Source organism: Chenopodium album, chromosome 14, assembly GCF_948465745.1.
Source record: "Chenopodium album chromosome 14, dcCheAlbu1.1, whole genome shotgun sequence".
Classification (NCBI taxonomy): Eukaryota; Viridiplantae; Streptophyta; class Magnoliopsida; order Caryophyllales; family Amaranthaceae; genus Chenopodium; species Chenopodium album.
Window position 1 is genome coordinate 27,732,360 of NC_137847.1, and position 72,089 is coordinate 27,804,448.

The 72,089-nt window shown below is 37.0% G+C and overlaps 4 protein-coding genes across 6 annotated transcripts in view; 1 reads left to right on the forward strand and 3 right to left on the reverse strand.

The window, feature by feature from the left end:
* Window positions 1–11,326: 11,326 nt before the first annotated feature.
* Window positions 11,327–15,672, reverse strand: LOC145579119 (uncharacterized). 2 transcript variants are annotated; one of them, XM_081636395.1, is made up of 7 exons: window positions 15,546–15,672; window positions 14,919–15,009; window positions 12,897–13,115; window positions 12,629–12,805; window positions 12,324–12,548; window positions 12,071–12,199; window positions 11,327–11,771 (listed from the first exon to the last, which is right to left on the reverse strand). In XM_081636395.1, the coding sequence occupies exons 3-7, from the start codon at window positions 13,107–13,109 to the stop codon at window positions 11,529–11,531; spliced, it is 987 nt and encodes a 328-aa protein (XP_081492521.1). In that variant the 5' UTR covers window positions 13,110–13,115; window positions 14,919–15,009; window positions 15,546–15,672; the 3' UTR covers window positions 11,327–11,528. The 2 variants fall into 2 exon arrangements, with proteins under 2 accessions (XP_081492521.1, XP_081492520.1); XM_081636394.1 differs by lacking the exon at window positions 15,546–15,672 and adding an exon at window positions 15,114–15,270.
* On the forward strand, window positions 15,126–17,349 carry LOC145579118 (putative pentatricopeptide repeat-containing protein At3g15130). The gene has a single exon (XM_081636393.1). It carries the CDS (start codon window positions 15,270–15,272, stop codon window positions 17,073–17,075), a length of 1,806 nt encoding a protein of 601 aa, XP_081492519.1. The 5' UTR covers window positions 15,126–15,269; the 3' UTR covers window positions 17,076–17,349.
* A 10,663-nt stretch (window positions 17,350–28,012) lies between these two features.
* Window positions 28,013–35,198, reverse strand: LOC145580188 (E3 ubiquitin-protein ligase RING1-like). 2 transcript variants are annotated; one of them, XM_081637581.1, is made up of 2 exons: window positions 33,855–35,198; window positions 28,013–28,228 (listed from the first exon to the last, which is right to left on the reverse strand). In XM_081637581.1, the coding sequence occupies exon 1, from the start codon at window positions 35,051–35,053 to the stop codon at window positions 33,860–33,862; it is 1,194 nt and encodes a 397-aa protein (XP_081493707.1). In that variant the 5' UTR covers window positions 35,054–35,198; the 3' UTR covers window positions 28,013–28,228; window positions 33,855–33,859. The 2 variants fall into 2 exon arrangements, with proteins under 2 accessions (XP_081493707.1, XP_081493706.1); XM_081637580.1 differs by having other exon boundaries at window positions 33,844–35,197.
* A 30,308-nt stretch (window positions 35,199–65,506) lies between these two features.
* LOC145579121 (dolichyl-diphosphooligosaccharide--protein glycosyltransferase subunit STT3B) overlaps window positions 65,507–72,089 on the reverse strand; it is an 8,763-nt gene continuing 2,180 nt past the window's right edge. Inside the window, exons 3-6 of the mRNA XM_081636396.1 lie at window positions 70,563–71,017; window positions 69,476–69,598; window positions 66,774–66,833; window positions 65,507–65,893 (exon numbers count right to left, since the gene is read on the reverse strand). Coding sequence (XP_081492522.1) covers window positions 65,764–65,893; window positions 66,774–66,833; window positions 69,476–69,598; window positions 70,563–71,017 — 768 coding nt within the window. The 3' untranslated portion in view covers window positions 65,507–65,763. The remainder of the gene's footprint in view (window positions 65,894–66,773; window positions 66,834–69,475; window positions 69,599–70,562; window positions 71,018–72,089) is intronic.

The window sequence follows — 72,089 nt, forward strand, 5'->3', positions numbered from 1 at the left end:
AAAAAAACCTAACTTATCAAACTTTGATGTTAAAGATAAAGAAAAACCGATGAACATTGGAATTAACGATATTTTATTTTTCTTCAACAAAATATTATGTTTCAATTTATTTACATCACAATCGAATTGGGTTGATGTGAAAAAAATCATATAATGGAAAACGCCAAGTTTTATTATTAGAAATCTATAATAAAAAATGTTGAAGATTACAAATTTACATTCATTTACAAAAATAATTGTCCATCAAACATAAAACTCTTCAAAATTGACAAAATCGGCGAATTCGATCTCCAAATTGTTGTTACGCGTTCGGATCATTGTGCCGGCAGTTTTTGAACGATGAGCTTGTTTGCTTAAATTCTTAGAATCTTCCATTTCTTCAGTACTGGAATTGAACTCCGATCCAATTTCGCGATTACAAACCCTAGAAATTAGGGATTTCAAGGGTTGTGAAAAGAAAATAAAAAAAATTCTTAAAAAAATCCAGAATATTCAAAATTAGGAAATTTTAGAAAATAACACCACAAAAAAACCCAAAATTTGATTATAACACCCCCAAACTCTTAACTCGGCCACCACCTTCACCACCGGCGCCGGTTCCCTGGCCCACCGTCGTCACCCTAGCCTGCACTACTGACCCCCTTAGCCGACCAATGGAACCAGGCCAACCCAGCCCAACCAACCACCTGCGCCACGCACCACACCGTACCAGCCTCAGCCCCGATTTAATTTGGTTTGGGTGCAGGTTAGGGTTCAGGTGACAGTAGTGACGGTAAGGGTGAGAGATGTAAAGCATTACGTATTTGGGTTTGGGTGTGGGTTGGAGTGTTGCGCGACGTATCTGGGTAAGGGAGGGGAGTTCGGTGATGTTGCGAAGGTTGGTGGTGGTGGCGTGATGTTGCGGTACTGTGGCAGGAGAGTTCCGACGCCTTGGGTTTGTGTCGTGGGGTGGTTTTTGGGGAGTGGGAAGGCAAGAATGGGTGGTGGGGCTAATTTTCGTTGGTTTTGGGTGTGGGCTGGGGGTATCGACGACCCAGGGTAGAGTGTCAGCAGCTGGCAGGTGACATCGGCGGTGGGGTTGGCTGGGTTAGGGGATATATTTTTTTTAAAATATTTTTTTCTGTTTTTTTTTATTTTAATTTTTTAAACCAGTAGATTATTGACACGTGTCAATTATGGGCCCCACTTAACGGTTTATTTGGATGGAAAAGTTAACTGGTGGTGAAATCAAATTTTTAAGTTTTTTTTTGTGGTGTTATTATAATAAAAACTTTTTTTTTTTGTGGTATTATAATCAAAATTTGGGTTTTTTTGTGGTGTTATTTTCTAAAATTTCCTAAAAATTATAAACATGTAATTTATTTTCACAAACAAATCTGGAAAAAAATTAAAGAAGAAGAGATGAACATGAAGAACAATGGAGGAGAGAGAAGAGCCTTAGAAATTGGAGATTTCAAAGGTTGTGAAACGAAAATAAAAATAAAACCATTGTAAAAAAATGGAGCAAATTGATTACACAAATACAGAATATTAAAAATTAATAACATGTAATGTATTTTTAAAAACAAAATCTGAAAAAAATAAAAATAAAGAATAAGATTGGAATATGAAGACTAATGGAGGAAAGAGAAGAATGGAGGAGAGAGAAAAGAGAAAATTAGGCCAAAAAAAAAATTGGGTTTTGTTGAAATGAGAGAGGAGAGAGAGTGGGGTGGTTGGGGAGAGTGGGGCCGAAAATTTGAATTTGAATTGAATTTTTCAAATAAAATTTCATATTTTTGTTTTTTTGGGACTTAAATGAAGAGCCAATGAAATGGCGATGCATCATTAGTGTATGTCTGGCCCACATACATTTAGTGTATGTGTAGCCTTGTGTCTACAATAAGAAGATGTACACTCCTTGGCTTAAGAGCCACGTTTGGGCTTGTTGATTGACGCGTGGAAACTTACCTAAACAATGTTTGATTTTCTTTTTTCTTTTTACTTATCAACATGTGGTCAACTATAACTTGCCACATGACACGCCATTTGTATTATTGGGAGGATTAAAAGAGGATCCTTTATTGATATAGGAGGAAATAGAGGATGAGAAAAAGTAGAGGATGGAAAAGTAGGGTATATGAAAGAGAAAGAGGGAAGTCAAAATAATAAGAAGAGAGTAAATTAGAGGACGATGATATGATGAGGACATTGGGTGTTCCTGCTCTAGAGAGTACGTGTTAAATGTGGGAAAATATTCTTTTTGTTTTAATGGAGACTTTTCTCACTTTGCTCTCTCATTTCTTTGTTTATCACATCAAGAATTTCTAACATGTTGAAGATAGTTAAAATGTATCCTCTTGGTATTATCTCATTGATCATTGTTGTGATTTACTCACCTTGATTAGCAGCTTGTGATAGTGTTAATCTGGTGCTAAGGTGAATATTGTTGGGAGCGGAGCAACAAATAAACACAATATTGAAAGAATAATAAAATACAAAACAATAAAAAAACAACACACAAGATTTTTACGTGGAAAACCCCTCCTCAATAAGGGGAAAAACCACGGTCCGAATCTCCACGGACGGAAACAACTTTACTAGCAATAATATCGGGAGTACAATAACCACTACTACAATTACAATATTAGATACAATGTATTTTAGAATAGAATACACTAAGTACCCTTTAACGTTGGTACTTATACTAATCCTTAAATACCCCTCACACTAATATTGTGTTCGTCTCTCTATCACTTCCCCCCTCACTACTATAGCTATGCACTACTTCTTTTGCTGGTATTCTTCTACTTCTCTTGATTACCCAAACTCACGGCACATTGCTACATTATATAGGGCTGGCAATCCTTGACCCGACTCGATAACCCAACCCGACCTGAACTCGAACAACCCGAGTTCGACCCGATTTCACCCAAATTTCATATTTCATAATAATATTAAGTTTTACACTATTTTTGATAAGTTCTAAGCATAACCCGAAATCGACCCGAAATCTGCCCGAACCCGACCTGCTCACCTGAATTGCCACCCCTAACATTATATAGCAAAATACCAACCTTCCTCTTCAAGCCTTAAGTTTTCGCCAACTTGCCAAATAAATGCAAGTATACAAAGTCAAGGTTTTCTTTAAAAACCTTCTGCCACAACCTCAGTACAATTGGACTTTTAAGTGCCCTAATTTACTACTACTCCATCGTCCAACTACATGCATGCATTCTCTCTCTCTCTTTATTTATTTATTTTTTTATTTTCTTTCTTACACCATTATTATTATTACTACTAATAATAATACTTACTTAGTTGTGATTTGGGGAGATTAACCCAACAAATTCCTCCCTCGACCCAAATCACCAAACACTTCTACTGCATCACAAAAACGGACCCTCTTCTCAAAATTTGTCACGGTCTTGTTATTGTGGTCTTGAACTACTCAACCCTCCAAATAAAAAATATTGTTATTGGTCTTCTCACCTTGAAACACCAAGCGGTGGCCTCGGTATACCTTACACCACCTTCCACTACCAACGTACCTATGCTCGTGCTTTGTCAACTCTCCCAACGATATCAAATTGGTATGTGCCCTAGGTACAAACCTCACATTTTGAATGGTCCGAACAACACTATCATGGGACCTCAACCACACACTACCCATGCCTTCAACTTTGAGGTTATGTCCCATATTGATGTTCCCAAACTCACCTTCTTGTTGTAAGATGTTAAATATCACCTTGTCTCGACACACATGTATCGAAGCGGTCGAATCTAGTACCCACTTATCATGACTCACACTATCCTCATAATGAGTCAACAACAACTCATAATCATAATCATCACATACAACATTAGAGGAACCACCTTCATCATCCACCTTCGTTTTGCCCATCTTCCCTTAAAACTGCCTCAGGTCTTCAAATCTTCCTTCACCTTTGGACAATTAAATGTAGATGATCCTTCTCATGACAATAATAGCACTCAACATTGTATAATCTCTCGGCTGAGATTTCGATCTACTTCTTTGGTCATCTCTCCTTGACTTGTTCCTCCCTCTCTCGGAACCCTCCACATCAATTTGTGTCATCATATGCTCATTCTCCCTCACAATTGTTATTTCTTCATCTAGATTAATCTTCTCCCTTCCCACAAGCAATGTCTGCACAATTGACTTGTAGGATTTCGGTAATGAAGCCAATAACAAGAGGGCTTGCTCTTGATCCGGAATTTTCTCATTGGCATTCTGCAACTAGCACACTAACTGACTAAAACTGCTGATGTGGTTTTGCAAATTTGTATCGTTCTCCATCTTCAACCGGTACAACTTCCACCGTAAACATAATCGGTTGGTTAATGACTTTGAAGCATAAATGCTCTACAACTTTTCTAATAAGACCTTTGGATCTGTCTCAGTTAGAAAATTATACTTAATCTCCGAAGCAATCGCCAACCTGATCGTACTCACCGCCTTCTTCTTCTTGGATGCCCACGCGGCATCATCCAAATTTGCGGGTTTCTTCTTCTCCAATGCTTCATCCAAATTCTGTTGCACCAACAAGTCTTCAATGGTGCTCTTCCATACCATAAAATTGATTTTCCCATCGAACAAGGGAATTTCAAATTTTGATCCACTCGTGGCCATCGTACTTTATCAGTTCTTTCTCTACGCATTGCTCTTCCCCCTACGACAGATCTTCTAACCTCGGCTCTGATACCAGTTGTTGGGAACGGAGCAACAGATAACACAATATCGAAAGAATAATAAAATACGACACAACAAAAAAACAACACACAAGATTTTTACGTGAAAAATCCCTCCTCAATAAGGGGAAAAACCACGGTCCGGATCTCTACAGATGAAAACAACTTTACTAGCAATAATATCGAGAGTACAATGACCACCACTACTACTACAATATTAGATACAATGTATTTTAGAATAGTCTACACTAAGAGCACCAACATTCAAGAGGAAGCTACAATCCTTTCCCAATTACTCTCTCCTTTCCTCCACTTGACACATCACACTATCTTTCTTCCACTTCACTTCCCACTATTTCCATCCTTTTACTTATCATCTTTCTTAAATATTTCCAACATCAATGAGTATCCTTTCCAATTTACTCTCTCCTATTTACATATACCCTACCATATAATTTCTCTCCTATTTACACACTTAATTATTATTAAAGTTTGTAAAATATTATTATTATTATTATTATTATTATTATTATTATTATTATTATTAATCGAACAAAAATACGTTAACTAATACAATTCACATTAATATAAAAAAGGAAAAATTGTCATTAATAATACAACCTTTGGCCCGTTTTTTTTTAAATAATACAACCTTTGAATTATACCTAAATATTACAAACTTTAGGGGGTCTCAACTTTAAACAAGACAAAACCGGAAGCAACCTGATAAACAGGTTACCAATGCCACGTGTCGCTATATGATTGGCTTAAATAAATTTTTTAGTTTTTTTCTTTTTCTCTCTCCTTTCCCCATATACCGCCATTGCTCCACCCAACCCCACCACCACTGCACAACTCCGATCCCCATCCCCACCACTTAAACCTACCTCTCCCCTTCCCGACCAACGTTGTCAACCCTCAGTCCCCCTCCACCAGTCCCAAACTCCCCACCACACCATAACAAGCCCAATTCCCGACCACCGCTGCCAACTCCCACCACCAAAAAACACCCACACTTCCCGATTCCTACCCTTTCGGACCAAAGAAGCCCCGAATCCTCACCTTCTAGACCACAACAGCCCCAATTCTTCCTCTTCCTGACCACGACAGCCTTGATTCCTCCCTTCCCGACCACCGATTCCTCCCCCTTTGTCCATTATTAAAACCCCTTCAAATTCTGAAAAATCCACAAACAATTGGGCGGGGAAGGTAATTTTAGCAGTTGCCAGTTGGGTGGGGATTAGGGAAGGGTAGAGTTGGGGTGATTGGAGGTTTAGGCCGTCGGGGATGTGCGTGAAGGTAGGCTTGGGGGTGGGGAGGTGGGTGACCACCATGGCTGACGGGGGAAGGGAGTTGGGAGGGATTTTTTTTTTTGAATAAATTGTTTATTTAAAAAATCAAACTTTAATATTTAGACCAATTATACAATGACACGTGTCATAGGTAACCGATTTAATAGGTTACAAGTTTTTGGTCTTGTTTAAAGTTAAGACCCCCCAAAGGTTGTAGTATTCAGGTATAATCCAAAGGTTGTATTATTTAAAAAAAACGGGCCAAAGGTTGTATTATTAATGGCAATTTTTCTTATTAGTAAAATACAAAATTCATGAATTAAAAGACATAAATTAAAAATATGAAATACACGGATGAAAATAAGCAACGAATATAACACACATAATTTAAAATTATTAAAATTCTAATTTTCAACCGAGCTCCTTGACCTTGCCCATAAATGCTCAACTAAGTCGTTCTTTAATGCCTCATGAACTTGTCTATCGCGAATCTCCCCTCTTGAAGCTATCAATCTACTAAAATTATCAGGATCATACTGCCCAGGAATTACGGTAAATGTTGTTGCATTTCTGGTTGAGGACGACCCTGACATATTTTCAGGCTGTTCTTGGGTGAATTCAAGTGGATCTTTATAATTTAAATATGTATCACGCTCGTCCTCACTATCATGTTGTGGATGATGATGCAAGTCATCATGATTTTCCACATCAACACTACACTCCATGCAAAGCAGACTTCCTAATTATTGCAAACCGAGCTTGTAACACACCAAATGCACACTCAACATCCTTTCTAGCACTCTCTTGACGTGCTTTGAATAATTTATCCTTTAAGCTTTGTGGGGCTGCAACAACGTCTATGAATGTCGACCATTTTGGATAAATCCCATCTGTGAGATAATATCCTTTGTTGTAATTATTTCCGTTAACAGTGAACAGAACTTATGGAGCACGATTATTTATTATATCATCAAACACTGGAGAACGTTGAAGTACATTAATGTCGTTGCAGGATCCAGGCGTCCCAAAGAAGGCGTGCCAAATCCATAAATCCCTGGAAGCAATCGCTTCTAAAATAACAGTCGCCAATTTAGATCTACCTTGATACATTCCTTTCCATCCAGCTGGACAATTGTTTCAGACCTAATGCATGCAATCAATGCTGCCCAACATGCCAGGGAAACCTCTATCCTCCCCTTCTCTAAGGAGGCGTTAGATATCTTCCAATGTTAGCTTGCGAAGGTACTCAGTTGCAACCGTCGACAAACTGTGCAAGACATTCTCTAGCAGTGCTTTCATCGAGCTTCAGATACTCATCTACTTGATCAGCAGAACAACCATAAGCTAACATACGTATGGCTGCTGTGCATTTCTGAAGGGGTGAAGCACCAAGACGCATGGTAGCATCTGGGTGTTGTTGGAAGTAACAGTTAGTTGCACTTAATGTGTTGACAATGCGAAGGAAAAGGGGTCTTCGCATCGAAACCTCCTTCGAAATGTGGTTTCATCGTATACTGGTTGGTCACTAAAGTAATCTAAAACTAAATTGTCGTGAGCTGCTTCACGATTTCTTGGCACAGTTATTCTCCGTTTTCTTTGACGTTTTTGTTCATTTTGCTGTACATAATTGTTTACAGCTACAAGTACTGCATTTTGCATTACTTGTAATCGATGACTCTCGTTGATAAAATTCATGACCATTTGATCATAGATTTCATCAGTTGAACTAGAAGACGAAGAAGAAGAACTTGAAGAGTTTGAGTTGAAATACATATTATGATTATTACCAAACAATATTTGAAATAGAAGGTTTTGGGTTTTTTTTTTTTCCCCTCAAAATGCTAAAGGGAATAAAAGGTTGATATTAATAGATGTGATGTTATTGGGAGTAATTTTATGAATTTTATAGATAGAAAATGGGATAAGATTAGTCAGAAGATAAGAATTCTGATAAGGATATATGGTCATAAAACAAAGGATGTTAGAAGATAAGATTTTGTTTAGATGAAATGTCATGGGAGCAATCTGATAAATTATCTAAAAAAAAAACGATAAGGTTAGTTAGAAAATAAGATTTCAGATAATGATATATGGTCATAAAACAAAGGATGTCAGAAGATAAGATTTTGGTTAGATGAAATGTCATGGGAGCAATCTGATAAATTGTCTAGACAAAAAAACGATAAGGTTAGTCAGAAGATAAGATTTCAGATAATGATATATGGTCATAAAACAAAGGATGTTAGAAGATAAGATTTTAGTTAGATGAAATGTCATGGGTAGCAATCTTATACATTATCACAATAATATAAAGTAACATTAATAGACTTGAACTCAATTTAGTAAACATAAAGTTCATATTAATACATAGAAATTACATTCATATTAAAAAGGTACATTGACAATAATTCAGCAAAGTTACAATAATAATAAAACATACAACTCATAATCGTAATAACAAATCATGATTACTCGGTACAATCAGGTAAATTAAATCAAATCGAAAATCTACTACTGAATTCATCTCTAAGTTTCTTATACATTTCTAATTCAACTTCATCAAGAGCGGGCTTCTACATTAACCTTTCAAACATTCTAAACTTCATGGCCTCGTCCTTTTGCCTTTTCTTTTCTTCAACTTGTGCTTTTTTAAGTTCATCTCTTTCCTTAAACTTATCCAGAAGTAGCCCACCCAAATCATTCAACTTATCACCAACTTCGTTAAAATTTGTGTTTAACGCTTTAAGATTTTTACTTGAAGATGAAGTAGTAGATGCTTTACCTTTCATCTTTGTTTATTTTATGCCAACAGATCTTTTACCTCTTCCTCCAATCTCGGATGGTGAATCAGGTTGTGATCTTTTACCGCTTCCCCCACTTTCGGTTGACGTTTGTTGGCCACCGGGTAACATATTTGATTGATCTTTGGCCAAAGATGGATCCCATTTCGGATATTTTCTCAATTCCTCAAAACAGTGCAATAAACAAAACATCTTGTTGTTAGTTGCGCAATAATCTTTGTGAGCAAATTTCTCCAAATTTTGCTCGGACTCACCACTACCCTTGGTTTGATAATGATACCCATATGCATCTACCCATTTACTACAATGTAAATTGATATTATCCCATCGATTTTGCATAGATTTAATGTTTCTTACCTTTATTTCATCGGGGTTTTCTATTCTAGAACGTTCGTAACAATTATAGATGTCAACCCATAACCCACTTATCTTTGTCTTGGTTCCTCTCACTACGTCACCCCCTGCGTTTATGTAGGCCGATACAAGTGCTTTGTCTTCAGCTATGCTCCATGATTGGTTTTTCCTTTGCCCGGTGGTATTGACATTTTGTTCGGAAACAATTTCGACATCAACATCGTTAATGTCTTCTAAATGTTGCGCCCCCACTAATTGTTCCACATGTTCATCACCACTCTCCTCTATTGGAGTTGCATTGCTACCACCAAAAACTCCCGGTGATTGATCCATGTTCCGAGTAAAATGTTCAGAAATGGGAATACCCGGTATATTACCAAGAGATTGTTGAGATGACGAGCTACTTTGAGGAAAAGGGAAAGAAGGTTGACATTGTGGAATATTATTGACATTTATTGCTCTTGATTGACTATTAAACCATTGCAAAGCAGCTTGAAAATGAGGATTACTCAATAAATTTGGGTCAAAAGGAGGATTATTTTGATTATATTGATAGTTTGGATTATTTGGAAAATTCATACTATTCCCGTAATTTGAATTATTTATGATCCATATTGAAGGGTATTTGAAATTGGAAGTGATATGTTGGTCAAAAAAAGAAATTAGCAGTAGAAGTGTTATGGAGAAAAAATGACTTGGAGATATGGAACTGAAAATATGAATTGGAAATATGGAGAGTAATTTCTAACTGAAAATGAAAGTTTGTGAAAATATGGACAAATTATACTCATTTTATAGAGAAAAAAATTTCACGACCGTTGGTGTTTTTAGTTTTCCCAAATAAGTTACCGTTTACATATTATAGCCGTTATACAAAATTGAAGCAAAAAAATTCAAATGCAATAATATCATGACAAGTGTCATGAAGCAACTTCAATTTACCATTGCAATGCAATGAATTCACATGCCTTGCATGTTAGCTATGTTAGCTAAGTTACCGTTGCAATGTAAAATTCGTCCACTTTTTTGTCAAATACAGGACCCACTTTTTGTCTTTACTTGCTCAATCTTGCACTTGGACTGAGGAAGTTATCTTTTCCATGGAAAGGAAATAGTGTATTCCTTTGTGTAAAAGGATCCTCCTAGATAAACCAACATCGGTAAGGATACCAAAAAGTATCCTAAAGTGGCTCTAAAAGGATTACAATCCTTGCCATGCTGGTGATCTAAGTACCCTTTAACGTTGGTATTTATACTAATCCTAAAATACCCCTCACACTAATATTGTGTTTGTCTCTCTATCACTTCCTCCCTCACTACTATAGCTATGTACTACTTCTTTTGCTAGTATTCTTCTACTTCTCTTGATTACCCAAACTCACGGCACATTACTACATTATATAGCAAAATACCAAGCTTCCTCTTCAAGCCTTAAGTTTCCACCAACTTGCCAAATAAATGCAAGTATACAAAGTCAAGGTTTGCTTTAAAAACCTTCTGCCACAACCTCAGTACAATAGGACTTTCAAATCCCCTAATTTACTACTACTCCACCATCCAACTACATGCATGCATTCCCTTTTTTTTTTTTTTTATTTTTAATTTTCTTTCTTACACCATTATTATTACTACTACTAATAATAATACTTAATTGTGATTTGGGGAGATTAACCCAACAAATATAGTTTATACCTATGTGCATGATACACTTTGTTAATTGTTATAAAATTATTGTTTTATCTTTTATGCAGCCTTATGCTTTAATGAAAAAAAAATTCTCACAACAAATTGTTCTAAACATCATACTGATGGAAACGATGCTGGCTTAAACCTTGGTTATTTTCCATCGAACAAAGTAGAGTACAATAGATGAAATGCACATTATACTCGAATGCTAGTTCCTTCTATGTTACTCGGATTCGCGTATCTATGTCCGACATGAGTACGTGTCTAAGTGTCTGACTCGGCTATTTTGTGAAAATATTCTACTACTTTAAATTAAACTAAAATGAAGTGTCCAAGTATCATACTCATGTCCGAGTATCGAGGGTCCAACAGGAGTACTTGAGGTAAAATGAAGAGTCCGAGTAACATAAGGCAACACAAACACTAGTTTCTTAATACAATAGAACCACACCAATAGACAAAGAAAATATAAATCATAATACCATTGTGATCATTCCCTATATAACCTTTACTAATTAAGCATACATCATCCGCTCAGCAAGAACAATAGTCAATAGCAACTATATATGACACACTAGAATATGCATGTTACATGAGCAAGAGAAATCCCACATTTAGTAACAAATACAGGAAGGCCAACCATCTCAGGCCTACATGCCAAGCAAGACACACTTTTTTTATGACAATAATTCGAACAGTATTGTCAGCAGCACTGAGAAGAAAACCTTTCTCTATCATGGGGAGAAGAGAAGTCGATATTTGGGCCACGAGGAATGATCCCGTAAGGATTAAGGGAAGGATGACTTCCATAATAGTGCTTCTTGATGTGATCCATCTTCACTGCGCTGCTCATGCCAGGAATTTGGAAGATATCTTTAGTGTAATTGAACAAGTTTGGATACTTGCGGATCAGTTTCTTGTTGCATTTGAAGTAAACAGCATACACCTATGAGCAGATCGAGAAAACTGTAGTTAAAGTGAAGAGCACAATCACACAGAAATGAACCAAAATTATCTAAAGCATGACTCACAGGATTATCAGATTGTACATTGGTTAAGAAGAAGATTATTTTAGTCACCCTTATATCATTTTCAGATGCAGCTAGATGTTATATCATGTGTCTAAAAGGTAGGAAATTTGTAACACAAACAACTTGAAATACATTTATGTAAGCCTGATTTTTTGGATAGTGAGACTGGCAACCAGTGAGCTAACTGCTACTCTGCTACCCATGGTTAATTTACCTCATCAAACCGTATTAGTGTAACAAATAAACAAATATCTGCTTCAGTTAGCGAGCTGCCACATAGATATCTCTGTTTAGAAAGTATCTCTTCACATTTTCCCAGCGCTTCGTATAGTCTATCAACAGCCTAAGAAATGGATCATAAACAGATATCATCAGGACACAAGGTTGAATACCAGAACCATGCCTGTTAAAAGGCAACAAAACAAAGATGGATCATAAGGTAAGATTCAAAAAACAACGGTATTAACCTGATCATATGGTTCTTGTTTAGTGGCGAATCCACACCTGTAGACACCATTGTTGATCTTATCATATATCCATTCGTTAACCTCATCAATTTGAGTTCGCAAGTGATGGGGATAAAGGTCCAAATCCCTATTCTCAGCTACATCATTGAACTCAGAGTTTAACATGCGAATAATCTCTGAGCTCTCATTGCTTACAATTGTGTGAAGTTTCTTGTCCCAAACAACCTGTAGAAAACAAGTTTGTAAATCAAAAGATAGGGTAACGAAAACTGTCATGTTAGTGCCATAGAATGAGTGATACATACAGGAACTGTATATTTGCCAGAGTAATTAGCACTTGCAAGCTCATACAGATCTCTGATAGTCTTTACACCATTCAAAGGGTCCGGCTCAGCACCTGGTTCTTCAGTATCAGAGTTGGGAAAAACCCATCCCATATGTGAATCACCTTCTTTTGTTCTTTCCCATTTGGTTTTGACTGACTGCAAGTGCAAGGAAATGATGTGTTATACTAAGCTAGAGCTCTACATATGATGGTATGAACATTGTATCAGTTATAGATGCCCATCTTACCGAGAAACTGATCGCCTTTTCAAGCCCTTTAAGCTTCAAGAAAGAAAGGCATCTACATGCCCAAGGACAAGCATAAGATATATATAGGTGATATCTTCCAGACTCAGGCAGAAAGGCTGATCCTTGATCTCTTGAAATATAATTGCCGAATGCTGATGGAGGGCGAATGTAAGCACCAGTCTTTGCTGTTGTATCTTCTGCAGTCTGAGCCATGGTACACTAAAACCGAAAACAGAACAGGTTAGCAATGTTTTCTAAAGTATGACGAGAATAAATTTCATTAAAGAACCTATTATGTGAAATGAGAGTAGATGCGGAGAAACATATAGGACAACTAAATAGCAGTAAAATAAGATTTCGAAGTTCAAGTAATTGTGTAGTATTCTGTAGCATGTGATTGAAGCAAATTACTATTGTCTTGTTTATAGAAAATATGAAAAGCATAATATAGTTTTTCATAGATAGATCAATGGACATGACGTATGCACAACACAGGGAAAAAAGATAGCTTGAAAACTGCAATTCTGACATGGTTATATTAGTGTGATACCAATTCAGAAGCCCTCATCTCCCCTCCCCACCCCCCCCCCCCCACCCCCCAACCCACAATGGCACAAAGGAATCCAGCTTCTAAATAGAACGACAATTATTGCATTAAGTGGAGATTAAACTAAAAATATAGGAACCTGAGCCTGAAGGTCAATTGAAGCAAGGGGAGATTGAACATTCCAAAACAAATAAATATGTAATGCAACAATTGATGTCATAAATCTTAATGCAAAGTCCTCGTACTCCTCAAGTCCTCAACACTTCTTCAATTTCATTCTAATCTCATTCTATTTGTTTGCTTTTGTGCTAAGTGATTTGAAGGGCAGAAGTTTCATAAACTTGAAGCAGAAATCGCTGTACTTGTCCGATAAATAGCTGCTTCAGCAGATAAAACATCAAATTATCAATTGTATCATAAATATCATTAAGATATAAATTGGTGCGAATAGCAACCAATCAGTTTTATGTATATAGATCATGTCTTTACAATACTTAAATGTTTAGATTCAAATGTGTATACACTAATACACAATAACATTGATCTAGTATATATTACAAATACAGATCAGGTAATCCCTCAAGAAAAGATGTGTAAAACAGTTTTGTCAACTATTTAATCATTTTAAGGGGCGAGTTTTTAGGGTTACCAAGTTAGAGTATAATGTTGTAATTGGGTCTGATATTGGCAAACCAGCTAAATGTCTTCACAACATTTCCGAGGAATTCTAAGATCTAATAGCAAATTCTAAAACTCGCTTCCTATTTTTGCTACAAGGGTATTCTTACCAGGGACAGTCTCAATAATCTGGGTGTAGCCAGTGAAAGAGGGAGTATTGTGACAATATGAAATGACATGAGCACTATTGTCTTTGGTTGTCCTTTAGCTTTTCAAGTTATGCAAATCCTGCAGCTAGATCAGGATTAATACCTAGATGATTTTCGGTGATTTATGTAAAACAAAGCAAAACGATATATCAACTTGTGCAGCTAATAAAGAACATGATCAAAATTAGCACTTCCTTCCTATTCGGGTCTTATACTGCACTACCACAGCATTTGGGTTACATTGTGACAGATTTAGCTTGCTTCTCATGTTTATTACCTTGATAATACAGAACGAGCTGATCATACATCGGTGTTTTATGGAACTAAATTGGTGAAATTTCTCTATTGATCAAGACTTTTGATTTTCGACATCAGTTAGTATACTAATTTTGTTAAGAGGTAAACAACATGATGCTAGTACACCAGACAAACAAGATCTGTTAAATTGCAACATAATACACACTTGATCTAGTAATGAACAAGCTCCAAAACTAATCGTACCTCATAGACCAAATCTATATGATCAATTTGCTCAAACAGATTAGCCAATTTTATGTACAAGAAATACTAGAACAAACAATTCCCGCAATAAATTAAAATTCAAAACACCATTCATATATATAAAACAGTGAATTATTCAAAACATACCCAATAAAATGCGACTGATTTCTACCAAAAATAAAAAAAAATTCGACTGATCTTACTAGCTGCCGCCTCTTCCGCTGTTGCCCGAAGAAAACTGAGAGGGGAAGAAAGAGAGAAAAAAAAGTTGGTTAAAAGCTTCAATGCTTTATTGGGTGTAATATAAACAAATCAAACTACTCCATCATTTGACATTGTCACCTCGATAATGCAATTTGAATTAGTAATACAACAATTAAATAATGTCGCGAGAGCACGCCAATTTAGATTGCTTTTGCTTTTAATATTGAGGAAGCAGAAACCAAATTAGACATTTGTTTAGAAAGAAGCTTCTTCTTTCCTCTGTGTTATTTTGTGATGCTTTTTCCTGCTTGTTATTCTCAAGTGAGGAGAACCCACCACTTATATTTATCTTCTTTCTATAAATTTTTCACAACTACAATCTCAAAAGCTTCCATTAATCTGGGTAATGATGTATTATTAACTGAGCAAGAAAAAAGGTATTATAATTTTCTCAAAAATGCCCATCAAACTTCAGATTTACCCCATGGAAAAGCAATACATACCCAGATCATCAAAAACTGTTGTTTACATTCCTCCATTTATCTGCAGAATTTTCTGCTTAATATGTACCTTAAATTCGGGGACCTTGATAGTGCACTCTACTTGTTCGACGAAATGCCCCAGAGAAATGTTGTGTCTTGGTCTTCGTTTATTGCTGGTTTTGTGCGCCGTGGTTTTGCTAAGCAAGGTCTTTTTTATTTCTCCAGTATGTTTAGCACTGATGTGAGGCCTAATGAGTTCACTTTAGTTAGTGCACTTAATGCTTGTTCCTTTTCTGGGTTTGTTTCTCAGGCTTATCAGATTTATTCATTGGTAATTAAACTGGGATTTGAATGGAATGTTTATGTTAAGAATTCATTTTTGACTGCTTTGATTAGGAATGGAGAATTAACGAATGCTATTAAGGCTTTTGATGGGTGTTTAGATAAAGATATTGTGTCTTGGAATGCTTTGATGTCAGGGTACTTGCAGTTTTCACCCTCAGTAGTGCCCAGCTTCTGGTTGAGGATGATTCGTGAGGGCGCGAAGCCTGATGGGTTTACATTTTCAGCTGTTCTAAGTGCCTTGGGTGATGTTGGTGATGATAAGTTTGGAATGCAGATGCATGGTCAGCTTGTTAAGTTTGGCCATGCAAGTGAAACATGTGTTGGGAATTCAGTAGTTGATATGTATGTGAAGTCTGGGGACTTGGATAAAGGGCTGAAAGCTTTTCGTGAGATCAGTTGCAAGAATATTCGGTCTTGGACAACAATAGCAACCGGGTGCTTGACTTGTGGGGCGCCTAGCAAAGCGCTAGAGCTCCTTGGAGAAATGAAGATTGCAGGTACAAGAACAAATCAGTTTAGTCTTGCCACTACCTTCAAAGCATGTGCTAATATTGCTTCTTTGGATGAAGGAAAGAAAGCACATGGTTTGAGAATTAAGCTTGGAAGTGAGATGGATGTATGTGTGGACAATGCTATGCTTGATATGTATGTCAAATGCGGCTGTATTGATAATGCAATGACAGTGTTTAGGCGTATTAAGGATCGGACAACCATTACATGGACTACTATGGTTATGGGATTTGCTCAAAATGGCCAAGCATTAGAAGCTCTCCAAGTTTTCGATGAAATGATAACTGAAGGCGTTGAGCCAAATTACATTGGTTTTGTGTGTGTTCTTTATGCTTGTAGTCAAGGTGGATTTGTGGAGGAAGGATGGAAGTATTTTTCTTTAATGAGTCACCAATATGGAATATTACCGGGAGAGGATCACTATGTTTGTATGGTTGATCTGCTTGGACGAACTGGACATATCAAAGAAGCAGAAGAACTTATCTCAAAAATGCCTTTCAAACCAGGACCATTAGTTTGGAAGGCCCTACTTGGCGCTTGTCATATTCATGGGGATTTTGAAGCAGGAAAGCGAGCAGCAGCGTGTGCTATCCATCTTAAGCAGACTGATCCATCGACATATGTCTTGTTATCAAACTTGTTTGCGGATTTGAATCACTGGGAAGGATCAAAAGAAATGAGGGACATGATGAAAACTAGAAATGTAAACAAAGTTCAGGGAAGCAGCTTGTTATTATCTGGATATTGCTTGCTTCTTCCGTGATTTTTAAAGGTCTTGCTAATTCTCGTACGTTCGTTTGTTCCTCTTTGAACAGTTATCGCGAGTTCTTGAGCTTCTTTGGGAAGGAAGAAAAATTACCTATGGGCGGCAAAAAAATTTGCATGATCCGCAGCAACAACTTGCAAAAAGTTCATCAGACTAAACATCAGAATTCATTTGTTGAGCTTAATCATAAAATGTGTATGCTTTGAGCTTCTTCAGATTAGCTTGCATCTTAGTGTCAATAAACCAGTAAAAACTAAACAATTTAAGGGTTTATATCTGTTATGGGAGATTTTGTGCGACCGTTGACTGACGTTGATAGTCAAGACTAAGATATATAAGAGTACAAGACCATGTCAAGATAGTTACTAATAGTCCCTAAAATTAAGGAGATAATCTCTCTTGCTAAGAAGAAGTCTATTGAAGTCGTTGACCGTATGAGCAATCCATAATGTCTACATTCAATAGAAGACCAAGTAAAAGAGTGAATAACCACTTCCTACTTTCAAGGAGGTCATCCCCACTATTCTCCAACCGACCTACTATCTACTGTTGGCGTTCTATAAATAGAAGAGTCTTCCTTCCATGAATTCATTTACATCCTACGTATATAACCTCCTCCTAAATACACTACACTACATACTACTCCTTTATTCCCATGCAATGTCTCCAACCTCCATCCACATGGACTTTCCACTAAAAGTATCATTGCCCAAATACTGTATTCTAATCCCAACACCACTCATCTAAAAGACCACTACTATAATGTACTTCTGTAATATTATTGATCCACTACGCCAAATGCCCACCTGACCATACTATATAGCTACGCCAAGCTTGTTATATTTATTTTTATGCATGATTTATTGATATCGATTATCATACACATATTGTACTTGTAAACATTGGCTTTATGCCCGTATTATAATGGATTGGTAAATTCATCGTCACCCGCGGTTTTTACCCACCTTTATCAGGGTTTTCTGTGTCACCATATTGTGTCTCCTCTCTCTCTTTATTTTTCCGTCATTTATATTCCGCATCTAACGTTGCTTATTTTAATTTAGTTGATCCGTACGTAGCCCGTATCCAACATCAAATCCTACTTGACGAAATTTAGCATAAACAATTTGGCTTCGTCTGTGGGGATGCAGCTAGATTGAATTATCAACCCTACAAAAGTTCCTTTCCAAACACATTTAAACACATTCCCGTCATCAAGATATATCCAATCCCGTAAAGTGACTTTATAAGAATTATTGTTCACGGTCTCGGCGATGAGAAGTGGTGATCGACGACAACTTAACTTGAAATGCTGTGACAAGGGCAATTATCCTTGGCGACCTTAAGAGTTTTGGTAATGTTACTCCTTGTGGTTTAATTTAAAAAACTATTTTGCGTCTTCTTTAAGCTATGACAGACTATATCATCACCATCAAAGTAAACATCACACTTAAAGGGAAGGACGCCATGGAAAACACAGCTTTAAGTCATGGGTCTCGCAATATCCCAAAAATCCAAGGTTTGTCGTCATACACAATATTATTTTTTTTGTTTTATTAACGTTATTTTTAGGTTATGTTATCAGTATTGACGATGACAGCCAGCTTCGATGACGACAGTCAGTGTCGACGACGAAAGCCACTTTCGACGATGACCGCTCGTTTCGACGACGACATCAATTAATGTCGACGACACCAGTCAGCAATGTCCTCAACAAACAAGTGTCATCTATTAATGACGACATGAAGACAAATGTAGCTTTAATGATGATACAAGTAAGATTTTACCTATTGCAAAATTCAGATTTATTGCTTGAGACTATTCTTTTCTGCAAATATTTTCATTAAATTTTATCTATAACTCATGACATTAGCTACAGTAGCGCTTAGATTTATATATCTTGTGATGACTAATGTATGTTGTACCAAGCGTATTTTTAGATAATGTAAGGTTACATGTGGAGATTTATAATGTTAATTGATTTGTGACATTGGAATATATTCATCAACAACAAGTTGATGGTAACATTATATTTTGTGGCTAACTTCATTTCACATTGTTTGCATTTTTCATGAAGTTGCCACAAGGGGGCAAGATAGTATACTCTGATTATTAATCTAACGCTTTGATTAAATTTTGTTATTTGATCTCTGATGCTTCAATATATAATGCTTTGGTTAATATGATTATTTTTTCTTAGTTTTTAAACGCTTTGATCTTTTTATTTTATTTTTTGTCGATGCTTTGATTATGATTAACGTAATTATGAATACTTAATGCTATTTTGAATACATATGGTGGAGAATGTTATTTGTTATTATTTCATGATTAATTACAGTGAGTTGGTATATGAGAATGCTCTCGTAGATAATTTACCAATCTAGAATATAACACCGAAGGCCAGACTTGACTTAATTTTCCGAGTGATCTAACATTGGGGCTCGATTTAAATGACATCGTATCAAGGTAACTTTCTATTATTTAAAATGTATGTTGACTTCCATCAATCTTGTCACAAACCGTGGTAGTCATCGACACTATTGAGGTACACAACATTATCGCTTTTAGTTTCTACATATACATTGTCATGATTATGCTCTTTAATTTGTTGTCTAGCTTAAAGTATTTATTTCTGTTTCCATTGATCATCTTCACTAACGTATTATTACTTTGATTTTCTAATTATCATTGTCATTGACATGATTCTACCGCCTTAAAATTTTACTTGTTATGTCTATCATCTTTGGTGACATAGTAATACACATAATTAATTTATGTTTTCGTTATTATTTGGCCTATTTATTGTTCTTAATTGATTATCAGTAATTCTTGTGATGAAACATGTGGTTACATCTTGATTTATGAATTGATGTCATATGCAATATCTAAATCTTTTTATGCATCATTTACACTTCACATTTTCAATTTATTAATGACTTAATGAAAAAAATCCAACATTAGTGTTTAAAGTAGTGATGACGAACAGGTTACTTGGCGCCGAGATTAAGCATAACGATTTCAATATTATGTATGAAAACATCATATACCTCGACGCCATGAAGATAATGACTTCATCAAAGATCACGACGACATGTGTGAAGACAAAACCTTAATGTCACAGTGACGACGACCAAGGGTCACACCAGCAAGTTGTAACGACATTGGCAAAGGATTAGAACATCAGATAATTGTGATCAAGGGTCATGAGTCTCATAACGACATGAAAGTAAACTCTAACCCATTTAAATACATTTGATTTGGTCATCTTGTATGTTTTTTTTTTTTTTTTTTTTTTTTTTTTTTTTTTTTTTTTTTATCATTATTGCTTTATATTGCCTACATATCTATGATATATGCTATTCTTAGAAATAGCGTTTATTTTAACATAATATTTCAAATGCTTACGATAAGTCACTAACTAAGTCGTCAAAAGAATATCCATTGTTTTATATTATATTTTTTGCAGAATGCAATGAACGACGACGTTAAAGGAAAAAGGTTCACGACCAGAGCTCCAAACAATGGTTACTCACAAAGGCATTAGTTACACTAACATCCCCAAAAGGGATGAGTAAAACTGCCACTCAAAAGAACATCAGCAAAACGAAGCCCGGGAAAAATAGACCCTAGTGTCAGACGTCAAACACCCGGTACCTGAACTACCAGTTTAATCCTTTGTGTTCAGCGTCAGAAGCCAGGGCGCAAGGGGTATTGGCGCACAATGATGGCCATACAACGATAGTGTAACTTTTTCAAAGTTATTCTTCAAAAGTACACCGAGAGGATTGGTCGTAATGATTGATCATATTAACAAATGAAACACCGCAAAGCGCGCAAGTCTTAAAAGTACATATAGTGTCTTAAGTTTACAAAGTTTCATAAGCATGTAGAGTGTCGTTAATGTCGATAAAAATCGTTTTAGAAAAACATTCTTTTATTCATTTGCATGCCTTCAATATTTTATCTATGAAACATTTATTTTTCGTTCTCTAATTTAATTTGGTTTTGTCATGCATTGGTAACGTAGACACATAATGCCTAATGTCGGCAGCTTTGGAACTACATTAGAGTTTACCCTCCGATACAAAGTCATGCAATGATTATATTTGCTCACAAGTCTTTATTCTCAACGATGTCACAAAAGTTATCACATACGATAAATATTTTGTGCTTTAAAGTACAAGACAAAGCGATAGAATGTTATCTTCGTACAAAGACAACGTTTGAAATGTTATTGACCTTGATGCCTGAATTTATTATGACGAAGCACCACTTGGTTGTGACACCAAGTATGAACACTAAATACATTCAATGAACTTAGCGTCGGACATCGCAACAAAGTTCTCCGATTGGCTTTAACGCCATAAAATGAGTTAACACCTTAAGAAATCCTTTATCAATTGCATTCAAATTACATATGCGGCCTTATCGCCAGACACCATGTTGAAAAGAGTTTTTGTCGCCTAAATGGGCCGAGTTCGACACCATATGTCATAACAAAGAGCTAACGTGTCATCGTTTATTCAATACTCGTGGTTATTGCCATAATGACGACAATTCAATTGCTCTACCCTCGAATGAAGCGACCTTAAAGCAACATTACGATCATCAACAGGTTTGGTTTAATCTAATGTCTTTCATATTAATGAATTATTATATTATCCTCTAACGATATGTTGATGCAGGATCAAAAGTAAGTATATTTACTGTCTTTCTATAATCATTATCCATATTTAAAGGATTTCCTATCATCTAATTGTCCAAGTACTCAATCTATGTTACAACATTCGAGATTTGGCATTATCGCCAGTGTACACAGACATCGTTGGTTTCTTCAATGGTCTTAGCACCTGAATCACCTGTTTTGGCCTTGTCACCAATTTATTATTTGTTGACAATTTCCGACTAATGTCATGACCATTATCACAACCAACGTTCAACATCGACGACATCAAATTTCGTTCGTCGACGATCAGCTTCCGTCCGTCGATGATATCAGCTTCCGTCCGTCGACGACATCAGCTCTTGTCCGTCGACGACAACGACTTCCGTCCGTCGATGATATCAGCTTCCGTCTGTCGACGATATCAGCTTTCGTTCGTCGACGACAGCGACTTCCGTCCGTCGCTGACAGTGACTTCCGTCCGCCGACAACACCGACTTTCGTCCATCGACGACCAGCTCTCGTTCGTCATCGATGACGCTTGCTTCCAGAGTTGACATTAGCTTTCGACTTGACAAACAACGTCCAACAATATCATCAACATCAACATGGCAACAACTTAAGGCTACATATGAACAAAGTGCATCATTAGGAAAAGACAATGACGAAGACATCAAGAGTTAGGACACAAGGATAACAACACAAACATCGAAATGAAGACAGAGTCAAAATTAAAGTAAGTATAATTTTCCTAGTTTTCACAGTGCTCCAACTAAGAAAATGGGGGCTATTGTTATGGGACATATTGTTCGATCGTTGACCGGCGTTGACAGTCAAGACTAAGATATACAAGAGTACAAGACCATGTCAAGATAGTTACTAATGGTCCCTAAAATCAAGGAGATAATCTCTCTTGCTAAGAAGAAGTCTATTGAAGTCGTTGACCGTATGAACAATCCATAATGTCTACATTTAACAGAAGACCAAGTAAAAGGGTGAATAACCACTTCCTACTTTCAAGGAGGTCATACCCACTATTCTCCAATTGACTCACTATCTACTGTTGGAGTTCTATAAATAGAAGAGTCTTCCTTACATGAATTCTTTCACATCCTACATGTATAACCTCCTCCTAAATACACTACACTACATACTACTCCTTTATTCCCATGTAATGTATCCAACCTCCATCCACATGGACTTTCCACTAAAAGTATCATTGCCCAACTACTGTATTCTAATCCCAACACCACTCATCTAAAAGACCACTACTATAATGTACTTCTGCAATATTACTGATCCACTACGCCAAAAGCCCACCTGACCATATAGCTACGCCCAAGCTTGTTGTATTTATTTCTGTGCATTCTTTATTGATATCGATTATCATACACATATTGTACTTGTAAACATTGGCTTTATGCCTGTATTATAGTGGATTGGTGGACTCATCACCACCCGCGGTTTTTACCCACTTTATCGGGGTTTTCTGCGTCACCATATCGTGTCTCCTCTCTCTCTTTATTTTTCCATCATTTATATTCCGCATCTAACATTCCTTGTTTTAATTTAGTTGATCCGTAGCCCGTATCCCACATCAAATCCTACTTGACGAAATTTAGCATAAACAATATCATATTTCGAAAAATCATATGAGGATCATAGTCAATTAAAAATAGGTGAACTAGACTTTACTTTGGATTAGTCATAGAAATCGCGACATGAAATGCAAATTGAAGGTAATTGATTAACATATTTGTATCAACATTCTTCAGTGCAATGCTACTAGTAATAAGTAGTAACTAGGAGTATTTTCTAGGGTCTCTATACTAGATATACACATAAAAATCCACAAAGATTAGGATAATATTCTGCCAGGACCAAGAAATTTGGATTGATGGGATTTGATGAATAATGGAGTTTTTCTATTTTTTTTACAAATCGCTTCCAAAATTTCACTTTGGACAATCACAATCTTCACTTATTCTCAAAATCTAGTTGAAATGCTATAGTACATCACAAAGTGAAGGAAATTCAAAAAAATACTATGGAATTTACAACAAATTACGCATATTAGCAAAAATTTCTCCAGATGCAGCATCCACAAGGTTAACGAAAAAAAATTGGCAAGGATCATCAATTGGCAATTACAATAGCTTCTTTTCTAAGAGCATGCTTGTTCATGAACCCAAAATAAAAGTTGTTCATGTTACTATTCAAAAAAAAAAAAAAAAAAATTACTCCCTCTCTCACATACATCAACCAAACAAATATTCCAACTTCCTTCTCTAAATAACGAACCACAAAAAAAATGATAATAATAATAAAAAAATTGTTCATGTTACGGAGTACAATTTATGTTACCTACCCCACCTCAATTTATCTTTAATCAAAATTAACATACATCATAATTTACAATATAATAATCTAATGTGATATATAATTGATTATTATTACCGTTATTGATCACATATAACGAATTTGTTTCATAATAATATTATGGTTTTAATGAATAGCGATTGCACTTCCGTATTAGTAGTTTGTATTTATATAAAAAAGATTGATGATGTGAATGCACTAGTTCATCATATGTAAATTAGATAAAATTCCATGTAGATTTGACAAGTAAATGGATTATGAAAAGTCATCATGTGAAAGACCATCACATGTAATAAATGGACTCTGAAAAATCATCAAATTGAGTTTGAAAAGTATTGATAGACTCTAGAAAGGAATTGACAAATCAAAAGAACAATGTTTCACACATAAAATGACAAATATTTAAAATTTATTACATGGTTGCAATACTATTCATTACACAAACATTATCGATTGGAAGGTTAAAATATTAAGTTAAATATAACACAACTTAAACCCAACATGAAACAGAAAACAATGAATGAAAAAAAATACTTAAAACACAATACTAACACAATGCAACCTATTTCATAACATAACATTAAAATGCCCTAAATTTGCTGAGGTGTTCTTGGAGTGCGATGATCATCTGCTCCTCCCATGGGGCATGAACTTTTTTGGCAAGAAATTGTTGGAACATGCCCCAAACTATTTTATATTGCTGTATTTGAATGTTTTTCTCCTTCAGCCAGTTCAATTTGCTTTTTCTTTCTAGCTTCTTTCTTCTTCTCCAATTCTAGCCTCTCTAAACCTCTATCAATGGCCTTGTCCCTCATCCCGCCGTGCAGTTTGAGTTTGTCATCAAAAGATTCGAAAGTATCAAGTGCCTAAGTTGGTACTTGCTTGCCCTTCAACCTCAACTTAGCCTTCTACGCACCATCATATCGGAACATGATACAAGCTCAATAGCAAGAATGTCTCCACTTGTTGGTGTATTTGGTGTTAAATTCATTCCTTGATCTCTTATCGCTGCTACTGCTCCCTGGGGTGTCAACCGTCGCAAGCTTTTTTGATGGACAACATATGTCCCACCTCTTGAGTTGGAGCCGCTCTTTGTAAAACTGGAACTTCCCACAGGAGTTCTAGATCCTCTGGGCCTCAACAATCACATCATCAACATTTCGCCCGCTAAGCTTCCTTGCTTTTGCCTTGTCAATGCTACTATACCACTTGACAACAGCGAGAGCAATTCTTAACCACTGTCCCTTCAAACAACCAAAGATTCTAATGGCAATTTCCTCCGGGTTTGTTTTTCTTGCTTCGTAGCTGGTAGGACACTCGAACCTTCTTCCTGAACATTCGACTTCTGATTTGTTGCAGCAATTTGATCGTTGGTTGTGTTCATGTACGCGGAATTTTAAGCGGTTGTCTCAGTATCATCCTCAATTTTTTTATCGGGCTCTTCAATGGGTTGTTGAGGTGCACATTGGAAGAATGACTATGTTAGCGGTGAAGTTCCTCTCGGTGCTTGGAACATCTAATTCCTCCTCCTCATCATCGTCTTTTTCCTCGTCATCAACTGCATAATTTTCGTTTGTGCTTTGCCTCTTTCGGGTGTTGATTGACGAGAAATATTGAAACCACTCCCTGGACCATATTCACCGTAATTTTGTTGGTTAATTGGTTCATTTGAGAAGTTTGATTGACTTGGTTGAGCATAGTTAAAGTTTGGTGGGTAATTTTGACAATTCCCCTCAAAATTCAGGGTGAAACTTTGGGGGTTTACTTGTGGATAATTTTGTGGGTGATTAAGGGGAGTTTGAAGACAATTTTCTTAATGTATAGGATAATTGGGTGGATTTTGTTGTAGATTTTTTTTATTTTTTTAATTTTTGTGCTTTGTTGGAGGCTTTGGATTTTTAAAAGCATAATTAAGAATATTTGGATCCATAATTTTTATATTTTTTGGCTAGATTTGTGGAAGGAATTAAATTAAGACACTAACTGTTTCTTTTTCAAGAAAAAAATATGATTTCAAAAAGAGGTAATTTTTGAGATTGTCGAAATTATAACAATATGGGTGTCTATTTATAGATAACGAAAAAATATGAATGCTGGTATATTTTTTTAAATAATATGTTTAAAATTATTAACGTTACAAAAATTGTAATGTTACTTAACTGTTGGAGATCCAATAGCATGCATCATGACACTTGGCAAGCTGATGTAGTCTGCCTGTGTTAGCGATATTTTTAAAATAAAAATAATGTCGGTTTAGTGCATTGGAGAACATTATGCTACATTTTGGACCACAAGAAATCAACAAAGCCTTATGTTTGCCAGATGAACAAAATTCACAAATGATTTGATAAACCAAACCATTCACAATTGTTCATGGAATTGTTCATCAATCCCTCATTTTGAAATATTATTTTATTAAAATAGTAACACAAATAATTTTAATCGTTTTTTTTTTTTTTGACGCAATAATTTTAATTGTTCATTGTTAAGGATTCTCTTAATTCATTTTTTGTTTTTAACTAATTCTAAATAGGTTAAGCATATGAAAAAAAAATAAAATTGAGAGAATAATTAGTTTAATGGTTTGGCTCATATTTGTATCCTCAACATCAAGTTATAACACTAGAGAGTAGAGACCTTAATGATAGGATATGTTATATTTCATGATCATGTCCTCTAGTGAAAAACAACAAAACAAAACTTATTACTTCATAATATGATATTATGATATTCATAGTTTAGTTAAAAAAAAGCTAATATTATTCTTCCAAAAAAAAATAATAATAAAACAAAATAAAACATACAGTATTGTCTATTATTCACACACATAATGCATAACCAGTTAATCCCCAAGCCATGCTCATTTTATTTCTGATGGATTTCACCAGGAGGCCCCGAAAAGGGGAATCGTCAAATTGTATGCTTAACATCCAAGTTCTTCATGTTTGTTTCAGGTTTTCTACCACCATTTGCTGCTATTGTCAAGTCTACGAATAAGCCTAAGACTAATTGTAATCCGGCGCAGAACAGCGCCATTCCTTTCATCGGCACATAATTTCCAAGTGTTAACGCCAACATTGTAGATGCTACAATTGTTTAAGTTAGCTGACCTTCAGCTGATGGCTGAGGCTCACATAGCTAGTATGCCTACCTTGTGCCTGAAATAAGGGCATGCTTTTACTAAAACACCATTGAAAGTACTGTTCATTTTATTCTAACCTGTTAGAGCATCTCTAATGGCAAGCTACAATGCCTTTGTAGCTTACTTTTCCTCATCAATTTCTAAGCTACAACACTTTTAAGCAACAAATTGTTCCAACGGTAAGCCATAACATATGTAGTTTGCAAAAAAATAAAATTTTAAAAAAATAAATTTATAATTATACACATGTTACAATATGAGTGGAGTTTATTTGTCTCTTTTTCAATCAAGCATGTAGCTTGGTTGGGCTACAGTTGCTTGCATGTTGCTCAATTTTTTGTTCTCCAACGATAAGCATGTAGCTAGAAACTTTATTTAAATTGCAAGCAAGTCCTTATAATTGAACCATTGGAGATGCTCTTAGATTTCTGACCATTGTAAAATATCAATAACCTCAACTTGAGGGGAAACAGGGGGTACTTCGCAAACGTCTGCAATGTATTGGCATGTAGCTGTGTTACTTGCTAGTACCATTTTCAGATTACATCGAACTACACAGGCTATATATGAATGTAATTTGATAACGTTTTTACATTTCACATCATGCAACAAGACATGAAGTGCCTCGCTTAAGGTGTGAAAACGCCACCATGGCAATGGTTCATTAATCAACCATCTTTTCTTAAGCAACCAAGATTGGCAGGGCACTTATATATTTTTAAAGAAAAAACTCGCAAGAAACAGAAAGCAGGGGCCAAACAGCATAATATCATATTCTGTATAGAATACACATTAAAATACAAAATTTTTCAAGGGCAACATTTGTTGAGTCTATATTGAGATAAATTTGAACCATGAACGAGTATACAGTTTACCTACAATTATTACCATTAAAGATAAGAATGTATCTCAGCTAATCTTCACTGTATAAACAATTGTATTTCTCCCAAATCTTACAGATGCACCCTGCAGGAACATACAGACAAGATCCATTAGTAATTGCCATATGATACGCAAGTGATTATAAAATTGGTAACTACGAAAGAACTAGACATAACAGAACAGCAAAGGTCCGATTCATTCTTCATTAAGAGACCTCAGGACAAAGAAGGTATTAAGGTATCGGAAAAGCCCAAAAGATAAAATCTAGGCACGTGTCAACAAACGTGTTACTTTTACTATTCCAACTACGGTAGCCAAAGAGTGAAGTTTTGAAAAACAAGCTTCTTAGATGTTAGGAGACTATGAAAAGAAACTTTTGATATCAAGCAGTAATTGGTGACAAGGAAAACACTTGATAATTCCTCTTGTTTAGTGAGTGATGGAAACAGCTTGGCTTTGGCATATACTGCAAGGAGGGGAGGCGTTGCCAATGGCATACCTGCTAACAAGCAATGCCACCTCTAATCTTCAACCCCATTCCCAAATCCATCCCAATTTCATCAACCCAAAACAGTAGTCAGAATTATGTTTGTAAAATTACATAAGGTTATCAGTACCACTATATCAATGACTTTTAGTTTTAAACCTCCAGCACTCTACTAATACCAAAGCAGAGCAGACTGAGACCATGCTGCATATAAAGGACAACCAAGAACCATTAACCAATGCAATATATAAAATCTGTAAGCAGAAAATTGGGAAATAATAAACACAAACACTATCCAAGAGACCAAGACTTCTCATTAATAGCACAATTCAAGCTCATTAATCCAGGCAATAGCAATGTATTCATTTCTAATTACAAAAACAATGCTCCCTAATAAATGAGAATAGTTAAGTGGTAAAGAAAATCGTGAAAGAAGCACATACAATGCAAAGGGAAACAAAATCACCACATTCATATAGGATATTCATGCAATATCTTTCAATGGCATGACTAGGATACTATAGATTATGACCTTATATAATACAAAGCTGTCAAAGACTAGTAACAATAAAGTGGATTATCGATCATTAACTAGAAACATAAAACCAAGTCAGTGAAGACCGTAGAAAGAAGCCAGCCAAACCAGAAGACACAGAAACGTAGCAAATCAACATTTCCACACATTTTTTCCACTACACCGCAGATTTTCATGATACAACAACATTATGTTTCTCATACTCTTCAATTCATTTTAGGTACAAAAAAAAAATCATGGATATATAAGGGGCTAATCGCAGGAAATTTTTTCACAAAATAACCTAATTAAAGTTATTAAACACTTGGAGATGCCAGATACATATACTTGAATCCAAGAAGATAACGTCAAGTAGCATAACTGCACTGCTGGAGCAGCTTTCAAGATGAAGTTGATACAAAACAGCAAAATTAAGTTCAAATCACATATCACTTGTTTCGATAACAATAATGCTATACCAGATTGGGAAAAAATTTCAATACAAAGAGAAAAATGGGTAAATCAAATATCAATAAAGCAAGTGATGAGCAGATCATCTTCAATCAATCTCTTCAGCTAAAGATTTTTCAATTAAACAAGTACTACAATTTCAGACAATAAAGACTCCCTCCGTCCATTAATAAGTGCTTATATTCCTTTTCGGGTGTCCAAACTTTAAGTGCTTACTTCCAATATTGGCCGATTATTTAGGACCATTTTACCCTAATCTCTAATATTAAATCCCCTATTTCTCCAAGGATTCCATCCAATTGTCATAAATTCTCCTACCCACTCACTCATTTTATTGTACTTGACAATTCACTTTTGCTTTTAATTCCCACCAACTCATTTCACTCCTCTTCCTTTGCCTATTAAGAAATCACCAATCATTGCTTTGAAAGGAATCCAATTGCTTTATCCTTTTGCATTAAAATCCATGAAAAATGAGAAATGAACACTTAATATCGGAACGGAGGGAGTAGCAGACAAGTTATAAAGCGGATAAAAGTGAAATTTGACACTAGGCCTAATTTTTTGTGCCACAATCAGCGTATGTAAATGTTTACCCCCAAGTACCCAGTACCCACATCATCACATAGAGAACCTATCAAAATTGTAAGTGGTTTTAGAGGCTACATGAGAGTTAACAGCAGCAGACTTATACAAGGAGATAGACCAAAGAGTATGCACTCAGCACACGGTATTTTTCTAGAGCTCCAAGCCACCAATCTGTCCTACTATGTAACCCTGCACTGCGTAATGAGATTCTTTGAACATTGAGTCGTATAACCATTATTCATGTAATTCAAAATGAACCCTTCTGATTTAAGACATATAACCTTATGAATTATCAAATCACCAAAAAAAAAAATTGACTTCTGTATAGGGATTATTTTCTATTTCATAATTTAAACTGAGACCTTGCTTGGTTCAAGTCCCCAAAAAGAAACAAAATAGTGCAGTAAAGGCTGTTAAAAACAGAAACGGACTTTACCACTTTCCTTCCCATGTTTGTTTTGATTCCATTTCTTATGTTTTAACACATCACCGCTCTTCAATCTTCCTATTATCTCCCTTTTTAAGATGATTGATTCGATTCATTTTTCAATGATTTCATAATTCCCCGCTCTACAATTCTCCCTCATTATCTCCATTCTATGTCTTCTGCCTTTCTGCCACATTAGATTGCCACGCCCCAACAAGATATAGTGCTTCCAGAATATGGATGACCACTTCTGGTCACGCTTACGACACTGAATTCCTTTCCTATGTCAGTCTATGTTGTGCAAGAGCGTGTGAATAGTCGAAAGTCAACATGGTGCAATATTTGTGGAAATAAACATACTAAGTTTTACATTGTGACATAGCAGTATAGCACTTGAAAAGTCCCTTACCGCTCAAGTAGATGAATTGAAAACAATAACTAAATAACTCAATTGCAACATTGTTACTAGAAGACCCAGCAACTAGACTTTGATGTCTATGGTCTGCTTTATGTAATTCAAGAATGGTCACAGCACATCAAAAATCTCAGCATTCAAATAGAAGGTGCTAAAGAAACAAACAGAAAGAGAAAATTTAGTTCATTGAGGGATAGATCCATAAGATGCAATATAGCCTCCAGGTCCATATGTAAATCCTCAACTGGTCCATAAACTAGATTTTTTTTTCTAAAAAAACTAAAACTTTTCTTTGCTCTGATCTGTGATCAAGTTTTACTATATGCATACAAAACTTGGTCCCTAATCCAAATTTCTTCTTCACTTGATAACTATTACCTTGCAAAAAACATATAAACTAAGATAACTAGACAACCCAATAAAACTGAGCAACTTGAATAGTCTACAATTGTAGCACAAGTACATTACAACAAGAAGACCAATTTTAAAATCCAAATTTCATATGATGAAGAAGCTCAATTTTATGAATTCTGGTCCTCTAACTGTAAGATTCTCTTTCTGACACAACAAGCTCAGCATCTAAATTAAATTGCTCAGTATCTACATTTAATTGCTCAGTATCTAAATTAAATTGCTCAGTATCCAAATTATATTGCTGAGTGGCTTTATGGTTTTACAAGTTAATGAGCAAAGGCAAGTCGAAAATGAAAACCTCAAGAATCCTTTTTGAATCATGTGCACTAATTAATTACATTATGAGAGAGATACAATGAAAGAAGTCGAGTGGCACCAATAACAAACAGCAGGTTAATTAAACTTCTCCAAACTCAAGAAAATCCAATGTGATGGCACTGCCTTTTCAGCCACATCTTAGTGATCTTACACACCTCCATATTCCATGCATACCAATTCCTTCCCAAAATAATAAATGGACACTCAAGCATTATGATTACCTAACCTCTAAGCTTCTTGTTCAATAAAGTCTGTCATTGCTAATTGACTAAGACTATTCAAAAGTGTCAAACTCGTTAGAAGTATCTAAGATAGACAAGTCAAGCTTTTCCGTACTTCCTGATTATTATAATGATCTTGTTAAGTATTCATCATATTTATTCAATAAAGTACATACACAGACAGCACTAGTACAACAGAATGATGTGTTGTAAGAAGACTTTTTGGCCAACAGCAGGTGATGACAGAGGAACTTCTATGGTAATTGAGTGAAATTAATAAAGCAAGTCTATCATCTATCAAGTTGTAAATTATATTATGTAATGTAAAAAGCTTAGTAATTACATTCATTCCTAATGAAAACATAGTATATCTGCAATTAAATTTGCTAAATGTCATTATATCTCATCATTCTATCAGCTCCAGGCCATACAAGGAATGACCAAAACAGAATGCAAAACAGCAAATACTTAAAATCATCCGCAATGACAGCTTTAGAAATGCTGGATATACAGTGCTAAACTCAGAAGACAACAGCAAACAACATGGAAGCTCGTAGAAACAACCATCATACTCAATCAGAGAAGAGACAAACCTTTATATTGACCATATTTAGACGAAGAACCAACTATCCTCATTTTCATGTTCTATTACTCCATCTTTATTTCAAATCTTCAATACTATATCAGGAAACTAAAATGTCACAAAGACTAAATGCTATAAGCATATACAAGGAGAAAAAAGTAAACTGAAGGTAGCCTAGACATTTTCAATCTCAATTTTCATAGAGCCACAGAGTATTATCGATGAGAAATAACAAAACAAAGTATGACACTTAGGAAGGAAACGACATAAATCAAGGGAACGGTCTGAAATCTATTAGATGGCCCTATTATTCCACACAACTTTAATAAGATTTTGATCCAAGCCAAAAGCTGCTTAACATTAGAAGGTGTTCAGTCTAATCTCTTTTATCTGACGCTTGTTAACTTCTGAAGTATCCATAAGCTAGACAAGAACATCTGATAAAATACAGGTCTTCTAAATTTTATGCTTCTTAAGTTTATCAACAATGTAATTTCTTCACATGAACAGGGTAAAGAAAACCACTGATCAGTTGATGTTGGTCATACTCAAGTTTATCTAGAACAAAACAATAGTGTGATTGGACTTCGACTCCTAGAATGCATGACCTAGAAAATCCAGTAGATTGGGCAAAATTGAAGGAAGGAACAATTGGTGGATAGAAGCAATCAAGGAACTTACAAACTAGGCAAAGAATGTGCTTCCTGTCCCCAAAAAGAGGGGGACAGCAACCAAAACAAATGAGTACAAGGCCCTCACTTTCTTAACTTTAATTAATCTAGTTTTATAATCCCATGAAAATACAAGTCTATGTAACTAATGCTGTTTCTGCTTGTCCAATAGTACGATTGGTGAAATACTCAAATACATATGCTGCCACCACCATTTACTCAATTTACCTATATCTCAACAGTGTTAGCTTTGCATAACAATCTCCAATAATTAATCATTAATTAAGAAAATCTAGAAATAAATCACGGTATTCGGTGTGATACTTGAATATCATCTAATTATCAATGCAGTGAATGCACATCCAAAAATATAAACCACTATCATTCTGTAATACTTGAATATCATCTAATCATCAATGCAAGTCCGAAAATATTATTCAATATCATTCCAGCGATGAGAATCAAAACAAAGCACAACCATAACATTAAACTTGAATAACTAAGAATACTAAACCAAATCAACTAATCAAATTGAGAATCATGGAACCATTTAATGAAACAAACACAGAACAAAAGGCAACAAAATATACCTAAAACACACCAGCATTAATCAAGGTCTTCTGTTCGGGTTTCTGATCCAAAGTCTGGATTCCCCCTCCTCCTCGGGTTCGCCTCATTACCATCACCAGAAGCATTACTCCCCTCGGCTGAAGACCCAACATTTCTAAACGGCCAAGGCAACGAAATGTTAAAACTCCTCTCCACAGTCCGATCATTCTGCGAACCCGCCTCAGACGACACCCCATCACCACCAATTCTAGTACCATTACCACCCCCATCACCATTACCACCGCCAACAGCACCAGCACCATCACCAGATCCCGGATTCTCCCTCCGGTTCCGAATCCTCTGCTCATAATCAGGATCATCGGTAGGCAACTCATGGCGGCAAACAGGGCAAGAATTATGCAACTCCAACCAAGGAAGAATACAATCAGAATGAAAAACATGTTTACAAGGCATCTGTTTAGCTTCAGCACCAAGCTGAAACTCATCCATACAAACAGCACATTGTGAAGAATCAGATAACAGCAATTCCTCCGTTACTTTAACAATTGGCAGCCCCTCGACTGCGGTTTTCGAGGCCGGTGGCGTACCGTATCGATTCGGATCATTCTCCGCTAGCTGCTGAATCAACTGCTCCAACCCTGGTCCAAAGAAATAATCCCCCAAATTCGAGGGTAACCTAAAATTCCCACCACCACCACCACCACCTTGTTCAGGGTTAGCGTTCTCAATAACAAATTGAATGTTAGCACCCCCAGCTCGCATAGTCTGAAGATAACTCTGAAGAAATTGAAAAGGGTTGAAAACATCGGTTTCCTGAAAAGGGGATCTCTGATTACCCCCATTTCCGCCATTACCAGAACCTCCAAAAGCTCCACCCCCGAAGATGGCGGAGAGGTCGATAGGCTCAATAGGAGAAGCGGCGGAAGAAGAAGAAGAAGAAGGGGGGAAGAAGAAAGGGGCAAAGGGTGCGAGGTGATCGGCGGCGGAAGCAGAAGGAGGAGGAGAGAAGAATTGAGCGAAAGGAGAGGAAGAAGAATAGGAAGAAGGATTAGGGTTTTCGACTTCTTCGAGGAAACCGCCATTGCAATGGGGGCAAGCGAGCTCTTCGGAGGAAGAAGAAGAAGGAGAGAGAGAGACGGTGCGATTGCATTGATAGCAGAAGTAGTGTTGTGGTGTTTGAGAGAAGGTTGTTGTGGTGGTGGAAGGGTCGTCAATGGCGCCGGAAGACATTGTTGTTGGTGGTTCAAGGAAAAGACTGCTGTTGTTATGCGAGGGAATGAGGCTAGTTTTTTTTGGTTTTGGTTTTTTTATTATTATTTTTTTGTTTAAATGTGTTTGTTTTTGTGATTATTTTTCTCTCTATGATATGACTAAATTGAATCTTGATATGCTATATTTCGGTGGTGGGTGTAGGTGGGGTTGGAGAAGGGGGGAAAGAGAAGAATATTGGCGTATTGCTGATCTATTGGGTAAAGGGGATTATAATACACACTTATAAATAGGGTAATGGAAATCATTTAAGATTCCTAAGAGAAATCCCTTTGTGTTTACTAGATTTTATTAAAGAGAGATTTAATACAATTATTTTTTAAAAAAAAAAAAAATAAGAAAAAGAGTAAAAGTGTTAGACACAACGAGGGGAATACCTAGCGCATCTAAGGAGATAATGGGGTACAACGTATAAAGATGAGTTAATATAAAGGGTAATATCCATGTTATTACTAACAAGATGTCCTACATTGGCGATCCAATATGCAGCTTTGTTTGCTTCTCTGTAAATGTGATGGATTTCTCAATGGTGAAAATGTTGGAGGATTCTCTGGATGTCGGTGATGATGTGATCTATTTGTCATAGTGTAGACCAATTCCTTTTTAGAGCATTAACTAAAAGGATATTATCGCCATTATGTGCAAATGTTGAGTTTTGTGATGGATAGTGAGAAGAACGCCTTTGTCGAGAGTTGTATCCTCTGCAACGAAGACGTTGGTATTGCCAGGGTTAAAGGTGTGAGCTTCAATCAGAGTAACGACATTGTCTCTTATGATAACACATGTTGCTGCTGAATTGTTTTTGAGTGACCCGTTGAAATTAAGTTTGAAAGAGTATATATGAAGGGGCCTCCTAGGCGACCTGGCAAGGTGCATCCATGCATGTGGAGTTGGTGGGTTAATAGTGAGAATGGATTCAGGATCTTTGAATAGGGGATCCCAAGCTAAAAAAAGGTATCTATGAGATATGATAGTGCGACACTTCCACTTCTTTAGCGCAAAATGTGCACAATGGAAAGTCCGAGGGATATCTAAAGTGCCATTTTTGAAAATTATGGAATTACATTCTTTCCAAACACTCCATAATTAAATTTTTTTAAAAAAATAGAGTTATTATTTTTAAGGTTGTTTAAAATGAAAAACAAATTCCTAAGTGGAAGTGTACTTCCTTACCAATTTACAGTTAAAGGGTGTTGTCAAATTTCTTTTGAACTTTCACAATCGAGAAATAGGTGCTCAATTGTCTCTCGAAAGGAGTTACAGAATGTGCGTTCTCTAAAAGGAATAGTTTTTCAGTTATGAAGAACGTCCCTAAACCCAAGAATGCCATGCAACATTTACCATAAGAAGATTTGGATCTTAGGGGGATATCTAGTATCCATATCCATATATGAGGCCACTTAGGTATATCTTGAGTAAGATTGTGTTCTATCCATGTGGCTGACTTGACTAAGAAATGTTCGAAGGAGTGGGGCCCCCTACTGATGTGTCTGTCAAATCTGCATAAGGAAAGGCAATGCTCATAAGGAGAGCAACAATATGATTTAAGTTTGTAGTTGTCCCATTGCGTGCGTGTTTGGAAGTATAAAATCTACAGCTTTAAATCACTATCCACTTGACATCCTTGTAAGTGTAAAATTTCCAGTATGTTTCCATTAGTAGCCCAATTATCTATCCAAAAATAAATGTCCTTTTGTAGGGAATATTTCAAGCCATTAACCCTAAGCTTGAACCCCACTGTGATCATACACTTAAGCATGGTGGCGTCCAAAGGGAAGGAAGCTAGAGCAAAAGAGTCGCCAACAAGTTTTAGGAACTTGTAAACCGTTCACAGGGTGAAGGTTACACCCCTTAACGATCCATGAGATCGTCAACTCCAAAAGGTCTTGAACCAAATAGGGTTCGGGGATGAAGGTACAAATCCAACCTAAAAGAGATTGAACCTGCCCTAAATAGGCCTCTACTTCATTCTTCTCGTATTCATGTGCGCTTTCTGACTAACATGCAATCAACAGATTAACCCTAAACCTGTTTATCTATGTTGGTTGAATTTAACGTACAAGTAAAACTATTATTGGAGATCACTTGAATTATAATCATATTAGCCCTAAACAAGATTATTAATTATCTTATTAAGCGTGATAACAAGTACAAATTCCCTTTAAACATGCATAAAAGGCGTGATAAACAATAACAATAATAATCATCAAGCAACATAATAATCATAAAAATAATAACAATTATAATCATGATAACAATCATAATAATCATAATTATCATAATCATGTTAAAGCATAATATTAATAGCAAGATCCTAGGCATGATACTAACAAGATTAATAACAAACCCTAGCATGTCACTAAACATAAAAATCAAAGCTTTAGCCCTAGCATGATACTAACATGATATTAGAAAAGAGTAAAAGGCACCCTAAACATGATACTAGAAAGAAATAATAACATCCTAATATGATGCTAGGAATTAAACAAATTTAAACATGTTTTCTACAAGAGTAGAGCAATAAGATTACATACTTTGATGCCTCGTACCTCTTTCTAATAACAAAATACACGCGTTAGTAACTTCAAGGAAAATATAAAATCAAACAATTAAATTAAATAAATATTAAAAGATTAGGGACCAAACCCTCAGAAATTATAACCTTTCACGTCTAGAGTGAAGGCAACTTCGAACTTGGCTAGGTGTGTCTAGTGCTAATGTATGAGGAATTATGAGAGGGAAGGTTTAGAAAAAGAATAGAGAGAAGGAAAGCTTCTAGCTTTAGAGAGAGAAAGATGATTGTTGTAGATGATTGAAAAAAGGGGAGATATGACCTCTATTTATAGGAAAAATGAGAATTGAAGAATAAGAATAGAATCCGAATTCGAATCGAAATAAAACTCGTCGGTCAGCAGTTTTTGCGAATTTTGTTTTTATCATAACGTTTGATCTAGAAGTCCAAATAAGTCATATAATATGTCGTTGGAAAGATCTTGAAGTCTAATTTCCAAAACAATTAGAATCAGATTAAATATTTTGTATATAAAAAGATATGGCCGAAATAGTGGAAGGGTGTCAGTTTTGGATAGAGTTTCGTATTCCTTTCATATCTTTTTCGTTATAGCTCGGAATTAATATTATAATATATCATTGGAAAGATAATTTCAAGATCTATCCAACCATATAAGATTTGGATAAAAATTATGAGGCACGAAAGTAATATCTGACCGTCTTTGAACATCTTTAAATTCGAATAGAATTAGGACTTAAAAAAGGAAAGTTTTTATTCAATTTCAAACTCTTTGATTCTATCTTTTCAAAAAGGATAATTAAGATCTTTTAGAATCTTATAGAAGCTTCTAATTAATCCTAATTAGTTTAGGAATGGGATTAAACCTTTGGACCCTCCACATGATCATTGGGGCGTAGGTAAAATCCGGTTTGGGCCCAGTTTAGTATTTTGGCCATAACTTCCTCATTATTCATCGGAATTGGGATTATAATATATCGTTGGAAAGGTCTTTTCAAGCCCCATCCAAATACACCATTATTAGACCCTTATCATGGACCAAAATAAACTGGAATGCACGTTTTCATAAAACAGGGTGAAAAAAGAAATATTTTCAAAAACAGAAAGAAGAGATATTTTAATAAAAACATGCTCATCACTAGACTTTTCACAATTTCACCTCGTTCGATAATCAAATGACGTGAAAGGTACTCATCACTGGTTTTAGTTTTGGGGAGACACATTTGGGTGTCTACAGAAGCCCCCACTTTGACTGAGTTTGGAGAAACGCAAGTTTCGAAAATGAAAGTCAAAGTATCGATAGGGACGGAGAATGATTCAGAACTTTCTGCAATCCTAAACCATTCTTATAACGCCGATACCTGCAAACTAGCGTTAGTTAAAACAGATAAAAGAGTTAAGAAACGCGTATCTTGCACCGTCGAGCACACGTCTCTGAAAGTAACCGATTTATTGCATTTTGTTTTGACGACCTTCCACAAGCTAGAGAACGTCATCCCGCCTGAAGACTGCTACGCTTGTAACTGCCTCCAATTTCCGCTGTGATAATCTTCCGCAAGCCAGGGAACACTATCGAAGATTGCTTCGCTTGAAACGATCCTCTTCCGCTTTGTGACCATTTTCCACATCTTAGGGAACACGATCGAAGATAACTCCGCTTGAAATCACCTTCAGTTGTCGTGATAATATTCTGAAGAAAATTATCGAAGACCAACGCTTGTCGATCTTTTAAAGTGCGCTTGAACTTTGTTTCCGCTATGCCAGTACGTCAGCGCTTTTGCTGCTTGAATTTTGATGTTGATGCTTTCGGTGATGACAATCCTCTTTTCTTCAGGAACAGTTGTCAACACGACTGTTGTATGATGTATGACAATCCGATTTAGGGAAAGTTGTCAATGCCACGTAGCAATCCATCCTTGGAAATGTTGCTACGATGAAGCGACAATCCGTATCTCGGAAAATTTGCCAAAATCCAATTTTGGGAAAAGTTGCCAATGCTTCATAACAATCTGTCATAAGAACTTTGCTACGATCGACAATCCTTATCTTGGAATATAACTCTTGAAGCAATCCACCTTGGAAATTTGCCAACGCTATGCGACAATCCTTTTAGGAAAATATTGCCACTACTGACAATCCGTGTCTTGGAACATTTGCAAAAAAGAGTCAACTGACAATCCACTTCGGGAAAATTTGCCACTTACTGAAATGAATGACAATCCACGTTGAGGAACCTTTGCCGAAATTTATGATGAGTAGAGACCTACGACAATTCTTTGGGAAATTTTTCCATAGGGAACCATGTATATGACAATCCAATCTTGGAAAACTTGCCAGAGATGACAATCCGAACTTGGAAAAAATTGCCAAACAGAGAAGGAGCACGACAATCCACGCTTGGAAACTTTGCTAGAGATGACAATCCAATCTTGGAGAAATTGTCGAAGATTTTATGAATGTATGACAATCCGAACTTGGAAAAACTTGCCAAATAGAGAAGGAGTACGACAATCCATGCTTGGAAACATTGCCGAAGGGATGACAATCCAATCTTGGAAAAATTATCGTATAAGTGCCTGCTTTTGAACCGATGCCTTGGTGCTTGTAATGAGCCAATGCTTAGGCGCTTAAGCTAAGTGAGACGATCGTCGTCAGGTCAATCACTTACTGTGATTGTAATCGAGCCGACTACTAATCATGTCAATTTGCTTATAGGGGCTAACTGGCGTACCAAGGAACCCGAAATTGCTGTATGAGATCCGCATAATTTAACATGGGGCCATGCATTGCGTCGCCGCACTGGCGCGCTTTTCTTCTGTCGCCAGGCGACAGCCTTGTCGTCTGACGCTGGAGTCAGGTTTTCATTCGCGGTTTTTCGAAAAAATCCAAGAATGTTCTTGTTCACTGGAATGTACCTGCATTTATATTTTGGACTATAGGACTTTGCTTATCTTTCTTTAGGGTTGACCTAAGACTTAGTATTGCTTGACTCGACGTGTAACTTGATGTACTCAAATCGACTCGTGTGCATAGACTTAACTCGATGTGATAACACGACATGACTCAATGTGTACATGACTCGTGTGTGCATTGTAATGTGATCGTGCGACTCAAAAAAGCAAAAATTTCCGTCATTTTTGTGGAGGGTACCGACTTTCTCCCGAAAAAGAAAGACGCGAAAAAAGAAAGAAGCGAAGTTTTTGAAGGTGCATGTTGAATAAGCTTAATCCGTTAACGTTGTCTCTCACAATACAAGGATTGTAACATCTTAGACTATCCTGGTTGACTCGATAATGAAAGTATTTAGGTAACTTAGGCGCGGAGGCTAAGTACTTCATACTTTGTGATGCAATGATGAGTGATTTTGTTATGACAAAGTATGCTCCAACGTTGTGTTAAGATTTCATGACAAATGGTTCCTAAGGGAAAGACTATTTGCTCATGTATATGTGTAGTGTGTGAAAGTGACACTAAAGTTAGGCCGCAAGGGCTAAGTGTGTGGAAAAATATTTTGAAAAGAGTCAAATGGTGGTGACTCTTAGGCTGAGTAGGCTAATAATGTAGGGATCAAGCCCCCTAAGTCTAGCTCTAAATAGAAAAGGATGAGCATTGGAGATCCTTTGATATGATCATGGTGTGAGTGTGTGAATGTGAATATGAATGCATGTTATTACGGCCGCAACTCGACGTGAGGTTGCCTACGTATCCGTTAGGAATCAGGCCGAACATAGCTTTAGCCGAACCTCGCACAAGTGTGTATACCTCAAAAAGGTCTTTTAAGGGTTGTAACGTGGTTAGGATAAAGGTTTGAAGAAGAGGGGGATAAAGGCTCAACACCCTAGGTAAGCCCCCAAGGTGTGCAACCTTGCTTTTGAATCTTTGTATTTTTATACTTGAGTGTTTTAACTCTTTTTTCTTTTTTTGCTTTTGCATTTTTTTTTATAAGTGTGGGCAATCCCGATCATGCGGTCTATCACTCACTTGGCATTCATGTTTCTCAGGCACGGTACCGAGCACTTGATAAGAAACGCAATCTGAGACGTGTTCATATCAAAGACATGTTCATGTCAAAGATATTGGAACACTTGCCCTTTTGTACACTTTTATTGTTTCTATCTTGCTATTTTAATATTTTGAAGTCACTCAAGCTTTTTATGAAATTGAAAATTGCGTAAGTTGCACACCATCCCATCCCAAGGTTAGGTAGATATGAGTTGAAAAATGAAAGGTCTATCGTTAGACGAGGCTCAAAGTGGTTTATCAAAAAAAGGATTGTATATTTAAAAGGGTGAGAGGTAATATGATGTGGCTACAAGGGGGTGCCTCAAATCATTGGTATACCTTATGCTTAGTTCGACATGGTTTTTTTTTTTTTTTTTTTTTTTTTTTTAATCCAATGCAATGCAATGATCATATGCAAGAAGAAGAAATGCTCATTTTATTTTAAAAAGTGAAGGGTAAAAAAATCAAACTCTAAGAAATAAACCTAAGGAGGATGTAGGGTACCTATGCTAGACTTGTTGGGGAAGGGTTTGAAAAAAAGAAGAAGAAAGCATGAAATCTTGGTGAGAAGCTTGCCTTGTGCATTTGTTTCATCATTTCATACCCTTTTTTTTTTTTGTCAATCACATGACTCAAACTCGATTCAACATGTATGGATGGGAAAAAAGTGTAGTAAGGTGAATGATGTATGAAGGAAGCATGTAAGATGAAAGTGGTGTAGAAAGTGTGAAAGAAGAAAAGTGTAAGATATTTAATGTATGGAGAAGTGATGTGAAAGAATGTGGAAAGCTATAGAAATTTCTGGAATAGGACGGACCCCCAACTCAAATGACGGAAAGGACGACTCATGCATGAACCTAAGACATGGTCATGGTGACATATACAAAGTGTGTGCTAAGACTAGCGAGTGTAGGTAACATGTTAAGACTTGTGTCATAACCATGTGGCTAGACTATGTGACTAGACTCAAGCAAAGACTAAGTTAAGACTTCACGTATGTGCACTAAACTGGACAGGTTGTAGTATTTTAGTCATAACTTTTGATATGTGAATTCGAATTGGACGAAACCAACGGAAAATGAAAGATAAAACTCGGGGCTACAGATCCATAGGTTATACGACTCGTAACTCTTTCTAGAACTCTGGCTATGACCAAAACAAGTTGACGTTTGTGCAGTATACGGGAATAAAAATCCGAGTTGACTCAAAGGAACTATGACTCGATATTAGACATATTTATTAGCCAAATTAATTAACTAATTAATTAAGAAAAGTCCTTTAGTCTTTGGTTAGTTTATTTAGACTTAAACACAAGTCAAACAAACGGTTAGCACATATAGGGTATGCACAAGCAAAGAATGCACAAATAGTTCAAATAGTCACAATATGATGCAATGAGTTTGCAACCTAACCATGGCTCTAGTTCTCTAAAGTTCAGGATATGGGTTAGTCAAAGAGGGTCCATGGTTATGAGTCCGGATGCACCGCGTGGAAGCCTTACCTTTGGAAGGGTTAGCGTGAGTGGATGGGACCCCGCAAGTTAAAACTTGCTTCCACGGTTTGGTGGATTCACAAACTCGGATGTACCCGTCGTTGCCAGGAGCGTTCGATTGGGTAGATGGAGCGTGAACCCCCAGAGGGTTATGTCCATATGTAGAACACATATGGGTTTTAGAAAAGAGACAAAAACTCAATCAGGAAGTAGAATCGAGCCAACAGTGCTAGAAATGGTCAAAACAAGAAGGCAGAGTTCTGGCTCGGTATTGAAAGAACTTGGCGCCAGACTATAGGGACTGTCGCCGCAAAAGTACCCCTGTTGCCAGGCGACAGAAGCACTTTACAGGCTACAAGCCTTGTTTTCTAGACGCTAGTTCCTACATGCCTCAGCAGATATCTACGTTCTTAGAATTTTTCAGATTTCGCAGTATTATTTCAATTCTAGTTGTAAAAGATATTTCTCAAGTTTCCTACGTGTAAAAATCCTATGTTTTTGACTCATTTCGGATGGTCTATCCAATGAGGACCTTTTTTATGCATATGACAATAATGCTAATCAAAATTATGCACATGAAATATTTAGAACTTTTCGAGTCTCATCCACTCATTCTAAATAATTGCCAAAATAGATTTCAGGAATTAAAATAGAAATCCTCCCCAGCAGAGTCGCCAAAAACTGTAGGGAATATTTCAAGCCATTAACCCCAAGCTTGAACCCCACTGTGATCATACACTTAAGCATGGTGGCGTCCAAAGGGAAGGAAGCTAGAGCAAAAGAGTCGCCAACAAGTTTTAGGAACTTGTAAACCGTTCACAGGGTGAAGGTTACACCCCTTAACGATCCATGAGATCGTCAACTCCAAAAGGTCTTGAACCAAATAGGGTTCGAGGATGAAGGTACAAATCCAACCTAAAAGAGATTGAACCTGCCCTAAAAAGGCCTCTACTTCATTCTTCTCGTATTCATGTGCGCTTTCTGACTAACATGCAATCAACAGATTAACCCTAAACCTGTTTATCTATGTTGGTTGAATTTAACGTACAAGTAAAACTATTATTGGAGATCACTTGAATTATAATCATATTAGCCCTAAACAAGATTATTAATTATCTTATTAAGCGTGATTACAAGTACAAATTCCCTTTAAACATGCATAAAAGGCGTGATAAACAATAACAATAATAATCATCAAGCAACATAATAATCATAAAAATAATAACAATTATAATCATGATAACAATCATAATAATCATAATTATCATAATCATGTTAAAGCATAATATTAATAGCAAGATCCTAGGCATGATACTAACAAGATTAATAACAAACCCTAGCATGTCACTAAACATAAAAATCAAAGCTTTAGCCCTAGCATGATACTAACATGATATTAGAAAAGAGTAAAAGGCACCCTAAACATGATACTAGAAAGAAATAATAACATCCTAATATGATGCTAGGAATTAAACAAATTTAAACATGTTTTCTACAAGAGTAGAGCAATAAGATTACATACTTTGATGCCTCGTACCTCTTTCTAATAACAAAATACACGCGTTAGTAACTTCAAGGAAAATATAAAATCAAACAATTAAATTAAATAAATATTAAAAGATTAGGGACCAAACCCTCATAAATTATAACCTTTCACGTCTAGGGTGAAGACAACTTCGAATTTGGCTAGGTGTGTCTAGTGCTAATGTATGAGGAATTGTGAGAGGGAAGGTTTAGAAAAAGAATAGAGAGAAGGAAAGCTTCTAGCTTTAGAGAGAGAAAGATGATTGTTGTAGATGATTGAAAAAAGGGGAGATATGACCTCTATTTATAGGAAAAAGAGAATTGAAGAATAAGAATAGAATCCGAATTCGAATCGAAATAAAACTCGTCGGTCAGCAGTTTTTGCGAATTTTGTTTTTATCATAACGTTTGATCTAGAAGTCCAAATAAGTCATATAATATGTCGTTGGAAAGATCTTGAAGTATAATTTCCAAAACAATTAGAATCAGATTAAAATATTTTTTATATAAAAAGATATGGCCGAAATAATGGAAGGGTGTCAGTTTTGGATAGAGTTTCGTATTCCTTTCATATCTTTTTCGTTATAGCTCGGAATTAATATTATAATATATCATTGGAAAGATAATTTCAAGATCTATCCAACCATATAAGATTTGGATAAAAATTATGAGGCACAAAAGTAATATCTGACCGTCTTTGAACATCTTTAAATTCGAATAGAATTAGGACTTAAAAAAGGAAAGTTTTTATTCAATTTCAAACTCTTTGATTCTATCTTTTCAAAATGGATAATTAAGATCTTTTAGAATCTTATAGAAGCTTATAATTAATCCTAATTAGTTTAGGAATGGGATTAAACCTTTGGACCCTCCACATGATCATTGGGGCGTAGGTAAAATCCGGTTTGGGCCCAGTTTAGTATTTTGGCCATAACTTCCTCATTATTCATCGGAATTGGGATTATAATATATCGTTGGAAAGGTCTTTTCAAGCCCCATCCAAATACACCATTATTAGACCCTTATCATGGACCAAAATAAACTGGAATGCACGTTTTCATAAAACAGGGTGAAAAAGGAAATATTTTCAAAAACAGAAAGAAGAGATATTTTAATAAAAACATCCTCATCACTAGACTTTTCACACTTTCACCTCGTTCGATAATCAAGTGACGTGAAAGGTACTCATCACTGGGTTTAGTTTTGGGGAGACACATTTGGGTGTCTACACCTTTCCATTGCCTATTTTCCATTGAATACCTTTTCGTAAAATTTCTCTTTGGGAAACGATAACTTTCCATGTAAGAGAATCTTTTGGGTGGTGGTTGTATTCGAAAAAATGAAGAATTATGAAGATACTATCCTTAATCATCTTGACCCATAGAAGGGTCGAAGAGAAGTTTTCACCCTTGCTTTGCTAGGAAGGCTTTATTAAGAGGTGAAGTCCGCCTTAAGCCCTAACCCCCCCCCCAGAGCTTGGGGTTTACGTATCTTATTCTTGCTATTAGAGGGCTCTCATTCGAATCTTTAATTTTTGTTGTTTTCAGAAAAAGTTTCTATGCAGGAGTCTAGATATTTAGCGACATCTGCAGGAAGGAAGGAGGAGGAGCACGGATATAAGGGTATAAGTGCTTCTAAATTGCTTCGAATTAACGTGTGTCGGCTTGCTTTGGAAAGATAGTCTGATTTCCATTGTTGTATTCTGCTTTGAGTAATATTAAATATTTTTTTTAAAAAATCATTATTTAAAGGGTAATAAGAGTTATAAAAAAAAATACTCGGAAGTATCTTTCAAGTGAGGAATTTGGGGTCATGTTAAAATGCGTTGCGAGGCTTGAGCGACTATATTACAGAAGACTTATGAAAGTTCACGTGTTAATCTAATTCCAGACTTATGATTCTTACTTTTCAAGGATAATTTACGGATAAAGACTTTTATTGTTTTATGCACAAGATAAATAAAATTAAAGAAAAAAATTAAAAAAAAAAAGGTAAGGAGACAGGGCCAAAAGGGACCTCCTTGTCTCAAATCTTTTGTAGGTTTAAACCAATTTGTCGTCTCTTCATTAATTTTAAGGGAGTAGGAAACTTTGGTCACACATTCGCGGATCAAATGAATCCACCTAGGGGGAAATCCAAAGGCAAAGAAAGTTGTCCAAAGAAAGTCACATTTAATTATGTCATATACTTTTTCTACATCCAGTGTCAGAGCACACCAACTTGTCTTATTTTTAGATTTACGAAAGGTGTTAAGATTTTCTAAACAATAATAATTTTGCCATTAATAGAGCGATAAGGGGTGATAACATTCTGGGACTTACTGATTTTTGTAGAGTGGAGAACATGCAAGCGACTATGATTTTTTGATAGCCTTGTAAATTTTATTAACCAGTCTGATGGACTAAAAATGATTTGGATTTTCGAGAATTTTTGTTTTTGGTACTAAGGTGATAGTTGTATGATTTCGGGTTGGAGGTAGGCAGCCATGGAAAAGAAACTTAAAACAACGATAGTAATTAATGTCCTTTTTTCTATTATTAGCCAATAAGAGTGGAAAAAAAAATTTGCCCCAAGATGTTTGAACCTGGGCTTTATTAGGATTCATTTCCAAAAAAAATGTTGCTTAATTTCTTCTTTTGAAACAGGAGCTAAAAGCATATCGATCGCAATCGGCATTTTTGATAATTGGCTCAATGAAAGAGAGATTGATATGTCTTCTGTTTATAATGTCATATTTGAATCTACCCTGAAAGGAGTCAAGTAGTTTTTTGTGAATTTCTTCATGAGATTTTACGTAGTCATTAATTGGGGATTTCAATCTATAGATTGAAGTATATGCTATTCTTTTTCTTATCTTGCTATGGAAGAAATGGGTGTTTCTATCTCTTTGGGATTTCCAACTTTTTGCAAGATAACTTTCCATAATGATTTTTTCCAAACAGGAGGAATTTTTCCCTTTAACGGAATCATGCGATTAAGATGGCTAACTAGAATAGGGTTAAAAGGTTGAGAGCATAGGGAACTCTATTCAAGGGAAGAAATTTTTTCAGCATTGCACAATAATTTGTTGTTATTGTTTCCATATCTTTTCTCAACCCAAATTTTTAGTTGGCTTTTGATGCGAGTGAACTTTTGTTGGATCCTATAGAATCTTGATCCTTGGATTGAATGTGACCAATGTTTTTAGCTAAGTCATGGGATTCTTTATCAAGCGTAATAGACGTTTAGGAGTAATTTGATCATTATAGTGAGAATCATAAATTAGCAAGAGTATGATTTGAGATTGTGAAAGTGTCAAAGCAACCTTAACATTTAGGAAAATAATGGAGGAAGGGTTGGTTGCAAACAACCCTATCTAATTTTTCGTATGCCACATTAGCACTTTGTTTACAAGAGAGAATTTTGAGATATTGTAGCTTAGAATGTCTATGGCAAAAGTAGTGGCTAGGAAGTTGGGGAGACATTGTAGTTGGTGAGGTAAAAAGGGTCTTCCACTAATTTTATCTCTTGGGAACAATATCTCATTGAAGTCCCCTATTACTAACCATGAAATACTTACATTAGAGCTAAACAAAAGTGATGAGATACTCCCTGAAGTTTCCTTTGTCAACTTCTTGAGCTGGCTCGTAGACGTCCGTAGTAAAGAAATCTTTATTAAAAGGCTTGAAGTTGATATTAAAGTGTGCACGTCTATCAGTTAAGGTAATCTGATTTATAATTATTTTTCCTCATTCCAACATGCCCAAATACCCCTACAATTGTAGGCTCTATAAACAATTTATGATCAAAATATAAGGACCTAAAAATCCTAATACTATTTGTCGCATTTGTCATTATTTCCAGGACAGAAATAATATCTAGTTTGTGCTTATTCTTGAGATGTACTAATTCTGCAAGCTTCCGTCCTTTTCCCTCCTCGAATGTTCCAACTTAGAACTTTCATGTGGATGATATATATGATTTTCGAGTAATAGGCCTTTGCCTCATGGTATCCGTAGCGAGTGTCAAGCACTCGGTTCCATAGGGTTTTAAAATCCGGTTTCTATAGTTATTGTTTTTACATATTCAATTTTGATGGACTTAATATAGACTTGAAGAGAAAGTAAAAATACATATACGACAAGCATAAGCTCTCCAACTTGATGAGTTTGAAGCTGTAACGTTTACTGAATGGACAAAAATGTGCTTGACATGAGACACAAATATAAGTGTGTAGTATAACTTGATTCTTTTGACCTTAAAACTATTGTATATAACTTGATTCTTTTGACCTTAAAACTATTGTTAGGATGTGAAACATGTCAAACCTAAACTTAACTATTTTTGGCTCTTAAAATTATATGTGTTAATGTATAGTATTAATATAGTTGATCAAGCACTTGAACATAAGTGTTGATACTTGGGCAAAATATTGTTATAAAGTTGATTAACTTAACAATAACATTATCGTTTTATTACTACTATTATATGATGAGTTAGGATGTTAAACATATTAAACTTAAACTTAATTGTTTTCAATTCGGCTCCTATAATTATGTGTAAGGGTATGTTCTGTTCACCTTATTTTCACTTATTTCAGGTTTAATAAGTTCATTTCAAGAAAAATAAGTTCAGATAAGTTCAGTTTAGGAAAAATAAGTTCAGATAAGGGTTACCCAAGTTCAAATTACAACTAAAATAAGTTTTAATAAGTTTAGATAAGTTAAGTTAAGTTCAGATAAGTTAAGTTCAGTTCAGATAAGTTAAGTTAAGTTCAAATTAGTTCAAATAAGTAAAAATCAGGTGAATATAACACACCCTAAATGTATCATATCAATATAATTGATATTACATTATCATTTTATTACAACTATTAGATTATTACTTGATGAGATTACCATACTTGTTTATCCATTCAACCCAAGGCCTGAGTCATTAGTTGACAAACAAAGAGTCAAATAGTAATTATTAACTTGAGTTTCCTAATAATTTATACTATATCTATATTATATATTAAAAGGCGTTCCTAATCAAGGATATCCGCCATGTGTCACCTATCTCCATCTTCTACCAAGAAGATGCCACATCACCAAGGAGAATCATACATCAACGATACACGTCAAATTCAAAATGCTTATAGAATTGAACCCAGGTCCATTAGAAAATGAATAAAAAGTCAAACCATCTTTTCTATCTAATAATTTTGCTTATTTATTAATCTTAAAATGTAGTTAATGTAGGGCTGTAGGCCTTTTTTTTTTCCTTACGAATTTTTTTCTTCAACTAAATCTATTTAACGTTAGAATAGATTTAGGATTATTATAATACATGATTCCTAAGAAAAAAAAAATAAGAAAACTATAAGACCACGTAAAGAATATTTAACGTTAGACACGGGGCATCGCCCAGGCTGAACGCTAGTTTACTATTATAAATATGATTAACAACATAAATTTACGTATCAACCCGACTCCAATTATTTTTTAAGAAAAATACACTTTAATAATCTCAACTTTGCTTGATTTACTTTAAATAACCCAACAATTGATTATTCCACAATAATCCCAACTTTCACTTACATTTTCTTTCTTCAACCCCGATTACCCGAAGAAAAGGTTAAAAAAATCTTTAAACAAGTTGTTTTCCACGTGTTGGATGTTTATTGGTTTAAAAATTAAAAAATAAAAAAAAAACCATCTCACCGAACCCCAAACGGCCAACCTCCACCCACCCCTCTCCCCTTCACCCACCAGAAAACCCACCATTTCCCCCTCGCCCACCGCTCCAACTCTCTGACCTCCCTTTTCCCCGTCAACCACCACCCCTTCCTCGTAACCCCTATCCCCCCCCCTCGGATAACTTATGCCTGGTGAAGGGGAGGGGTTTCGTGGGTGTTTGGAATTGTGGGGGATTTCGAGGGCAGAATGGGGTTACAAGGAAGGAGGTGGCATTTTCAACGGAGAGGCTTGGGGTAGGGGAGGGATTACGAGGGGAGGGAGGGGGTTACGGGAAGGTGGAAGAGGTTTCTACGGTGTGGGTTATTAGTTGGGAAAGAAGGTGGTTAGGGCGGTGGGGAGAGGGTGGGGGTTGTTTCCGGTAGTGCGGCAGGGGATGGGGTGGTTATGTGGGTGGAAAGGGAGGCTGCCAGGGTTAGGGATAGGGGTTGAGTTTAATTTCTTTAATTTAATTTAGTTTTAAATTAATTTTTTTCTATTTATTTTTAATTTTTATTTTTTTTTCTTATTTTTGGACCAATCACAACTTGGCACGTGTTAGGTAACCCAAGATATCCATGCCCCATTTTGCAAAGGGGAGTGGACTACTTATGGCCGACAAGCTATTTGCAGGTCGGTGAATAAGGGTGGCAAACCTCTGACACTTGTCACTTTAATTCACCATTTTCATGGTGCCCGAATTCATGCTCGACCAGTAGTAACCCAGATGGGTAACCTTTTCCGCTAAGGCCCGTCCGCCTATGTGCGATCTACATTGTCCTCGATGGAGGTCGTCCAACACATCATGCCCTCTCTCTGGGGTGATGCACTTCAAATATGGCTTAACAAACGCTTTTTTTTGAATAATTCCCCGTTCTTCATTTCGAACCAGGCCGCTCTCCTCTTCACCAGCCAGCTTTCTTTGGGATCGTCCGGGAGTGTCCCATCCTTCAGATAGGACACCACCCCATCCATCCAAGTGAATCTTCTGTCTATGATCTGCACTGGCTCGACATCACTATTCCTCTTTTCTTTTACTTCCCAAAATACTTATCTGGGAATATCACATGATGCCGAGGATGCTAACTTGGAGAGTGCGTCCGCTTGATGATTTTCTGAACGAGGAACTTGTTGTAAGGTGAAATGTTCTAGACCATAGGCCTCATCTTTCACCATCTGAAGATATTTCATCGTGGCCAGCTCCCTAGCCTCATGGTCACCATTAACCTGGCTAACTATCAGTTAGTGATATGTCTATTTTATATAGTGTTTTACCCCTGTCTCTTGGTCATAATTAGTAGTGTTTTTGGCTCTTTAGAGCCACTTTTATTACTAATTGGTGTTTTCTAGTGTTTTCGTAGTTTTTGTTGAGTTTTGTAGGAAATTGCATCTTTGGAGCTTTTTCCCGGGATTATTTCGGAACGACTACGAGCATTAGAGGGCACGACTGCTTGCATTGGACACCGAGTAGTCAAGACCCGAAGTGGAGATTCGGATTGGGCCAAGAATGAAACCCAATCCAAGTCCAACCTATAGCCGGGCCCGATCGGGCGAGCTTTAGCTTGATCGGGCGGCTGCCCAAAACAAGGGGGCGAAGAAAAAAGGCGGGCCCGATCGGGCGCGCGTTTCTGAGGGGTTTTGTTCAACGAATTACTTAGTTTTAATTAGGGGTAATTATGAGTTTTTTTATAATTACGATTTAATGCTTTTTGTTTAGTACCTCTTCTTCTCCTAGACTTTCTCTCTCTACTTAGCTTTTAGATTATTTTCTCTCTCCACAACTTTGTTCTCTACTTTGTTCTTAAATCAAGTCCTTAATTCCGATTACTTTGGTAACGATTTCTTCTACTTTAGTCTCAGTTATTTATTTTATTTCTTTCATCATGACTTGTTTAATTGCTTTGTTTAGTGTAGATTTAATTATGCGTGAGTAGTTTTCTTTCTAGGGTTTATGGGGATCCATAAATAATATGAAGGGGTAATTTATTGTTGTTGATTGTCAATGCTAGATTAATTTCCTATTGATTGATTTAATGCTCTGCAACTAGATTAGCGCTGGTCTTTTATGTATGAGTTTAGCAATATTGATTCGAGATTCGAGAGATGAGAGTTGATATTTAGGCTTAATAGTTTCAATAGGCAGGTTAATTTATAAATGGTTAAGTCGAGATTCGAGAGATGAGATTTAATACCGTAGATTAATTTTGTGATTGTAATAAGTAGCGAGAGCCCTTTATGATCTGATTAATTGATGCATTGATGAATAATGCTAATCTTGATTCCATGAAACCTAACAATGATGCTAATAGCCCTACAGGGCTAAAGAGTAGTACTAATATTTCTGATAATACATTGCAGGGTACAACTCCTGGGAAGGCAACAGCTCTAGATAAGAGCAGTAATGCTCCAAAGCCGGTTATCAAAATTCCATTCCCCAATTGTCATTTAAAAACAAATTTGGATAAGTAGTTTGGTAAGTTTCTGGAGATGGTTAAAGATTTGCAGGTAACGGTACCCTTTACAGAATTAATTACACAAATTCCTGCATATGCAAAATTTATAAAGGAAATATTAACTAGAAAGAGATCTATTAGTGAGGTAGAGACAGTCGCTTTTACTGCAGAATGTAGTGCCGTACTACAAAATAAATCTCCACCTAAACTGAAAGATCCGGGTAGTTTTTCTATCCCTTGTCATATTGGCAATCTAATGATTAATAATGCATTATGTGATTTGGGTGCTAGCGTTAGTGTCATGCCATTGTCTGTGTGTTCCAAGCTAAATATGGGTAGATTAAAAGCTACTAATATTACTCTACAAATGGCCGACCGTTCCTTTAAATACCCCTTAGGTGTTTTAGATGATGTTCCTGTTAGAGTAAGTAAATTTTATATACCTATTGACTTTGTTGTTCTTGATATGGCTAAGGATTTGCAAACCCCAATTATTTTGGGTAGACCATTCCTTAACACTGCAGGATCAATAATAGATGTGAAATGTGGCAAACTGACACTATCAGTAAGGGATGATAAAATTATTTTCAATTTGAATAATACCCCTAAAAGCCCAATGACAGAGGAGAAGTGTTTTAGTGTTAATGTGGTTGATAATTGTTCTAATAAGCCCCAAGCTCTTGTAAAAAATCCCTTGGAGGCGGTATCTTGTGTTGCATCTTCTACAGATGAAATACACAAATGGTAAAAGGAAGTTGATGCAATAAAAATAGCCCTCTACTATGTTGATCTTGGCTTTGAAGATGAGAAGGTGGAAACAAACAAGCAAGTCGCAGAAACTGAGCCTATAGTGAGTGTTCCACCAGATCGAGTTGCAATTGCTCAATCTAGTGTTAATTTGAAGCAACCATCGGCCAAAAAGAGGTCTCTTGTGAGTAGTGGTAAAGAACCCCCAATTCACGACAAGGAGGATCCACCAGATAAGGTAAATTGGCGTACCACAGGGCATGTCAGGAAGCCGAGTCGTGGTCTAAACACCGCTCGAGCGGGTGAGAAACCACCCGATTAAGCGGTAGGCTAAGGGTCCTAATTTTTAATCTTGTAGTAAGAGGGTCGTGCGAGACCTAGATAAACCAGCGCTTTAAGGGAGGCAACCCGTATCTCTTGCTTTCTAACTAGTTTTTTTTTTCATTAATGTTATTTTTTTATTTATTTTTTTTAGAGAGGTGAGAGTGTAATTTTACCTTTTAAAAGTGTTTTTGTACAAGTTTCGAGTCAACAAGTAAGGAGATTTAAAGAGAAAAGTGTAAAGATTGAGTGTTCCGAGCTGGGCAGGGGCCCGATCGGGCGGACCTCGCCCGATCGGGCGCGAGAGTGAAGTTCCAATCGAGCTTTACGCTCGCCCGATCGGGCGATCGGGCGAGCACGCTCGATCGGGCGCGAGAATGAGCCAAAATCGAGTGTAAAAATCGCCCGATCGGGCGAAGCTTGCCCGATTGGGCGCTCAAGTAATGGAGAAATCAAAGAAAAATTCGCCCGATCGGGCGCGAAATCGGAGAAATCGAGTGTCCTAAAAAGATATTTCGTGTGAAGCTCGCCCGATCGGGCGAGGTGATCGAGCAAAATCGACCTCCTCTCGTGCCCGATCGGGCGGAGCCGCCCGATCGGGCGCGCAACTTAAAAACTAAAATGCTGAAGGTTCGCCCGATCGGGCGGACCTGCGCTCGATTGGGCGCGCCTTTTACTTGGGGTTACTAAACCTCTTTTTCCCCTTTTTCTTTTCACTTTCTTCCTTATTTCTCCTCATTTACTCACTCTTTCTCTCTCTAAACTCCATTAAAATACCTTCAAATTCACTTTTCAACTCAAGATGTTCTCAAATTCTCCCATCAAAACTCAAAATTTTTTACATATTCTTCATCCTCTTACTTTCCTCTACAATCTAAATATAATTTTTACTAGTTTTCTCAATTTTTTAGGAAACCCTAAGAGAGAGAAAGCTTCAACTTGTTTAGAATGGCATTCAAGAGATCAAGGACACAAAGAGGTGAGTCATCAAGGCAACCACCGACACCCACGGTCGACCCGGAGCTCCAAATTCCGGGATGGAGCGAGGTGGTGGTCACAAGCACCGAACAAAAGACTAGGATACTCAATCTCATTGAGAGGCAGGTAATTTCTACTAATTTTGTTCACCACCCAACTTTGTCTAAGTTAGGAATTGACAAGCATGTGGAAAAATTGTTCAAAGGAATTGGAATGAATAGTTTATTCAATTTGCATTACGATACTTATGATTATTTGACCGTTGAATTTATTTCTATGTTTAATTTGATTAAGTCTAGTGCGTTTGTGTATCATGTTCAATTCCGTTTGCTTAATAAAAATTTTAGATTGTCGTTGAAAGAATTTGGTGAATTTTTGAGTTAAAAGCCGATAGGCCAACGGAACCTCCTAGGGACTATTGTGCTGAAATCTATTTGGCTTTGGCAGGGAATGTGTTTGAAAACCTCCAACATGCCAAGGGAACTTGGATTCAACATCCCGTGCCAAAATTTTGGCAACGGTTTGTTGGCCTCACCATCTTTGGGAGGCATGAGCCGGCCAATGTGAGGAGGGATGAATTAGAGTTGCTATCCACCTACATGATCCCTAGTAGTGAAAAAGTAAACATTCCTCTTAAGATGGCTCAACATTTTCAAAGGAGTGGTAAGACGGCCGAGACCGGTAGATCTAGGACCCCAATTTACTTTGGTGGGTTAGTCACCCATATGGCGGTTAAATTGATGGGTTTTACACCCAATGATCATAGACAAGTAATTGGCCCTACCCTTATGGACCTAGCATATTTAGGGAGTCTCAACTGGATCCAAGCTACCCCTAGTGAGATATGGTGTATTATCCATAGAGAAAACGGTAGGAGGGATCAAGCCTTTACCTTGCCTAACCCAAATTTATCCAAGTTCGAAAAGGGTAAGTCTACTTATACTTTTGAGTTAGAAGATCAAGGAGAGGCTAGAGAGGTTCACCACTCACCACCTCAACCACAACCCAATTCCAACCTCCTCCTCAACCTCAACCCCAACCCCACATGTATGATATCCCCACCTCTTCCTTTGACTACAACATCGATCCTAACGCACCTTATGACTTCTCGGCTTTTAGGAACCAACTTGATAGGATTGAGAGGGGCCAAGGAAGGGTAGAGGGTTTAGTCCAAAACCTTGAATTTAGGGTAGGTTCCCTAGATAGATGGGTGGGGTATGTGGAGAGAAACCTAGGGAGGGGTTTATACCCCATGTATGATGACTATGCCTGCCGAGGGGCTATTCCCCCCGAGGCTCTCGTTTCCGATTGGTTTCAATACCCCCAAGGAGGGTATTCGACCCCCGGTGCTTTTGGTAGTTATGTGGACTACTCTTCGGTCCATGGTTATGGGGCCGATGTACCTTTTGGTGGGCTAGGGGGGAATGTAGACCCTAACTATTTTGCAAGTGTTTCGGGTCATGGAGGTGTTGGTTCGAGTCATGGCGGTGTTGGCTCTAGTCATGGTGGTGGTTATGCTAGGATGGAGGAGGATGAGGATGATGATGAGGAGTATCTAGTCCTAGCTACACTCCCAAGTCAATGAGGGCATTGTTTAATTTGGCTTGGGGGGAGATCTTGTATATATGGTATTTCTCTCTCTCTTTTCTTCTTTTTATTGCTTTCTAGTGTAGTTTCTTTATTGCTTTTTAGAGTAGTTTTATTGCTTTTGGAAAAAAAAACAAAAATTAAAAAAAATTTGAAAATTAAAAAAAAAATCCAAAAATATGTTCCAATGAATTGTAAATCATGCTTCCAATGAATTGTAAATCATGCTTCCCTGTGCCCCATACTTGAAAAATATTGTTTTGATTTTTGGTACATGATGATGAGCATTGTGGATTTGTTGATCATGATTTGAAGTTTGATTGCTTGGATGCCCTAACATGCGTCAATTTTGTCCAACTGCTTGTGAATATAGTGCTTGACTAGTTGATTTGGTTAGGAATGTGTGTTAGTTCCTGGTATGTCAATGAATTTGAGTATTGATTTGCAACTATGAGTAGTGTTTCATGTCTCATTATTATGCACATTGTGGAGGACGAAGGCATTTGTTCTTTTAGGTGGCTTTCAGATGATTTTAGATACATTTGTTCCCTTCTTGCTAGCCATGTTATTGCCTTGACTATTTATTGTTTTTAAAACGCATTAATTACAAGCCTATTTTGCCCCATTGGTTACTAGTCCCAAGCTTTGCTTGGGGGAGCTATTAGTGAGTGAGGTGAGGGAGTTTGTAGTGTGCTTTCTTACACAATTTAGGTGGGTTTTGAGAAGTTATTTTGTTCTTGATCGTAGTTTATTTTTGATGAGTTTGAAAGATTAATTTTCTTGAAAAAATAAAGTATGATGATAAGAGAAAAAAGGAGAAGTTCAAGAAAAAAAAAGTGAAAAAAATAAGTGAACTTCAAAAGGAAAAAAAAAAAGAGCAAAAAAGAAAAAATTGTTTAATGTTCAAATGTTCTAGTTGGAGGTTGATCAAAAGAAACAAAGAAAAAAAAATGAGTTTCAATGAAAATCAAGTTTGGAGAATAAAGTTTGTTTATTCACTCAAGTTCTATATTGTTATACTTTTGTGAGTGATATTGTAAGTGTTGGGATTGTCTGTTATATTTGGAGATATATTTGGTGAACTTTTGTTGGAGTTGAGTATGTTGGAGATGTTTGGTCATTATTTATTTTTGACCTTGGTTTTATTAGGTTTTGCTCCCTTAAGTATGGCTTTTCTCTCACATTTTTCCAAATATTTCCTACCCTTTTACCCTAGCCTTACATTACAAGCTTAAAAGACCTTCCGACTTTATGCATAGAGTCGTGCGAATGTGAAAGTGTTGTCTACCAATACAAAGAATGACTTGACATATTTCGAGTCAACTATTAGGTTGAGTGTATGTCTTTTTAAACACACGAGTGTTGTGAGTTGGGAGGGCATTGTTCACATCAAAGGAATTAGGATGGAGAGTGATCGAGTACATCTTTTACTCGCCACATAAATGAGAGTCGAGTGTGTGAGCACTAGTCTTGAATTCTATATGCTCTTGTAGTTTGCTCTATTTGACAATTGTTAGGGAGGATAGGTGATTGGATGAATGAGATTGGTTGATGAGGGTTTTCACTATCATTTCCGGTTGCCCCCCCTCCAGGGGTCTAGCCTGTCCTCCACCAACCCGAGGCACCGCCTTTTGAAATGGCACCATGAAGACAACCCACCTTAGAATCGAGTTGGACAAAATAAATCGATTTTAATGCATGTTTGTCGGATTTGCCTTGAATTGTTTGTGCTTAATTTTGACTATTTGGGGTGAAGCATGTTTTATGTATTCATTGACGAGCTCTTTGCTTAGGGACAAGCAAGGGTTTGGCTTGGGGGAGTTTGATATCTATTTTATATAGTGTTTTACCCCTGTCCCTTGGTCATAATTAGTAGTGTTTTTGGCTCTTTAGAGCCACTTTTATTACTAATTGGTGTTTTCTAGTGTTTTCGTAGTTTTTGTTGAGTTTTGTAGGAAATTGCATCTTTGGAGCTTTTTCTCGGGATTATTTCGGCACGACTACGAGCATTGGAGGGCACGACTGCTTGCATTGGACACCTAGTATTCAAGATCCGAAGTGGAGATTCGGATTGGGCCAAGAATGAAGCCTAATCCAAGTCCAGCCTATAGCCGAGCTCGATCGGGCGGCTTCCCAGAACAAGGGGGCGAAGAAAAAAGGCGGGACCGATCGGGCGCACGTTTATGAGGGGTTTTGTTAAGCGAATTACTTAGTTTTAATTAGGGGTAATTATGAGTTTTGTATAAATACGATTTAATGCTTTTTGTTTAGTACCTCTTCTTCTCCTAGACTTTCTCTCTCTACTTAGCTTTTAGATTATTTTCTCTCTCCACAACTTTGTTCTCTACTTTGTTCTTAAATCAAGTCCTTAATTCCGATTACTTTGGTAACGATTTCTTCTACTTTAGTCTCAGTTATTTATTTTATTTCTTTCATCATGACTTGTTTAATTGCTTTGTTTAGTGTAGATTTAATTATGCGTGAGTAGTTTTCTTTCTAGGGTTTATGGGGATCCATAAATAATATGAAGGGGTAATTTATTGTTGTTGATTGTCAATGCTAGATTAATTTCCTATTGATTGATTTAATGCTCTGCAACTAGATTAGCGCTGGTCTTTTATGTATGAGTTTAGCAATATTGATTCGAGATTCGAGAGATGAGAGTTGATATTTAGGCTTAATAGTTTCAATAGGCAGGTTAATTTATAAATGGTTAAGTCGAGATTCGAGAGATGAGATTTAATACCGTAGATTAATTTTGTGATTGTAATAAGTAGCGAGAGCCCTTTATGATCTGATTAATTGATGCATTGACGATTGATTATTATGTTTTACCCTGGAATATTGTTTATTGGTGAACCTATGCCCTAGGCCTTTATTCCTTGATTTTCTCAAACCTTAATCTTAGTAGTTTAGTTCCGCTTTGATAACATTAATTTGTTACTTAATAATTTAGATTGCTTTAATTAATTAGGAATAGAAAGGCCAGTTTCCTTGTGGATTCGACCCTACTTCCCTATCTGCATTAGTTAGAGGATTTAGGAATTACTTTTGATTAGGTGATACGACTTTAGCCTGTCAGTTAGTAGTCCGAACTAGCATCAATTTTTGTTGCCCTTGCCGCCTTGCACATTCTAAGGCCGGCCAGAAGGGCCTCATACTCGGCCTCATTATTAGAGGCTTGAAACTGAAATCTTATTGCATATTCAAACTTATCTCCCCCATGAGACTGACAAATGATACCAGCACCACATCCGGTTGTTGTGGCACTTCCATCCATAAAAACCTTCTAAATCTGATCCCCTGCCGGCTGTAAATCCGGCCGTGTCATTTCAGCTAAAAAATCAGCAAAGGACTTTCCCTTCATTGCTTTCCTGGGCTCGAACGTTATATTAAAACCTCTCAACTCCAAGGCCCACTTAAGCATTCGGCCACTGGCCTCCAATGTTGTGAATGGCGTCCTCAGCTGTTGGTTCGTGTAGACCACTATTAAATGAGCAAGGAAGTATCTCCTTAGCTTTTTTGATGCCATGAACAATGCCAGCCCGAATTTTTCTATGGGTGGGTATCTTAGCTCGGCATTGTGTAAGACATGGCTTATGAAATACACGGGGATCTAATGGCCTTCCCTCTTAACAAGGAGGACGACACTTAAAGAATAATCTGAAATAGCAAGGTACATGTATAGCTTCTCATCTTTGAGCGGGCTGACGAGCCGAGGAAGTGTATGCAGATGATTGTACAAAGGCTTCCTTGGCCTCTTCAATCCACTCAAACATACCTTTTTTCTTGATTGTTTGAAAAGAATATCGGCACTTATCTCCTGACCTTGACAGAAATCGGCCGAGTGCAGCTAGGCAGCCGGTCAGTCTTTGCACTTCTTTGATTGTCCTCGGCGACTTCATATCTAGGACCGCTTGGATTTTTTCAGTGTTGGCCTCAATACCGCGTTGATCAATCAGAAATCCGAGAAACTTTCCAGACTCAACACTAAAGACACACTTCTTTGGATTTAACATCATCTTATGTCGCCTGAGTTTGGTGAAAATTTCTCGAAGATCATTCAAATGGTCGGCCGGCAGCGTTGACTTGACAATCATGTCATCAATATACGCCTCCATGTTGCGACCAATTTGATCTCTAAAAACAATGTTAACAAGTCTCTGAAATGTAGCAGGGCCATTCTTAAGGCCGAATGGCATGACTTTATTACAGTACAGACCCTGCTCGATCACAAATGCAGTTTTCTCTTGGTCTTCTTCCCACAAGGGGATCTGGTGGAATCCGGAGTATGCGTCCATAAAGCTCATTAGGGCGTCTCGGCCGTTGAAGCGACCAGTCAATCGATTTTAGGCAAGGGAAAGGTATCCTTATGACACGCCTTGTTGAGGTCAGTGTAATCCACGCACATTCTCCATGTTCCATTCGGTTTTTTTTTTTACCAAAACTACATGTGCTACCCAATCAGGGTAGTAACATTGCCGAATGAAACTGGCGTCCAATAGCTTTTTAACCTCTGCTGCGGCTGCCTGATTCCTTTCTTCTCCATGATTTCTCTTTTTCTGCCGACAGGCTTTATCATTGGACTTACCGCCAGCTTGTGGACAGCCAGACTTGGATCTATGCCTGGCGTCTCATGAACCTCGAATGCAAAAATATCCTTGAATTCTCGTAACAGCTTTATCAGGCCGTCTCTTAGCAAGCCCACGACCATTCGATCAGGCTGGTCCAGATCAAGCACTATGTCCGTATGATCGCCAGCCGCTTGTGGCCTTAACTCTTCTGGCCGGCAAACAACCACTAGCTGCTATGCCTAATCTTTCTTGATACACTTCTGGCTGACCTGCTGTGTTTGGAGTAACCCTTCTTTGGAATTTGGCTTAAACGACCGTGGTCGTCCTCTAGCTGTTGGTTTCACGGCCAGCTAAATACATTCCTTAGCCATTTTTTGGTTACCATAAATGGTACCATTTTTCCGTCCGTCCTCTCAAAATTCATCAGCATTAAATGAGGTACGATTACTACTTTGGCTGTTGTTAAAGTCAGACGGCCGATAATGACATTGTAGCCTGTAAGCTCTTTGACCACCAGGAAGCGCACGACCATGTCCCTTCCTTCTCCCTTCTTCCCAAATCGGACGTGTAAATCAATCCGTCCGACCGGATGAATGATACTCCCACCAAATCCAACAAGAGGATGGGAGATATCCTAGAGAGCATCTTCTGGAAACTTCAAATTTTTCAGACATCCTAGGCTGATTATGTCGGACGAGCTGCCAGTAACAATTAGCACCCGGCCGACCTTCAGGTTAGCTACCTTCATGATGAACACCATAGGGTCATTGTGAGGGGTTCTTATCTCGCCTCAATCTAGTTCACTGACCGTCACTTCCAGGAAGGGCTCGTCCGACATAATCAGCCTCGGCGTGAATCACATTCCCCAATTTCTAAGCGTCCTACTTGATTCCCTTCATGGTAGGGCCGCCTGATATGACGGCCATAAAAACAGAGTCAGTGCTATTTCCATCATCTTCCTTGTCATTTTTCTTTTTCTTCACGGATTTGTTATTTGTCCGAGTGTAAGTGAATTTTGATTTCAAGACGTACGAATTCAACATGCCCCTTTCGGCTAGTTTATCCAGCAACCTTTTCAAATTGATACACTCATTCGTGTCATGTCCCACGTCCTTGTAGTAATGACTTTATTTGTTTTTGTTACATTTCTGGACCGAACCTCTCATTGGTTAGGGCTTCTCGAACTCAAATTTATCTTTGATTTTCATTAGGATTGAGTAACAATCCTTGTTGAACGAATTTTGTTACAGTACTGGGCCGAACCTCTCATTGGTTGGGGCTTCTCGAATTCAAATTTATCTTTGATTTTAATTAGGATTGAGTAACAATCCTTGTTGAACTCGTACGGTGGTTCATACGTCTTGACCTTCTTTGATTTTGTCTGCTGGTTGTCGGCCACCTAGACTTCCTTTCGTTTGTTTCCTTATTTTTTCTTCCAAGCCGAGTCTTGCTGAGAAGGTTGGTTCTTCTCAGCCCCCTAGGTTGATTATGTTGGACGAGCTGCCAGTAACAACTAGCACCCGGCCGACCTTCAGGTTAGCTACCTTCATGATGAACACTATAGGGTCATTGTGAGGGGATCTTATCTCGCCTCAATCTGCTTCACTGACCGTCACTTTCGGGAAGGGCTCGTCCTTCAACCCCTCGGCGTGAATCACATTCCCCAATTTCCAAGCGTCCTACTTGATTCCCTTCATGGTAGGGCCGCCTAACATGACGGCCATAAAAACAGAGTCAGTGCTATTTCCATCATCTTCCTTGTCATTTTGCTTTTTATTCACGGATTTGTTATTTGTCCGAGTGTAAGTGAATTTTGATTTCAAGACGTACGAATTCAACATGCCCCTTTCGGCTAGGTTATCCAGCAACCTTTTCAAATTGATACACTCATCCGTGTCATGTCCCACGTCCTTGTAGTAATGACTTTATTTGTTTTTTTTACAGTACTGGGCCGAACCTCTCATTGGTTGGGGCTTCTCGAACACAAATTTATCTTTGATTTTCATTAGGATTGAGTAACAATCCTTGTTGAACAAATTTTGTTACAGTATTGGGCCGAACCTCTCATTGGTTAGGGCTTCTCGAACTCAAATTTATCTTTGATTTTCATTAGGATTGAGTAACAATCCTTGTTGAATTCGTACGGTGGTTCGTACGTCTTGACCTTCTTTGATTTTGTCTCCTGGCTGTCGGCCACCCAGACTTCCTTTCGTTTGTTTCCTTGTTTTTTCTTCCAAGCCGAGTCTTACTGAGAAGGTTGGTTCTTCTCAGCCCCCTTGGCCGGTTGTTCTACTTTGGTAAGCGAACAAAAATCAACTGCTTCAATATGAGTTTCAGCCTCCTGCAGCATGCCTGCGTACGTCCAAACCTTTAACCTGACTAAATCAAAATTGAAACCATTATGCCTTAACCCCCAGAGAAATTCAGAATAGGCCATTTCATCCGGCAGGTTATGAATTTAGGCTTTTTCTTGGTTGAACCTCTGAACGTATGAACACAACCCTTCATTCTTTCCTTAGACGATCAGCGCCAAGTTCAGGCTGGTCTTCCTTGAGGGAATGTTGTATGAGAAGTTCCCCACAAACAATAGATGAGAGTGGTAAAGCAGTTGATGCACCCGCCTGGCAGACTATTGAACCAGTCACACGCCACGCCCTTAAGGGTGATCGGGAAGCACCTGCACCATGTGGCATCGTCCACACTTTGCAAATACATCATATTTCTGTACGAAGTGACGTGTTCTTCCGGGTATCTTGTACCATCATAGGCACCCACAAGTACACTTGTAACCTTTGCTGGTTGAGGGGAGTTAAGAATTTCTTGAGAAAACGGAAGCGGCTTGTCACCGAGATTTAACAAACGCATTTGCCAATCAATGGGCTAAGGTTGTGCGGACGGTCCGGCCAGGTAAGCTGCCTGGCCGAACGGCTGGCCATATTGCCCGTACTGTCCGAAGATAGGAGGGTTAGGCAGTAGAAATGCATTAAAATTATGGGGGGGTCTGATATTGAAACGGTTGAACAACTGGAATAGGAGTTTGCGTATGATGAGCTTGACTTCTACTAGTCTTGGCCGAGCTGGTATGTATGGAAAGAAAGGAATTTGAAAATCATCGGGCATTGTGGGAGAAGAGGCAGTCTTTGAGTAGGCTACTCGTTCCCGTTGCTTGTGTCGGATGTATTCTCTTGCGTCTTTCCAGTGCCGAGACGACTCAAGCTCTTCCCTCTGAGGTTGTTCGGTCTGCCCCCAGCCAACTGTGTTTTCTCAAGGAACCTATACATGTTCGTCCGTGGCACCCTAGGAGATCTTCCTGGTCGTCTGAAAGGGGTGTTTCCAGCATGTTCGGCATTAGTTGCCTTGCTTTAGGTCCTCTTTTGAGTGCCCTCTCCTCCTCTCCCGGGCGGCTGCCTAGAGGAAGGCATCTTACCCTCAAACTCCTTTTGGAGCTTGCTCAAGGCGAGCTTAAGTAAACCAGCAGTGACTGGAGGATCCATCCTCGGCCTCATGAAATGAAGCGGTGAGAGGATAACTAGAATTGATTGTTACAACTATATCCTCTACATGTCCGTCCTCACCAGGAGCAGGACCTGTGTTTAGTGTCTGGCCGTTTATTGCCATAATGGACGAGTATCCCCACAGAGGGCGCCAAATGTTTCGGGTGATTTTGTGATTTTCCCCTGCGACACTGGTCACGTTCTTCTGACAAGTAGACTCGGATACCTGCAAAACACGAATATTCCGATGACGGAATATTTACCTCCGACGGTTATGTTAGTAACCTGAAATCGGAAAAGATAGAGAGAGAAAGTAGAGAGAAGTTTGAGCTGTTTTGATGCTCTAATGAATGCTATGTCTTAATCCACCCCTCCCATCATAAATGATTGGGGTATTTGTAGGGGTGGGAATCTGAGCTTTTTAGGGTTGGTACCCTAGAATGACGTTTTCTACTTGGCGGCACAATCAGATAGGGACACGTGTCCTTGAGAAGCGTCGTTTTGCGGCTTTCTCGGGATTTGGGCCTCCTTATGTAATGAGGCCCTTTTCTCTCTAATTCAGGTGCCCTTAATAGGGTTTGCATACGTGGTATCTTCTTATAGTGACACGTGTCACCTCGAGATTAGGCCACGTGTCACTATAGGGGACTAGTCCATGTTTTGGGGTAATTTTTGCCCCAAACAACACTTACCCACACAACCTACTTTCTCTTTTCTACTTCCCCCTTCTAATTCCACTATCAAAAAAATTAAACTTGGTTTAATAGCATTTGATTTTGTGTATGAACTGTTGTCGAGTAGGCACCAGGCGATGATGGGAAGGCATGACAATGGATGGTGGTGGGATGGTGGAAATGGTGGTTGAGAATTAAAGAAAAAACTTAATTTAATGTCCCAAAGCGGTTAAAAAACAAGTTTTTTCTCACCATGGCCAACATAAAAGTCAAAAAAGGTCATTTCTGATAAAATTTCCTAATATATGATGTAAATGATATTTTGATCCCAATGTGAATTTCAGGTAGAAGCTTGAAGTCCCAAAATATTACCAATATAAGGTCAAAAACCAGTCCGCAATCTCCTCTACGGCTCTACACACTCCTTAATATATTGAATAGAAGATGGAGAAACAAAAAAAGGTTATAAAACTAGACTAAGCAAAACAAAGCTCTTTCTAACTCTCGTCAAATTAGGAATAATCTGAATTTGTCGAGATCACATCTATTCCTGTCCGCAAGGCACCCTTTGTCCCTTTTGTTTTGGGGAGGGAGTTGAGACCTCACCACCTATTTTTAGGTGGTTTAACTTTGTATATCCGAACTATCCAGTTTGATGTTGTGAATGCTTCTTCCAAGTATTCAAGCTTCACATCCTTGTTCCCGATTTCAACACCTCTAGCACGATCATAACTGACAATTGGAAAATCATAAGCAAATGGCATTAGAAGCAAGTACAATAAACTAACAAAGAGAGGAAACATTAAACTAAGTTAAATTGGCTCTTAAAAACTTCTTAATAAAAAGCAATCATTCCTGGATTATATAGCAAAACCAAACATTCTACAAGTAGGATTTTTCAGTATGAACTGCCAAATGAGGGAACAGACGGACACAGTCCATCTAGACACCTAACTTTGTCACCCATAGGCCATAGGGATAAACTTATAAAAGTAATAATTTTGCACGTGTTTAGTAATGCAAATCTACGAGCAGACATGAGATCAGCTTGCTTGTTTGATCAATTTAAAATTAAAAAAAATAATGATTATACTGGCAGTAACAAAGCAGATAATGTTATGGCACAAATGTTAACACAATTTGAATAAGGAGGTACAAATACTATAAAAAAATATATAGTGCACCAGAAATTGAATATTTGCTTTCTTAAGGCTATACACAAGTATTTAGAATATAGTATACAATAAAAAAAAAAGTATACAATAAATGGTAATCAAAGATTGTCATTGATAATTTTGATAACGAAATATGTAAATATCTTACATTCACTGTACATAGATAACCAGTATGTTTTGTAATGGCTTTGACTATGCATAATATCTTACCATATACTGTATTTATTATGCAATGCATCAACATCAAAATTTTTTGCTGCCAGATATGCAGTAATCTTATCAAGAAAATGCACAGTTAATTGTCATCTTTATAGCAAACTTGAAACTACAACCATTAGATAACTTCACCGCCACCATAAAAAGAACACAGACCATTAAACATCAAAAGCCTATCTTGGGTCAAAACAGAAGAACAAAGAAAATGAAAATAAACTCACCCAGGAGGTTTGCCATATTCTGTGCGCATCTCTCCAAACCGGTAGTAACATAATTTGTACCTAAAGCCCACAATCAAACATAAAAATTTCACGAGTTTATTTCTCTTATCTTAAACTGTATATACACAACAAAACGTATGCAATGCACCAATGACCCACTTATAAGAAAGAAAATAGTAAACAGAAGTAGGATTGCCACTGCCACATTCAGAAGATTTCTAAAATTTACTTCCACATATCTAATTTCCCGGGGGGGGGGGGGGGGGGGGGGGGGGGGGGTCAGGGCCAGAAGTATTATTATTTTTTATCAAGCACAAGGGCTGGAAAATGAAAGGGCTATCCGACAGTACTGTCAACTTCACTCCAAGTTGGATAGATTTAGCATTTGATACATTAACAAGGTTCAAAATCTCAGAAACAAACAGTAAGCACATTTCTGATTGAAACAGACAGCACCCAAACCACCTTTTTTTTTTTTGTTATTGTTTTCAATACAATTTTTTAAACGTATAGATTTTCAACTCTCTAATACTTGAGCAAAACACTCACACTGTGTACTTATCAAGCAAGCGTAAAGTAGAGGCAGATCTTTACTATGTACTTGACAGCATAGTTGCAAATAATTAGTGTGGTATGAAGATACAACTTCAGCACCAATCACTCTCTTTAGTTGAAGAGAGTGAGGGATAGCTCAAGTGGTTAGAGTTTCCCTCCCGATTCCAGGAGATCTTGGGATCGATTCTCACCCCCGCCCTTGTGGCTCTATAAACACCAAAAAAAAAAACTCTCTTTAGTTGAATCTTTGATTCCTAAATAATACCAATGCCACTCCGTTTTTTGCGGTAAGATTTGGTAAGTTGGTAAATGACAGTTCTGTAGAGGTTTAAGTTCAAGATAGATACTTGGATTTTAGAAGTAAATAATATGAAACATTATTGTCAACATTGCACCATGTTTCACTTTAGTTAGAAATTGCAAGTTGTTCAATAAATTACAGGTCAAACTGTTCAGGACTTAATTTTTTAATTTCTTGCACAATTGTTGACGCCTTATCCTCCATTTATGGTTGCAGAAACTGGATACTAGTCCTACACTCCTACTACTATAATTCCCTCATATCTGAACAGCAAAAGCATCATAGAGAGAGTTCAGAGACACTCTAGATTAGACATATTTCATGGACAATGTTTTCTTATACTGGGCATATGTCCTAATCCCATCATTAGTAAATGTTGCCACAATTCCCAACCCAGGGTGATTAAATATTTTATATGATTTCATCAAAATACCTTCAACAATAATGGTCTCTCCCATGAGTCCCATTTTCTCTGCCTCATTCATACCAAAAGGGAGACTTTATAGTAATCCCATCATATACGGTATACACATCACTGTATCAGAAAACATGACTACAATTTCTAGACATTCCATGAGGCAACTTTTTAGACACAAAATGCATGGTTCACAATTTAGAATAGATCAGGCCACTGCTACCTGCATGTCACCAGAAATTCAACATACTCATCAAATGCTTCAAGGCATAAATGCACTTTGCTGAATACCCCCATGCATCCCTATGGTATGCATTGGTCCTATGATATCCTTCTCTCAGTAGGGTTCACAACAAGCCTGTCACTGATGAAGGAAGTGTACTATCTACTATTCCTAGTAAAAATCAACAAATAGGGATAACAGGACCTTAAGACAGACATCTGGTTATCGACACTCAGGCCAATCAATGAGTAATTCATAAAGCCACGAGCCTGGGGATTCATCCCGCAATTAAAAACTTGCTAAAGCAATCTAATGCTGATACAATTGTAGGGAAAAGAAATCGGTTATCTTAGGTGTTGTTTGGTTAACATGGGAAATGAGTTCCCAAAGGGAATTATATTTCATGGGAAATAACTTCCTTTACCCATTTCCTAGGAATCGACCTAAGTTTGTTTGGTTGATAATATAGGAACTTCACTTTCCTAGGAATTGATTTCCTATGTTTTATGGTTAGCTTGATTTTTTTTTTTAATTTAAGTTAACTAATTTGGAGAGAGAAAGAAAGAGACTAAATGATTAGTGCTAACAAGTAGGCCCCACAATAATCATGGTAAATGTGAATTACCAAGGAGGGGCTTGGTAAGTGAATTCCCATGTTCCATGGGAATTGAAACTTCCCTTGGAAATTTCATTTCCCCCAATTTGATAATTTTGTGTCAACCAAACAGCACACCCATATCTTAGTTCCTAGGAAATGGAATTTCCCATGTCTCTTATTTCCAACCAAACAACATCTTAAGAAGCTAGATTTTTGTAACGGGGCTACACATAATAAGTGGCAACATTGAGGACACACAGAAAGGTTTGTGGGTAATAATTCTAAGGTTTCCAAACAGCTGAAAGTATAATGTTAAGAAAAATACAAATTTGAACCTTATCTCTAGCAATTAATTCATTATCTTTCTGTGCTGATATGGATACTGATTTTTAACCATAAATGCCATGACTCTCACGAAATTCCAGCAAAAATAGATTATATTCCAACTGATGTAACATTGAACAAAGAAATAGGCGGTCTAGCTCAAGCAAGTCCAATGGTGTTAATGTAGGAAATAAGTAATAGTTAATCAAAGTCGTCAAAGGAGTTTTTTTTTTTTTTAAAAAATAAAAAATAAATAAAAAAACACAAAAATATTATAAGAACTTACATGAGACAATTTAACATCTTAGGAGCAGCGCCTTTATCAACACGATACTCTCCATTGACAAGATAATCAGGCTCTTTAATGACAGGAAAAACTCCACCGCCAATTCTCACCATCCACAAGAACCTGAAAATGAAATCAATGAACTGATTATGGTCTATTTCTAAAATTTGTTTAAATTACAAAATTAAGTAGCAAAAACAACAGCCGTTAAAGTAACTTGCAACAACAGTAAAGCTGTATATGGAATCATAAAAGCATTATTTATACACGCATACATATAGCAACAACCAATTTATTCAAACTTTCAACTAATGGAAAAACAATGTGCCCTCAACAGCAGTTCTCTTTATAATAAATACCAAGGTTTTAATTCTTGTCCGAATTTCTGGTAATTATAAAAGTAACAGTGTAACACTAATAGCTCCATTTTTGTAGGTTCTACCCATCTTTCGTTATTGGGTTTCTATCTGTTCTACCCACTTCTACTTTATTCCTCTTTTTACAAACATCTTTTACTGTTGATCCCCTCTTACTTCACAATTTATCCACCTTTCTGCTTACTTTCCCCACAATGTATCCACCTTTCCAATCATTTTTCTTACACCCACCCACCTTTTTACTCCATCTCTCATAAATTATCCACCTTTTTCATGCACCCACATTCATATTCTTTGGGTTGCAAAACTAAAGTGAGTAGAACAAAGAAAATACCGGTAGTATGATGAAACCGGAAAAAGAAAATTAATCATCATAACTCCTTGATATGACAAATAGAAATACAGCCTGAAATAAGTAAAGCACTACCAACACAAGTCAAGAGTCAATTGACCCCTAACCTAATGTTGCCTGCAAGATGCAAAGATCCCTATATCACATTGTCACACATCAATTGTTACTAATACTATCAGAGAGTTTATCTCATCAAACAACAAATAGCAATTTGCTTGCCCCTATGATTAAAGATATAACCACAAAATTAACTTCACAGTAATAAACTGCAGATCAGAAAAAGGAACAAATTCAGTAACTTTATGGGATGGGCAATAGAATATTTATTGTAAATAATAATAATGATAAAGTCACTTACTTATTAATATCATCTGAAGAGTAGCCAGTTACACCACCAAATACAACTAATACATAATCCACATCAAGTGATTGCATGATTTCGTATGCTTCATCTTCATAAGACGACATTGCCCGTCCAACTGTAGCAATGTGGGTGTTATTCCAAGTATTATTATCAACAATTACTGTTCTGTTTCCCATTGCAGTGATCTGATAACCATAATCCCACCATGACATCACTTTTGCGTCAGCAGGTGTATTTTGTCGAAGCCAGTAATATGCCTCACGGTAATCATCAAAGATAACCCGGTTTCCGTGAGCACCTCTTGCAGCTAAAACTATAGATGGAGATGAATAAGCCTCTGATGTGACCCATGTACAGTGGATAACATATCTGCTGAGCAAGTAAAATGCACCCAGAAGCAACGCGATAGCGACATTTTTTTGGAAAGGCAACGATTGATCAACAGAAGCCTGCTTCATCAAACCACATAAGAGCAAGAAGAAAGGAAGAGATGAATAAGAAATTCAAGCGCAGAAACATGCATAGCATCACCATTGAATATAAGCTATTCACCACCCTTCTAAACTACCCAAAGTGTGGTTAATACCACACCACTGCAATAGAAATAAAACAGAGATAATGAACAAAGAAACATGTAAATCAACAAGTCTACCAATTATTCAAAATCTAATAAGATCTTGTGAATCAGCAAAAATTCTAACAAGTAATCATAAAAATTTAGATCTGAAAGCAATTGTCCCAACCTGCAAATTCAACCAAGCCCAGCAGGAAAATTAGGTTCTAGAACATAAATTTCAGACCTAAGATACAGAACACAGTTGCAAAAACAACCTGGAAAAAAGGTAGGTGAAATTAAATCTATTGGACACTAATCTAGTAACATATTTAGTTAAAATAAACTTGGGAGAGGGAGGACTTATTAATCAACCAAACACTAAGCAAATGTTCATGTATATATCAAAGAAAATAAATAAATACTGAATGCTAAAGACTTGAATTAAAATCTAAAACACATGCAAGCAAAATAAAAAATAAAAATAAAAACAAAAAGGAGGCAAACACCTAACCATGGTTGAAAAAGCTCTTTTTTCTCATTCCTTTTGTTAATTTAAAGTGCAACCCAAAATTTTCATTGAATTTCATAAATTTAGAGACAATAAATTAGAGAAACTTTTATTTAAAAAAAAAAGTGCTTTATGGAAATTTCTAGAAAGTGCAACAAAAGCAAAAGGCACACTGCATACAGCCATACACCACCTAGAGAGCACTAAATTAGTCTCTTTTACTTCATTAATCCAAAGTGCGGCCATTCAATAATTATAAAATTAGTTGATGACACCTATGTTTTGCTTCAATAGCTGAAGTTTCTTCTAATAAACCTATGTTACCAATACCAAGAGTAAGAATTGAAAAAATAGTCGTACGTCAAGTGACTTAACACTTTAACAGTCATGCTCAAACCTTTGACCATACCAAATTAGATAATCCCTTGAAATGAACATAGCGTAAGTTTGACCTATA

Coding starts and splice junctions, on each gene's coding strand:
- LOC145579119 (XM_081636395.1), bottom strand. CDS start 13,109: ATGGCTCAGACTGCAGAAGATACAACAGCAAAGACTGGTGCTTACATT. Junction 12,200..12,323: donor AACAAGAACCATATGATCAG/GTTAATACCGTT, acceptor TCCATTTCTTAG/GCTGTTGATAGACTATACGA. Junction 11,772..12,070: donor CACTAATACGGTTTGATGAG/GTAAATTAACCA, acceptor ATCTGCTCATAG/GTGTATGCTGTTTACTTCAA.
- LOC145579118 (XM_081636393.1), top strand. CDS start 15,270: ATGCTTTTTCCTGCTTGTTATTCTCAAGTGAGGAGAACCCACCACTTA.
- LOC145580188 (XM_081637581.1), bottom strand. CDS start 35,053: ATGTCTTCCGGCGCCATTGACGACCCTTCCACCACCACAACAACCTTC.